This window comes from Salvia miltiorrhiza, chromosome 8 (genome assembly GCF_028751815.1).
Source record: "Salvia miltiorrhiza cultivar Shanhuang (shh) chromosome 8, IMPLAD_Smil_shh, whole genome shotgun sequence".
Taxonomy (NCBI): Eukaryota; Viridiplantae; Streptophyta; class Magnoliopsida; order Lamiales; family Lamiaceae; genus Salvia; species Salvia miltiorrhiza.
Genome location: NC_080394.1, coordinates 4944358 through 5016044, shown reverse-complemented (window position 1 = coordinate 5016044; position 71687 = coordinate 4944358). Strand labels below are relative to the sequence as shown.

Sequence of the window (71687 nt, the reverse complement as noted above, 5' to 3'; positions counted from 1 at the left end):
AATCCCCCTTTTAAGATTAATTAGGACTCTAATTCTAGGGATTCTTGTACACTCTTTTCGGGAATCTGCGAGTTTCGATGAGACCTGAACCAAAGACGAGGAAATCCATGCAATCAGACTACACATACAATTAAACTATAGTATACTAAAGTAGTGAATTTTGTAAAATTGAATTATTGAAAAAAGACAAGAGAATTATAAAAGGGGGGGATATATATGTAAGGAAAGGAGGGTGTGTAGCATCCGAGAATGGATAGAAATTAAATAGGTGTGTGTGTTGAAAGAGAAGGGAGAGTTTGAGTATTATGTAAACTCACATGTCGTAAGTGTCGACAGTGGGAAGAGGAGGATTGAGGCTCTCTTGTCAGACTCAACTGCTGCTGCACTTACTTTCTCTCACTATAGAAGAAGGAAACTGATCAACACTGAAACAGAAGGTGGGGTTACGTAAATATAGTCATAGTACAGACAGTGAGATGTTTTGTGGTGACACTCATATTTTCTTCACTTTAATTCCCACACCACGTGTCAATTATTGAGAGGCTCTTCTCCTTCTCAATAATAAATCAATATTGAGAGCCTCTACTGTGTATAATTAATACTCCCTCCGTCCCGGTCAAAGTGGTGCACTTCTTTTGGGCACCAGATTTAAGGAGAATAAGATTATAGTGTAAAGGTGTGTAAATGTATGTGGGGCCACATGTGTAGTGTAAAATTATTACCAAAAAAGAAAATACACTACTTTCGGTGGGATAGCCCAAAAATAAATACGCATCATTTTCGGTGGGACGGAGGAAGTATTCTCTTCTAAATTTACATTTTATATATATTCTGAGATTCGGAATCACAAATTATAATTTACTGAATTCTTCTTTTTCTTTTCTATTTTGGCTTTATTAGTTCTGGACTAGAGTAAAAATATTTACGTGTTAATAATGCTTTTTGCCGACGCATAATTCAAATATTAACAAGTGTGTGTAAAATTTTGTATATAAAGAGTTTGATTACCTACGCATATATATATATATATATATATATATATATATATATGTGTGTGTGTGTGGGTAAAACACTAAACATTTACCTACATATATGTATGTGGTCAATATGTATATTTTATATGTGATTAAAAATATTTTTGATAGAATATAATGAATAATGATGAGGTGAAAATGACGTGGAAGATGACATAGTATGTATATGTGGGTAGGTACTATAATTTGTGTGTAGGTAAGGATAACAACGCAAAGACGAACTAAATTTGAATCATTAATTTGCGTTACATGATGATCAATTGATCACACAAAGAAGAAGGCTAAGCAAGACTAAGAGAAATTAATATCTCCTCTTGGCAAGACTAATTAATACTACTAACTTAATTATGGCTAAACATATTTTCTTCTTCCAAAAAATTACCTATCTATATATATATAGGGTGTGGTTCTAGAGAGAACTACCTTATTTGTGAGAACCATCAAATCTAATGCATTCACTGTAAAAATTAATGCATTCGCTGTTAAAATTAATGCATTCAAAAAAATAAAAAAAAATTGCTTCCTTCAGAATTCGAACCCAGGATCTGCATTCATCCACCATAGATCTTGATGATCGAATGACTGAAAATGGTTCTCTGTTCTTTTTTTATTTATGGTTCTTTCTTGAACCTCTCCCTATATATATATATTTATAAAAGCATAACACTTGTCAGATTCAGTAATTCATAATTTTTCCGCTTAAATAAACTTTTCATTTATGAAAATAACTTAATAAATAAATAAATAAAATGTTTTTTTTTTCAATTTTACTTAATTTCATCATCTCCCTTTACTTATTTGTTAACTTTTAACAATTAAAAAAATACCACATTATTAACTTTTTTACAAATCATAAATTTTAAAGCTGTTACTTTTATATATAATTTAAAATTATAAAATCTTTTAGTTTGCAAAGAGTGCATATGTAGTATTATAAACCCTACATTCCTACACACACTCACACACACGTGTGTGTATATATATATATATATATATATATATATATATATATATATATATATATATATATATATATGATTAGCTTCAATGGAGACCACTTCCCTATATAGAGAATAGAGATCAAATCAGGGCCATTGATCTCACCAAAATCAATGAATCAGATTAATCAGAATTCTTCAAGTTTAGGAAATCCCGTAAATTCCTCATTTTCCAATTGTGGGAACCAACGAACATTATTATGAACTTACGAGCATACTAATGTTCGTCGATGTGTTCGTATAAAAAACAAATGAACATACTAATGTTCGTCGATATGTTTGTATAAAAACAAATGAACATACAAATAAACATAATTATGTTCGTAAGTTCATAATTATGTTCGTTGGTTCCCAGAATTGGAAAATGAGGAATTTATGGGATTTCCTAAACTTGAAAAATTCGGATGAATCTGATTCATTGATTTTGGTGAGATCAATGACTTTGATTTGATCTTCATTCTCTATATAGGGGAGTGGTCTCCATTGAACTCTAACTTAAATGGAATACTTATATATAGCTACCTAGGGTATCTACATTCTGAAAAATGTTGCAATTAATATTTCATCTATTTGAATCGTTCTGTTTACGTATTATATTTCTGTCACTTATTTCATTTTATTTTATTAATATAATTTTCACACACACACACACACACACACACATATATATATATATATATATATATATATATATATATATATATATATATATATAGTGTGCGTGGTTTAAATAAATATATTATGAGAATTGTGAGGAGATATTTTGCATAAAATAAATTCTACTAAATTAATAAGTAATTCGTGAAGTCGCACGAATAGAAGTTTGCAGTAATAACTTTTTTAGGGAATCCTAGGCAGGCGAATGAATTAATTGCTGCAAATGTTTCTAGTATTTCTTTTCTTTCTTTTTAATTAATCCAAATAATCCTTTGAACCAAATTGAAAGTTTTATTGGTGTAGAGTAAATAAACTTTGAGTAATATTATTGAGGAAATCTGTCTAATATATTAACGCCTATATAGGGTTATATTAGGATTAGTGATTTGAAAGTTAGTAATATGTAGTTGGCTAATTAATTTCAGTAAAAAGGCCTTCTGAAAAACAATCTTTATAATTAATTAATTAAGCGCACGTTAACACACCTAATTCTATCAGCGATTCAGTATTATTCTTCAAAAACTTTAATCTATTCAAATTTCTTTTCTATATATGTGTGTACGTATATATATAGTTCAACATTAATGAATGCCCCTACATCATTAATTTCATCGAGTATAATTTCCACAACAATTAAAAGTAGTATGTGAATGTGAAGTCCAAAGATATTTAGATGCCGTGAATGTGAAGTCCAAAGATATTTAGATGCCATTATAGCTGCAGGTTTTTTTTTGGGTGGTAGGGGAGGTGGAGCAGTGGAGTTTGAACCCGGGACACACAGGAGGTCGCACCGCTTGGTGTCCCCATAGGGACAAAAAGTGTTTGGGGAGACAAAGTAACATCTTCATTATAAATCACGATGAACAATATCCGATAGTCAAATTGGAAAGTCGGACCGCCAAATCATTACATCATCAGACCAACAAGCGAAATTCGCGAGACAATAAAGCGGCCCTATTGGCCTCCCTTCGAGCATGATAGAAATCGACCACAACCACATTCTTCGCATGAGCAAACGCCTCAAACAACTCATCGCATAAGGAATCTGATCCTCTATATATATCAAGCACAACATGGATCGCAAGGAGGGAATCAGTATATATGAACCTCAATGGGGCCGAGGCCATTCTCGATGCAGAAACCTATTCCCAGCGTGGAGCTCACCCATCAACGTAGTTTCGGTGCGACCTATACGGCGAGAAACAGCCGCCAAAATCTCTCCTTTGTGATTCATAATCAGGAACCCAACCCCCGTAATTAAACCATCATGATGTATAGATTTAATTTCTTATAATGAGTTCATTGTAATTAAATAAATACAAACAATTTAATTAACGAAAGGACTTGTTTGAAGTTTTCCGCGTAATTGTGTACATCGTGTTAAATGTGGAATGAATGAATAAATAAAAATATGAACTTATTAACGAAATGTTAAGTTTTAAATAAGAGTAAGCAGGGAAAGTCTTATCGCATGTAAATAATGAACTTGTTATAGACATAAACTAGAACCATGGTTTTTAAAAACATGTCAGTAAATTAACAGCGCAAGAAATGGATAAACTAAACTTCATTTATCAACTTTAATTTATTTGTTTGGTTTGATGTAATAAAAACCTCGGGGCAGATCGTACAAAATTTTGGGCAGCACCTATTTTTTGGATAATGTATAATTTCATACCTAAAGGAGGGTGTTATAATTTTATATTACCTTATAAAGAGTTATAAACATATTTTCATTCAAAATAAATATATAAAAAAAATCATCACTTAATTAAGAGAGATAAAAAGTAAACACACTCTTACATTTTAGCGAGCAAAATAGGTAAATGCAATTCATAAAATTATTTATTTTCAAATTTAACACAATTTTTCATCTAATTTGCGATTATAGTATGGCATTTTAAACGTTTGCAATTACCAACACCACCTTTCAATTTTTTGCAATCACAACTTTTTGTAGAGTGGCCTCCTCCGACATATACACATATATAACACTATTTATGTCGTTTAAATAACTTTTTTTGAGGGAGTGATATGAATTTTAAGATAAAAATATGAAAAATGATGATAAATAGATGGTATTGAGAGTGATGAAAATATGGAAAATAAGATTAAATGATATGATATTATTAGTAGTGAAATATAGTCCATAAATAGATATAATTTTTTTTTAAAACGATTCAAAAAAGAAAATTATGCAATTATTTGGGAACGAAGAGAATACTTGTAACCTGGCATTTTCGTGACGGTCGAATGACAGTCGCCATAAAATGTAGGAATATTATAATTGTAAAAAATTTAAAAATTTGAGCTGTAATTATACTGCTTGAAAAGATCATGTTGTAATGACAAATTCAGTATTAAAATGGAGAATTCTAGTATAAAGAAAATGTAGATTTTTGATCAAGTGGCAGAGAAACACGTGGGCAGAAGAAAAGGCGTGTGTTGGGTAGGGTTGCAATAATAATGGGCATCCCGCAAAAGGTGGTTGAGCTAAAGTCGTGTGTTTGGGGTCCCCTAGCGTTTCTAATTCAATCATCATTATTCTTGTCTCTACCTCCCGGGCCCCACCCCAAACACCTAGTATATCATTTGCTCTTAATTTTCCATTTTATTACTTTCCCCAGCGAAGCTTGATCACTTTTTTTTTTCGTTGCAAATTTTAAAGTGTTAAGTGTGATAGGTAAAAAATGATAGAAAGGTGAATAAAAACAAAAAATTTTATCATATAAAAAAATTAAGCAATCAAACTTCACATAAACACCCAAAAAAATAGAATAATGATTAAGCTTTGCGGGACGAATAGAGTATTTTCTACGCAGAAAACATACTTCCTTTTGTCCTTCTATAACAAAATACTACTCGATCCGTCTTATTACAAATGTTTCACTTTTTATAATGAGATGCCTATTACAAATGTCCATTTCCTTGTTTAGCAATATATTACTCTCTCAGTCTCTCTATACCTAATATTTAAATAATTAATTTCTACTAATTCACTTTATCTACTTTCTACACATTTCTTAATCAATGTGCCTAAGAGTAATGTGACATTTGTAATGAGACGGAGGGAATATATTTTTTATTTTAAAATGTTCATGAAAAATAATCATATTCTACCTATAAATATTAATTAATTATAACAAATTAAAATATTATTACTTCTAATATACTACTATTAACTTGAATAGATTATACACGCCGAATACCATAAATTTCCAATTTAGCTCAAGTCGTTTGTCATCGAGTCGAATTCAAATTTACTTTGGCGTTTTGTCAAAGTTAGTACCTATTCACCATGGGTAAAACTAGGGCTATCTAATTGGTTATCGGGTTTTGGATAATCCGTTAATCGAACCGAAATTCCCGGGTTTGGGTATCCAATAACCGAATTTTTTGGTTATCGGTTCAGTATCGGGTATGATTTTTAAAAAAATTTCAGGTATCGGTTAACCCAATAACCGAAACGGGTTAACCGAAATAACCGAAAATTATTTAATAAATTATTTAATATATATTTTATATACATTTTAATTATTAATTCATTAATTTATTTATATTTAAATAAAAAAATCGATTCTTAGGTAAAATAAAATTATGATATATTTAAAGTATAAGAATGAGTTTTAGTCTAGTGGATAAGTTGCTTTGTGTATTTTCTAAATAGTAGGGTTCAAATCCTTTATCTAGCAAATTATTTGAATTTTAATTTTTTAAATGGGTATTTCGGATACCCAAATAACCGAAGCGGTTATTGGGTAACCAAACACCTAAAACGGTTCGGGAACGGTTAGTGAAATATGACAATTTCGGGTTCGGGTAACCGAAAATTCGGGTACGGGTAACCGAACCCGAACCGATCGACAGCCCTAGGTAAAACCCTTAAACCATTTTTTTTAGGAGGAAGAGAAATGATGTTAAATCATGACTAATATCTAAAAGTTAAGATAGAAAGTCTGACTTCCAGATTATTACATTAGAAGATCTTGCGGCAAAGTTCGCAAGACTATGAACTGCGCTGTTGGCCTCACACCTAACATGGCGAAAATCTAAAACACAATATTCCTTGTCATGAACAAAAGCCTCAAATAAATCATCACACAACGAGTCCACTGTAAGTTCAAACAACTAAGGTTAATACGTAAAATAACACGTGTGTTTAATTTGTTTGTAAATATATTTAGTATACCGCTCGTGTGCAATGCACAACACAAACATTATAATTTAATTACTTCCTCCGTCCCACGAATCTTGACACGTATTCCTTTTTGACCCGTCCCACGAATCTTAACACATTTCCAAATAAGGTAATAATTAGTCTAAAAATAAGGGGGTCTTAATTACATTCACTCTCCTATTTTATCACTTTATTATCTTCTCTCTCTCCTACTTATCACTTTTATACTTTATTACATAAACACTTAAAACACTAATCCACAACTTCTTAATTCCCGCAAGATTCGTGGGACGGATGGAGTACTTTTTTTTATTCAAACAAATTGATATGTGATGGTACGGTCCATTTTTTAGAGAAATTCAAGTACAATTTTGGTTTGATTTAATCTGGTTGGAAGGAAAAATTAGGTCAACTCAGTTGACATTGTAATGTTTTTTTCTTGAATAATTTGAGTATGAATTTCCATTTTCAACCGAATCGACCGAATATTCACCTCGACTTGTAATCGCATTACACATGGAGCAAGAATAATAAGTAATTATGTTAAAAGTTTACACTTTTTTTAGAAATATTAGATTAGAGGTTCACTTTAAACATCAAACGTTGTCAAACGGTCAACTAAATTGATTGAAGTGAGAGTTAGCACGGTTCAAAATCTAGTGTTACAATTTGTTTGTATAATTAGAGTGCATTATATTTTATGGAAAAAAGTGATATAAACATATACTCCAATAATTGATTGGAGTATATGTTTTAATGGGATATTGATATCATAATATATTATCCAATAATTTTCTACTTTATAGAATATGAGATAAAATAATGGGTACAATAATTTTTTTTATTTTTTTATTATATCTCACTTTTTTATAATAAATTTACCATTAAAAAAATGCATTTCTCAAGAAGAAGTACAATTAATAATCAAGTCACTTCTCAACTTACAATAATGGACATAATGTGATAAAATCTCAAAATTAATCTACTCATGCGCATGCAAGGCTTAATTTTGAACAATAAAGTGATTTAATTAGGAAATATCCAGATGGCGCACCATACATGGACGAAAGTAATCGAGTCGCATTTTCAACTAAAAAATAATTTCAAGAAAATCTTATATGTGAAGAAGTTATGACCGTTAATTAACTGAAGACTGCCATAATTAATATATATACATTTAAGAACTTGTCCAAGTTCTAGTTCTTTCGTCTTCTTTTCGAAATCTATTTCTTCTTTTCACATTCCTAGCTAGCATGCCAGTCATCATATTTGTTTGATAAAGTCCAATATTTTATATTATGAATTAATAGTATTTTATGCCCCAAATTTTCAGTGTTTTCTATAGAATGTCACAATTTTTTTATTTTTTATTTTAAATCCGCACTTTGTCGTTTTTCATAAAATATTCCGCAATACATAATCCGGTGACGAAAAGAATACTCATTTTGATATAAGATGCACAACTTGACTACAACCAATTTGAGAATAGGCATCTTTGGGTCACCGAATTTGTGTAGCGGAACATTTTATAAAAGTACTTTTAAAGTTTAGGATTTTTTAGGAGAAAACGAAAGTTCAGGACATTTTATGGAAAAACACTGAAAGTTCATAATATTTTATGAAAAATGCTGAAAGTTCAGAATGTTTTAGAAAGAAATAAAAATTCGAGATATTTTGTAAAAAACATTGAAAGTTCGAAACATAAAATACTATTACCTTTTTAATAGTATTAGTTAGAGAGTGCGTTCCTCCTACATTTGCAAGCTAGCGATTGGTTTTGTCACATTAAGTACTGATTTTATTTTATCTTTATTAATTTAAAGAAAAAGTTATTGTTAGATATTAGTAATTGATTTGTACTATAACTGAGGAGATTATATTTTTTTAAGATGAGTAATTAATCATCATCATTCAAAACCAGATAAGATAATCATTAAACATGGGATGACTAAACATGTGAAAAGGTTTATGACGATACTTTTGCATGCATATTCCTTTATGACGGCCATTTAACAAATGACATCATGTTTATTGTAATTATTTCTTTGGGATAAGCCCACTAAGTGGAATAGGTTATCATGCTTTAAAACCCTACTTTGTTCCATAAAGATCCCTAAACTATAACATTAACTGTTTTTTTTTAAAATTAATTAACCTTAATTCACAACTACCAACGTTTACATGAATTTAGTTTGAATTTTTCAATTAAAGGCAAAATAATGATTTAAGTAAAAAATGACTATATTTTTTATGAATATTTTGTTATCTTTAAAATATAAAAGTGACTACTTTGATATACAGTATTAACTCGTTATATTATAATATTATGTGATTACTACATGAAAATTCGCATTATGGGTTACAAGTTTTAGGGTCCAAAATTTGAATTTATAATTATTAGTTAATTAATATTAATAAACTAGGGCATGTGTCTACTAGCTAGCTATGTGAGACGACTTGAGAGACAAATTAACCTATAGGAGTAAAGACAGCGCATCTATGACTTTTTTGAAAAGGAAAACATATGATGATCTTTGAAATCATATTATAAAGATGAAAATCTAGACATTTCTTTTTTCCAATGTGAAATTTGAAAAGTGATAAATTGCTTGGATTATATGGGTTTCTACATGATGAAGAAATATCTTGCATTGAACTATTGGGCCTTTTACTAAATAGAGCCCAAATACAAAAGGGACTTATTTATTTATTTCGGGATTCTATTAATATTGGAAAGATGGAAATTGAGACATTTCTTTTTTCCAAAAAACAATAATTATTTTTCACTCTAAATTGAAAACTTATCAATGGGATAAACTCCCTAATCCCCACTTGATAAAGTTCTCTACATCGCACAATAATTGTGGAAAGCAAGTGAAATCTATAGTATATTAAACATTGAATTGTCAATTGAAATCAATTTCAAATTATTTCAAATTAATTTCAATGGTAATTTTGTAAACTAAGAAAAAATCAATGTCATAATCTATGCAAAATTTAAAAGTAACATATGAAAATCAAATTAACCATGCCCCTCAATTAATCGTCACTAATCTTTAAATTTTACATTTTGGTGACAGCGCATTTTCATTTATGCTTTGAATAAAATATGTAACATTTGTATTGAATGAAAGATCATAAAAAATAACCTTTAATTTGATATATGAGTATGTAAAAAAATATATATTTGAAATTAACAAGTTATGATAATATAAGGTTGTATGTTAAATAATTTATATTTTTGAATAATATCTTATTTGAAACTATACACCTTATTGAAAAAAACTTGTTTTTTTTTCTTCTTAATTTTCATATTTTATTTTTTTAAATTATGTATTTTTATTATTTTGTATAAAAATTTATTAATAGGACATTATGTAATTATTATAGAATAAATATCAATAGATAATGTCTATTTATTTATACCAACTACACCACATTTAGGCCCGGCCCGAAAATAAGATTTTGTTGGATTCTTATCGAATTGGGCTGATTTTATTTGCGATAAACGAATGTTCAGCTCTAGTAATGAATTTCACAAAAAGAGCATCTCAAAGAAAAGATTAAATTCTTCCTATTATTAAACATGTCAAATATTTATTTTTTAAAAATAGCATAAAGTGATTTTTCGTCAAATTTTGACGGACTATAAACTAGTACTAGTATTTATTTAAGAAGTCTCAAATACATGTGATATAAATCTACTAATAATATGAAATGGAGAATCTCATGTATGTGCTCTTCCATTACTTGAGATTTTAGTTTATAATCATAAGCAATTTGACGATCCCCATATATCATGATTTGAATCTTGTTTTTTAGATTGATATATATATATATATATATATATATATATATATATATATATATATCCACATACAATGACGAAGACAGGTGAGGAGAAGGGGGGTTTTATCCTTCATCAAGCTATTTTTTTTTAATAATATAGAAAATCGTCAAATCATCAAAATTTTGTGTAAAGTTTTATGCAAAGGCCCTATCATCAAAATTAGTTATGGAATCTTTATGCAAAGGCCATATCATCAAAATTGAATCAAAGGAAGATTGTCTCTTAAAAATTTTAAAAATACAACTTCCGCTTAAATATACCGACTGCAGACATATTAAATCAACATTTCCTCCATTTAAAAACTTCTAGCTCGCATAATTTATTTCTCACTCCAATATAGATATGGATGAAGACCATAAAGTTGGTTGGTCCATGATATACAGAGCAGGAATATAAACAAATTGAATCGAATCGAATTCATCTTAGTTAAAATAATTACATATGCAAATAAGTACTCGAATATTTTTCGAAATCGAATCGAATTCGTTTCATCTTGGTTAAAATAATTACATATGCAAATAAGTACTCGAATATTTTTCGAATCTTGTTTACTATTCGTATACTGATTTGTGAATACTCGAACTGAATGAAATATTCGTTTCATTGTTTTACAAGTGTATTTTAGATAATAAAAATCAAATAAGTATTTCATTCGAAAATTTCTACTATTCGATTCGACTTCCTACTATTTGATTCGAACCGAATATATTCAATTCACAATTTTAATAGAATGAAATTTCTAAAATAATATGTCAAATAAAACACTTTGATTTTAATTATATCTAGAATTAAAGTCTTTTCAAAGTGTTGATTATTATTGTTGTTATTTATTTTTATCTAAATAAATAAAATGGTGTGCACTAGACCACTAGTAAGTCATCTATTCATGAATATCCGTACCTGAAAATCGAACACAATCTAACTAATGCTATGATGGGATCCACATATTTCTATACTATGACTTTTGTCATTCTATCATGCTTCACGTCAGAAAGAAAAAAATTACAAAACGACAAAAAAGAATATATAATAAAAATAATTATATCTTTGTATTTACATTTAAATTTGAACGAATGAAATTATAATTTATACATAAAAAAATAAAAAATTCCAAAATACAATATAATATAATAATTTCTAAAAATTATCCAAACAATTACGGGTCATGTCTGGCGCTTGGCTCGCTCCGTCCCTAATTAGGTCATTGATGGATAAGATGGTTTTGAATCATGTTTGAAATAGAAAAATAATACTCACTTCGTCCCATTTCAATTGGTTCATTTTTTTTTTTTTGAGATGTTACACTCCAATAAATTCATTTTTATTTTTGGATAAAAAAGTTGTACATAATTGGCGTTGACCACACCACTTTACTATCAATTTCCTATTAAAAAATAAGTTTTTTTAATCTCCGTATCCAAAAGAAGTTGAGTTTATTGGAGTGGGTGGAAGGGAGTAATTATATAACAAGTTTTAATTATTGGATAGAGGTCAAAGATTTACACGAGAGTGGAAACAAAATGAAGATCAATATGTATGAAATTTTTGGCTAACTACTAAATTGAGAATAGTGGGGTAGTCAATATTTTCAAGCTACTGTGTTCCAATTGGGCACATTGCAAATGTGGCTAATTGATTAATTAATTAATTAATTAATTAAATTCGAAGATTTCCCATCTTATCTTTCTTTTGAATTCAGATGTCATTGGTCGGTCCACCTAATTATTTTTATTGCTCACAGCATTCCACTAGAATATACGAGTACAGATAAGCTATGAAAAATTAAATCCGTTTTACCATCTTAGATGAAGTATTTGAAAAAAGAGAGAAACTTTATCTATTTTATAGGCACTTGCATAGTGTCACAAATGTTACATTTTATCAAATAGTTATCTGTCGTTTGAAGAGGAACAATGTTTTTTTTTTATTTTTTTATTTTTTTTTTAACTAGGGTATCTAATAAAGATCATCATATTTCGTTACCCAAAAACTAATTTGTACCATTAATCTTGATCGACGGATAGTCATGATTAATTTTTAAATGGAGCAATGTTCTTTATGCGTACATTAATATAATTTCTATGATAATATATATCTATAAATAATACTATTTTTTTTTCTACAATACTACTTTTCTATGCATTCAATAGGAGTACATTTTATTTTATTTTTTTGACTTGGGGAAATTGGGGAGGGGGAGCAGTGGGGTTTAAACCCGGGACCTCACTATTCACACACAGGAGGTCGCACCGCTTGGTGTCTCCTTGGGACCAATAATACATTTTATATTACCTCAAAAAGATAACACTTTTTATATATTACAATAATATTTTGTTCACAGCTAACAAAATAGGGTTATGTTACATTAGGAATAGTATAAATATCGATGGGTTAGATTACAAAATTCTTTTAAAATATAAACTAAGAATTCGTGACTTCTATGTGTAATATGTATAAATTAGGAATAGTCATTTTCACATGGATTCAAATCCTGAAAAGAATGAGAATTTCACTATATTAATTGGATACGATTATTCATGCATCACATTAATTTACTCGTAAATTTTATTGATTTATTCATTATTAATTCCAAACCTATATTCTCAATAATTCCAAACCTATATATCCGGCACTTTATGAGATTAATGGATGGTAGTGAGTGAAGTAATAGATATAGAAATTGTGTGATAGATATGAGTTGTTTAGGGGAAGAGGATGATTATGTTGGGCCAGATTTTGGTTTCTTAAAAATGGGCTTTGGCTTCTTCATACTCACCAACTGGCGGAGCCCACACCCACTCCACTCTCCCACATTTTTCATATGTCCCTTGCTCTATTAAAAAAAACTATGTAATTTCATTCATTTATTATCGAAATGTCTAGTGTTTTATTCATCAGATCAAGCAACGAAATTCGCTAAAAAGTGAACGCTTCTATTAGCCTCACGACGAGCACGACGAAACTCAAACACACAATTCTCTTTGTCATAAACTTAAAAAATTACTTATTGTTAAAAGTTTTACTCATCATTCTACTGTAACAAGTGAAACTGATTAGATATTTAATGTATACTTTACTAATTAAAATATATAAAAAAAGTAGATTAATTTAATAATTTTATAGTCGAAGCTCGTTTACGAGCTTGTTCAAGACCTAAGCGAGCTCAGCTATTTTCTGCAATAGCTTTGCTTTGGAAAAGTAATATACTGGGTTCTCATTTTCATCTTATACTTCCAATTTTCAAGATTTCAACTTAGTTTATGAAATTCTGTTGATTTTTGTGTTAGAAAGAAAATGATATGTATCTATAAATAAATAAAATTATAGTAGAACATACTGCTTTTAAAATTTGAAACTTTAAATTGGTATAGGTGTTTTTACAACAGTTTAAAACATAATTTATTGCTGACTTTAAATCCATATACATGTCATGTGAATAAATATATATACAAAGTTTAAAACATAAATTTAGAGTGAGAAACGGTAAGGCAACATAATAGAAGTGTGGAACAAGATTATGAGTGGTCCAACATTTTACTATATCAAATTAGAAACAAAAGAAATCGAGATTTACGCCCACTAAAATTAATAATTGTTGTGTGTATTAATAGAAGGCAAAAATTTGCAGAAAATGTCACCTGGGAAAGGCACAACTAAAAACACTCAGAATATTAAACTCGTCGTAGATATGACGTTGGACCACTATTTAATTCGAATCAAGTTATAAAATAATTTTTGGAAAACCAAAATCCTTATGTTTGTAAGAATTTTGGGAAACCAGAAATTCAAATGCCTGGAGTTATCAGTCAATTATTCATTTATTCTTTTCTGAAGATGGATTGTATTATGGATTTAGGGGCTCAAAGCTTTCTTGCATCTTCCAAGAAAAGCATTTTCTTTTGGTCAAGGGCTACAATATGGCTCACCACAATTTTGTTGATTAAAATTAACCCACAATACACAAAATTTTGGGTACACCTGGGTGTACCGTATAATCAGATTGAAAATAGTACTCCCTCCGTCCGCCAAAAGTATTCCACAATTAATATATTTGGCGTCCGCAAAAAGTATTCCACTTTCCTTTTTAAGTCATGGTCCCACCATCCACCTTTATATTTTATCCTTACAAACACTCTTTATTTACAAAAAACCCACCCCAAATTCAATCTCAACCACACATCTCATAAAGTGGTGGGACCCTTTCTCCACTACATCAACATCATCACACATTTTATTAAACTCCGTGCCCGGCCAAAGTGGAATACTTTTGGCGGACGGAGGGAGTACTATTTATATGGGTTGGATCAGAATATGAGTTCAAATCATGGTACAAGTCAAAATTTAAGTGAATGTATAATCCGGTTGTACGGTACATCCGAGTGTACCCAAGACTAGGGGTGAGCAAAATCGGATCAAAACCGACGGACCAGACCGAACCGATCGATTTTTTTGGTCCGGGTCGGTTTTGGTCCATGTATTGGTCCGATCCGGTCCTATTTTCTTGGTCCAAAACCGAAGAAAACTGGATCGAACCGAATATATATATTTTATATATATATTTAATATTTTTATTATATTTTTATTAATTTTTAATATTTTAAAAATGGTCGGTTTTGGACCGAACCGAGAACCGATGACAGTTTCGATCCGGTTTCAGTTCAGTCCTAGGGTTTCAGTTAGGGATGTCAATGCAGCCCGAAACCCGTGGGCAGACCCGAATAACCCGACAAAATTAGAGGGTTAGGGTTGAAAAATCGCAACCCGAAAAAACCTCCAGCCCGATTAGCCCGCACCCGACTAACCCGAAACCTGATTGGGCTAGCCTGAAAACCCGATGGGCTGGCCCGGTGGGCTGACAGAATTGTGACTGATGCATCCAATTACAACTTCTGTTATGTTTAGATCTATGGTATTTGCTTAAGTATATATATGTAGCCTCATTAAAAAAAGTGAAATTAATTAGTTAGAATATATGTGTGTGTGTGTGTGCAATCTCATTTAAAAAAGTGAAATTAATTACGGATTTTTTGTAGAAATTGATTATTAGTATCTCATTAATTAGAAATTAATTATTAGTATCTCATTTTAAAGTGATATCATTTTTGTTTTCTGTCAATGAGACGTGCATGGCAAATCCACTAATTATTCAGTAATAATCCAGATTGATTCTAGTGCATTGATACATGTTAAATTTTACTATCTCATTTTAATATAATTTTGTTTATGTAATCTTGAATATCTTATATAAATGATAATTTTATTTTTACGCCTTTAACCTGATTAGCCCTATGGGCTAGCCCGAAACCCGAAAGTTTAGGGTTAGGGTTGAAGATTTACAACCCGAAAAAATCTCCAACCCGATTAGCCCGCATCCGACTAATCCGGAACCTGATAGGGCTAGCCCGAAAATCCGATGGGCTGGCCCGATTGACACCCCTAGTTTCAGTTGGTCTGATTCGGTCAAAAAAATATTGAAAATTCGGTCCTCAGTTTCGTCGGTTCGGTCCAGTCCGGACCGACTGCTCACCCCTACCCAAGAGTCAAGACCACCTCTTAACAATAATGCTATTTGAACAAAAAAAAATAGGACAAAACATGATTAATTACGATATTCTTCCTATTTTATCATTATTTAATATTTATTAGAGTATAGTTATTAGTTGTACATATGCATTTATCATGATAATAAATAAAGTTATAAATGTAAATTAATTTTTTATTTTATTGATATATGTAATTTGATAGTTGGAGATACTTAATTAACAGAAAACGGAGGGAATGCAGCCAATTTAACTAACTCTTTCCCACTATGTGTGAATAATTAATTTTATTAGTAAATTAATGGAAATGTCATTTTTGTGCTCCCTTTGAAATGTTTAATCCAGCACGCGTAATTTAATATAAGCAGAAAAAAAAAAAAAGGTCTTGCTATTCAAAAGCATATATAGATAATCAAACGTTAACAAATAAGTCCGTTGTTGAACAAATTTTGTGTGACAGAGAAGTTGTACATAAACAACACAACAATTGCTATATATAGGATTTATTAATTAATCAATACATTATAAATTAGTTTGTCGGCATGTGAATAAGGTATACTAACCCACCACTAAATTAACTCAATTTGGCTAATCTTAAATCAATTTGACTGATCTCAACTAATTAAACACCACGTGAAATCTGTACACATGCATGAATTTGCAACACTACTTAATATTTTATATACAATAGTCAAATTTCGTACGAAATTCGGAGGGAAACTAACGTCATGAATCTAAATTAAAGTATTTAGTTAAATTTAAAATAAAAACAAGTGTATCTTAAAGATTAACTTGGATATGAGGATATCGTTGACTTGTAATTACGATTAGGACCCGATTCGCTAGATCATTCAACGTTTGCAAAATTATTGTTTATTTGTTTTAGTTCTAATATATTTGAATACCTACTAAATATTTAATGATAAGTAAATGAACATATGAAATGACAAAATAGTGTCACGGGCCGTTGTCTTGTTTCGGATCAATAGTACATAAATTTCATTACACCAATTTTTAAAAATAATTTGGACTTTTATACAATTTTTTTTTTTTGCTTCTCCATAAATATTTAACTCATATGTATATAATATAATTATATGCATAGAATGAGAAAGAAAAATCTCCGATGCATGATAGAAAGTGAAAATAAAAGTAACATAGAAAGAGCATTTGGATTGAAGATGCTCGAACAAAATACGTGTTCTGAGTCCATTTGTTGGACTAGAGATTTTTCTAAATGGCTTAGAGGTTTAGAGCATCTCCAACGCAAGATTAGAGGGTTGGAATGCCGTGCGGGCACGACCCGGGTCGGTTCCATAGTGCCGGCACATTGGGGAGAAAAGGGGGACGTGTACATTGAACGCGCACAAATTAAAAAAAAAATAGTGTTTTGCAAGAGAAAGAGAGAGGAGATAGGAGCCGTCGCGGGAGAAAAATGGGGAAGAGAAGGAGGAGAAATGGGAGAGTCGGTGGGTTGGGGAAGAAAGAGGGGAAGAAAGAAGAAGAAAGAAAATGGTGGCTGGATGGGGTGGGTATGGTTTTAAAATTTTGTTTTTTGATTTTAATTTTTGTTTTTTTTCCTTTTAAAATCCTAATTTTTTAAAATTTTTAAATTTTTTTCACCAAATTTTTAATTGTTGTAGTGTTTTTAATTTTAAAATTCTATATTTTATTTTAGTTAATGTAATATTAAAATTTTAATTTTAATGAAATGTTTAATTTTAAAATAGTAGAGTCAAAATAGAATTAAATGAAAATAAATATTTTAGCGCCTCCTATAGAGCCAGCACACTATGGAGGGGAGGCGCTAAGGTGGGGACCACCTTATAGCGCCTCCCATTGGAGATGCTCTTAGGAATATTGTCGCTGATGATGTTTCCTACTGTAATTTTTATTCTTCGATCTCAAAAAAAAGAAAAAATACTACTCCCTCCGTCCACGAAATGAGTACTCATTTATGGACGACACATATTTTAAGAAATACTATTGAGTGTAGTGTGAATAGAATAATGGTCCCACCTACTTGAACTTGAATGTACTCCCTCCGTCCCAAACGAAATGTCTTGTTTCCTTTTTGGCAATACACTCTTTCTCTATACTTAATATTTAAATAATTTTCACCAACCCACTTTATCTACTTTATACACATTTCTTAATCTCCATGCCGAAAAGAAATAGGACATTTCGTTTGAGACGGAGAGAGTATTAATTAAAGAGTTTTATGGGATACACTTGTCAAAAAGGGAAATTGGTACTCATTTCGTGGACGGACGAAAAATGAAATATGGGTACTCATTTTGTGAACAGAGGGAGTATGTAATTTGAATATGTTGAATATTCTTAATTGATAAATATGTGAATTGGATTAAATTCGTTTTTGGAAATATGTATAGGGGGGTAACGATTTTTGACATGTTGGAAAAGCAACTTACACTATTGGGCAACAACGCTTTCTGTATGGTAAAACCTCTGAATGCTGCTTCTGATTCCGACCTCTCCATCAAAGTGGCAAACACACCAGTACGGACTCTCTAAGGTACAACTAATATCTGCCCCTCTTTCTTCATAGTTAATGTCTACTTCTAAATTTGATAATCGATGTATTATATGTTCACGAAAATTATAGTCTTTTTTTAAAAAAAATTATGTTTTATATTTTAAATTTTATTTACATTTATTATATATATATATATATATATATATATATATATATATTAGGGGGCCGCTCCAATGAGACCCCCCTAATTTTAGTGAGATCTAGGGCACGATTTGGTGCGTTTATTTTATTAATTCTATAACTGATATTGTATCTGGAGAGTGATTTTTTTTTTTTCGCAGGGTTCGAATATTGGAGAGAGCAAATATTTTAAATTTTGTTATTCATTAGTATATACTGCCCTGTTCATCAGTATATATGTTTTATTCATTACCAATATTTTAAATTTTGTTTTTCATTAGTATATACATCTTGTTCGTTAAATATACGTCTGATCAGATGTTCCAGCTGACTTTCAATCCACTGAAGTGAACCCCACTGAGTTCATTTATACCTGACAAACTGCAGACAAAATTCGAAGTTGCAAAATTCATTTTACATAGATGCATGACTCGACAACGACATCTTAGATGCAGTGCTAACAAATCAAAATTGAATAGTGCTTCCTCAAACGGCTCTATTTAACCCTCGTCTATAAATATTACGAAAGATCAAGATACGCGTTGGGACTGGAGTTGTTGTGTTCTTCATTTCCCAAGCCTTCAAGGCGAATATTCCGAAGAGAAGCTCAATCTATATTGTAATATTTCAAGTGTATACTTGCGAATCAATAGTTAATTCCTATCTAGGCAGCTCATCATTATAATATCCTTAGCCTAGATCCTAAGCACACTAAAATATCCCCTTCAATGTAAAAGTGTGCTCAGATTAGTTGGAGAAACCCCAAAGCCTTGCATCCCTTCTAAAAGATAAGTGTTGAAGGAATAAAGAGTTCGACGAATAAGCTACGTATTGTAGTATGAAAGTCAGAAAGTTTCAGATGCTACGGAGTAAATAACATACGATCTAGGCCGTGTAATTCATGGATCAACATAACATAATTAGATTGCCAATTCACTTGCAACCATATTATACATATTTTATTAAAACTTGCACATTTTTTATTTTAAAAAATACTAGAAAATTATAAAAAATATTACAATATGGACAATACAATAATATAATTATTATTTTTATTTAATCAAATTGTGGTTGGTCACGATATAACTATTTAACATCACTCTAAAGTAAATGAAGAAAAAAATAGAGACAATAATTAAAAAATAAATAAACATAAATTAAATGAAAAAAGAAATAAAAAGAATAATTTTATTTGTTTTTAAATTGCGTCATCATCAATGAAACGACAAAAAAAGAAAATGAATACGGTATAAGGGAGAGAGAGGGAGTAGAAACTATATAGTATAGCTTCTCTCACATAAAAAGAAACATGATACTCTCTCCGTCCCACGAAGCATGACAGAGTTTCCTTTTTAGTCTGTTCCACGAAACATGACACGTTTATAAAAATGACAAAAAATTTACCATTTATTCATATTTTCACTTTTTCACCCACTACATTTAACACACAAAATACCAATTTCTTAATTCTCGTGCCGAAAAGAACTGTGTCATGCTTCATGGAGCGGAGGAGTACTCAACTTTCCAAAGAAGAAATCCAAAACACCAAATTTGGACGGTCATTTCTTAAAATCTTAATGGACTCATTTGAAAGCGGTGCAGGTGCTCACTGTTTCTGTGTTTCGTTTTTTTTATCAATCTTCTTATTTTGAAGATCAAATGAAACAGTTATTGACTGAACCTATTCCAAGATTCTTTCTACAGTCTCCAAACACCCCACCCTCAAAATTAGTTGAATAATATCAGACAAAGCTGACACCCCAACCCCCTCCCAGTTTTCCCATTACAAATTCTAGTATTTGATTATTAATTAATGATGGAATGGAAAAAGTAAATATCGCATTTGGTGGTAAGAAACGATCTTGTCACAGTGGCATAAATTGCAATTCCAGCCAAAGTGGAGACCAGTTTGAAGAGACATTTTGCTGAGTCATCATCGCCCTCCTCTCCTCTCCTCTGCATCTGTGTAAGAAAAAAAGAAAGAAAGAAAAAGCGGCAGCTGCAGAAGCATCATTCACACTTTCCTCCAACATTCATATTCATCAATTCCCATATCTCAAGATTGCATTTTTTTGAGGATGGAGAACGTTGTTGTCTTCAACTGCGAACTTAAAGCTTGTGGGATAGTGTAGACTTCTCCAAGTTTCAATCTTTTTCCAGCTCGGCTCCCTCTTCACTTTCCTTCATTCCCTCTCTCTCTCTTTCTCTCTCTGAGGAATGGATTGCAGAAACTCAATAGCAGAGAATTTGGATCCATTGAGGAAAAGGAGCGGCGGGTTGAGAACAAAACAGGCGGGGCGTGGCTCTTGCAGAGGGAGTTAGGCTGCTGCAGCTTCATTTATTCAAGAGAAAGAAAAGAAAGAATGCTTTCACTTTTGGAGGAATAAATCTTTTGCATTCCTTCGCAACTGAATTTCTTGGGTATATTACTATCTATTTCTACATTGAGAATATTCATATTCTGCTATAGCTACAATGGGCTACTTGTTTAAAGAGGCTTTGAAGACTCTTTGTGGAGTCAACCAGTGGTCCTATGCTGTCTTTTGGAAGACTGGTTCCCAAAATCCCAAGTAAGTTTGCTCGACTTGAGGTTGGTTTCTTTTTCTTTCTTTTTTTTTTACTTTTTTTTTATGACGAAAAGGAGAGAACATTGAAGTTTAATGTCAATTTTGTCACTTGGTTGGTGAGATTTTCCCACTTTTAATTATCTTAACGATGCGATTTTTAGTCTATCTTTCTGCACTTCTGGTACTGTTTGATGTGTGCTTTCCTTCAGTTGTTTTTGGTTCTGCAATCTTTCTCTCTCTCTCTCTCTTCTTCCCGGAATTTTGTGCTGGCTAGTCATGGAGGAAAGCTAGTGAGAGAACATAAAGTTGAATATTTCGACTTTTGTTTTCTTTACTAAATTTTATCTGCAATTTTTATAAAATATTTGTTGCTATGTGACTAAAGATACCAGATTTATTGGGTTGGAAGTTTTGATTTGACATGATAGAGCTTTAAGGTTGCGGTTCTTTGTTTCTTTTTCCTTTTTGCTTTATTTCATTGCTTTGTTTTTCTCTAGGTTTTGGAGTTTTCTGGTTTGTCCATTTAATTTGTCCCGGAGAATCTTAGTAGTAAGAATAATTTGTTTTAATATGATTCAACTTTTTCTACTGTTATGATTTCCTGTGCATCGTTTCTGATGTTGGCATTCTTGTTTGCATCTATATGTACTTACCTTATTGTCTGCAACAATTTCCTGTATCTTAGATTGTGTTTCCCTTTTTTGAACTCTTTCACAATGTGATAGTCCGAGTTGAGTATTCTAATTGCCTTGTTTGTAATGAGCTGAATTTGGTTTGCAGCCTTTTAATATGGGAAGAATGTTATTATGAACCCGCATCTTGTTATGGACGTCCCCGGATTTCCGGCAATGGGACTTCAAGTGAAACTCCGAATTTACAACATGGTGTTCCCGGAGGGAACAGGGTGCATTTGCTTGTGAACAAGATGATGGCGGACAATCATATTAATGTCATAGGAGAAGGGTAAGCGGAATATGGAACTTAATAGTGAGTAAATCTATCCACATATAAGTCAATTACCTGATTTTTATTCTTCTTCTTAGATTGGTTGGAAGAGTTGCGTTTACTGGAAACCAACAGTGGATACTATCTGAAAATTATTATAGAGAAACCCATCCTCCGGAGGTATGCTATGTGGCCTTCTCTTCATTTGTGGCTGTTTTCGATTCTTGAAATGTGATGGTGAGCTGTGTCATGCCAAAATTTGGTTTGTATTGTAACCTCAAGCACTCACTTTAGAATGTCATAATTGTAGTACTTCTTTCATTTAAAGTCAATCCTGTGTTTATTTGTTAGTTGTTCATGTTGGCATGCTTGTAAGCTCTTTGTAGTTGTACTAGATGCTTCAAAGATTAGAAATTTTAGATTATTTATAAACTTCTCAGACGGAAACTCGGGAGTAAACATTTTATCTTTGTTTGGTCTTTTAGGTTCTTAAAGAGGTTTGCCTACAGTTCTCAGCTGGCATGCAGGTAGAAAGATTTGCATGTTTATGACTATCTTCATGTAAATTAACCAGCATATTCTTATCTAACTAATTTCAATGTGTTCCCTTGATCAGACGGTTGCAGTCGTTCCCATTCTTCCTCATGGTGTAGCTCAGTTTGGTTCATACTTGCCTGTAAGTCACTAAGTTGCTTTGTCGCTATTCACGTAGAACTATGGCAGCGAGGACTTTGTTTAATAGAACGACAGTTGGTTTATGCTTATCCTCTGTTTGTCTATTTTTGATCACTAAACGTTTAGATAGCAGAATAAAAAGAGTAGATGTTTTGTAATGTTTCTTTTTGTTATTTTCTTGCCTCGTTTACAAAATACTTGCTGTTATTTGGCAGAAATTCCGCTACATGATATTTGATCCCTTTTATGTAGCATGAAGTTCTTAGGCTGTCTTGATGCCATTTGATTGACAATGTGGTTGCATTTACTGTCTCAGATCGCCGAGGATGTCGGATTCGTTAATGGTGTGATGTCATTAATAGCTGAGCTGGGATGTGTACCTGGTGTCTTGCAATCTGCGAACCATGAAGCAAATGAACTTGCTCCTAAAGTTGGATTTCCGCTACATCCTGGATATTCTGCTCCTCAGGAATCGCCTCTTGAATCAAATATGATCGGTGCATCTTCTTTTTTTGCTGACAGTTTAAACTATGTTGGCTGCTCAGCTCAGAGTTCTGCATTTGATAGTCATACACCTTTTTCCTTATTTGGAGAAATCCAAAATGAGATGCAGTCCAGTATTGCACCTTTTCAAGCTCCAAGATCAAGCTCGTTTCGCAACAAGCCATATGATTGCCATGAGGAAGCAAAAACTTCTCAAGCAAATAAGTCGGGCTTTTCTTTCTCGAACCAATTTATGAATGGACTGGTTAAAGCTGAAGTCATCCCTTCAAATTCAATTGCACGGATGAACCGATATTCTCCTCTGAATATAATGAGGTCCATTGAAGATTTATCATTCTGCAGCTCCTCTACTTTATCCCATGCTAGTACACGATGCACAGAACAAAAAATATCGTGTGATAATGTCAGTGGAGGCCATTTTATCAAACCTGTTCTACCTGGCATTCAGGTTTCCGAAGTAAAAACAAATTCAGGTCTTGTTGGGGACGACACAAAGCTGAAAACTGATGCATGCTTTGAATCTCAATCAGGGGATGACTTGTTCGATGTTTTGGGTGCTGACTTTAAGGACGAATGGTTCGTTAGTAGCTGGAAAAGTTGTTTGGATGATCAATCAGCCACAACCATGCATAACTGTGGTACAAATGATTTTCCATCTAGAAATAATCTGACTTCTCCAGAAATATATTCTTCTAGTCAAGGAAAGTCAGATAGCGGGATCTTATCCTTCCCCGGCACCACTGGCCATCTCTTGGATGCAGTGGTCTCTAAGGTTCATCCTTTCGTGAAACAGAGCTTGGATGAAGATATGTCTTGTAGCACGAGTTTGAATGATACAAGTGGCTCATCTGCTTCCAAAGCTTTGCTTCATTATGGGAGGATTGGTGTTTTTGACAATGTAGAGGGAGATTTATTGGGCATGCCAAAATGTACAGCAAAGGGAGGCATAATTCGCTCTTCCTCGTCGACGAGTACGTCTTTGAGAGAGGATTCGGGAATCTATGGCCAGGGTGGTTCCGTTTATGATCCGTGGATTGAAAGAAGTCATAATATAAGACAGAGCAACAGTGTCCCTACTGGATATTCTACTAGACCACATGAGGCAAGCAAAACAAATCGTAAGAGGCTTAAGCCAGGTGAGAATCCGAGACCAAGGCCGAAAGACCGTCAAATGATCCAGGATCGTGTAAAGGAGTTAAGGGAAATTGTGCCTAATGGAGCTAAGGTGATGCATCACTTGCCAACAATATACGAATATATACACACGCATATATATTTCTTTGATTTCATATTGTGATAAGGCAATTCAGCACTTTGTTTATGGCACTTATACATATCTTTGTTATGTTAACAGTGTAGCATTGATGCACTCCTGGAACGTACTATCAAACATATGCTCTTCTTGCAAAGTGTAACGAAGCATGCGGACAAGCTCAAGCAAAATGCAGAATCAAAGGTGCAAAAATAACCTTATCTTCTCCAACCGTAGAATATATGTGCGAATTGTAATGAGATAGAATTCATAACTGCTGATGTAGTAGATTACGCCTTCTATTTTCATAAAATGTTGCCAGCCTCACGTGCTTCAATATGGGATTCTGTGGAGGGAAAGGTCAAGTAAACATGAAATCTTATATTCTTCTTCTGTTCGAGTTGCAGATCATAAGCAAGGATGGTGGTTTACTTTTGAAAGATAATTTCGGGGGAGCGACATGGGCATATGAAGTAGGATCACAATCTATGGTGTGCCCTATCATCGTTGAGGATCTAAATCAGCCCCATCAAATGCTTGTGGAGGTAATACTTCCACCAAATCTTGAGGCTCCAGCCTTTCTTAGTTTTCTTCTTTTCCTCATTGTTATGAAAATTTGTGGCAGATGCTCTGTGAAGAAAGAGGTTTGTTTCTGGAAATAGCTGACATTATTAGGGGACTGGGGCTAACCATTTTGAAGGGGCTCATGGAAACTAGGAACGATAAGATCTGGGCACGCTTTGCAGTGGAGGTAATGCTTTTGAGGATTTATATACCAATGGATTTAATCTAATAATGTTATTTTGAGGACAAATGTCAAACCTTTGGTTCCCTCTTCGTTTGTTCTATTGATTTCCAGATTTGGATCGATCTTGTAATTAGTATTTCCATTTACGTCGTTGAGCTACACTTGTTACTCTTATTTTAGACCTCTTTACTTAAAAGGCTGAACTCATAACAGGCTAATAGGAGTGTGACAAGGATGGAGATCTTTCTCTCGTTAGTTCGCCTCTTGGAGCAAAACGCAAAAGGTGGCGTCCCACAATCCGACAACGTGATGGTCCAAGAAGCTCGCCAAGCCGCCTCTATTCCTGCTTCTGATGGTTCGCGCAATGATTAGGTTTGCTAGGAATCGGTTAAGAGTGAGCAAATCTGAAGCTTGCCGTGACTAACATTTTCCTTGAAAAATCAGGCCTGTTGTGTGGTTTTGATGGCAGCTGAACGAGGGAAGCCGTTGCATCAATCGAGTGTCGTAGAGTTATCAATCTGAACTGGCAAAGATTGTTGGTAAATAGTGTCTGTTTTTCTCCTGCAGTTTGCTCTTGCTCTCTATATATATATAGGAATTTGGGTGGGGTATAATAATGGTAGATTATAAGCAAAAGACAGCAAACTTGTTTGTTGTATTATCTTGATGGAGGTGTGTAATTAGGGCAACTATTTGTTCATATTTATTTATATATACGCTTGTTTTCCGAGATCAATCGAGGCGTACGTAGAAGACGAGATACGACACGTATACGAGTAGGAGGTTCGTATTTGATGCCACGATGAGATAACGAGCTGATCTCGGCATCAAATGCACATATATATGTGTACAACTAATATTCTCTTTCAAGGGTTCTGAGATGATAAATTTTCTAGGCTTTTGAGTAGGGATATTTGCAGCTGCTTAGCCTTGTGATTATCCCTGCACCTCAAATTCACCCCCAAAAAGCCTGCACCTCAGTAGATCATGTCTGGGGAAACTTTGCAATTTGAGGAACGTTTTTGCTGTTTCTGATATTCTCTTTCAAGGGCTGAAACACAGCTTCTCATAGCAGAAAAAGTGGTGAAACCCTTTATTGCAAGGAACATATTCAATGCCCATGTCCTTTCAAGATCAACCAAAAGGCCCCTCTCAACCTCGATCATGTCTCATTCTAATGTTTAAATTTTTTACTATATGGTTGAGAAATGGAAACAAGGCATATCCACTTGGTTATATTCTGCAAGAATATTATGCTATTAATGCATCTGATAAGCCCTCATATTTTGTGGTAATAAAAGGGGGGAGAGGCTTATCCATGATCACTTATAGAAGGTGAAAAACTTGCAAGGATTCATGGAATACACAGCAGATTTCGACTAACATTAATGCTATGCGCAACAGTTCACACAAACACTTCGCACTGTCAAACTTGGGGGTGAAATCATCATCATCATCACATGATGCCTTGTGGCCCAAAATAATTTTACCTTTCTTGGTAAAGAAAAAATCTTGCAGAATGCCAACTTGTTTTTTATTTTTTTCACCTTTAGTTTGTGGATAACAGATGAAACCATCCCATTTTGGAACCCCACTTGATCACTCAATATTATGATGCTTCTTTGTACTTGCCCAAGGCATGCATGACATCTATACGAAATAGATAGCATATATTCTTTGTCATAAACGTATGCATACCTCTTCTTATATAAGTGCTTTATGCTCCAACTTGTCATTCATGCAAAGAGCACTGCTAGTGCTAGGCTTGAATCTTGATAGCTTATGATAATGGAGGTTGAGAGAGTAGGGGTTGTGGAGAGTGGGTGGGTGTGGTTGAGAGCCATCCCAGTGAATGCAGGTGCAGCAATGGTGGGATTTGCTGAGCAAGCTAGAAAGATTGCTGCAGATGATCCCAGGAAGCTCATCCACTCATTCAAAGTTGGGCTTGCCCTAACCTTGGTCTCCTTGTTCTACTACTTCCAGCCTCTCTACACCAGCTTCGGCGTCTCCGCAATGTGGGCCGTCATGACCGTCGTCGTCGTCTTCGAGTTCTCCGTTGGTGAGTGCTTAGACGATGTTTGACTAAACTTATAGGCTCTTTAATTTAATTTACTTATATAAGTTATAAAAATAAGCTCTTCAACCCCAGCTTAGTTTTTCATAATCTTATACTCTCGTCGTCCCCCAAATGGGTACTCATATTATCTTTTTGCTTCGTCCCTCAAATGAGTAACTGTTTCCATTTTTGAAAAGTGTACTTCACACAACTCGCTCGTAATAAAAGTTGGACCCTTATTCCACTCACAGACACTTAATTGATTTTTTAAAACTCGTGTCATTCTCAAATATGGATAATTATTTTGGGACGGAGGGAGCATGTAACAATCATTTCGCAAAAATTATTTAATTATGATTTGTTTTTTCTATCATATATCATTTCAATTTTATCTCTTTTCAATTTTTTGACTTCAACAAAAAAAATTCTCTCTCTAACTTTATATTAATCTCAATTATACAAATACTTTAACAACTTATAAGCTCTTAAAACATCTTATAGGTCGTTGGAGCTTAGCCAAACACCCCCTTAGTCCATCCAACGGCTTCAATAAGTAAAACAATGTAAAAAAGAGATTTTTTTTAAAATTTATTTAATTTTTTAAAAACGACTAATTAACCTCTGAATTTGAAATAACTGCTTATATGCCCGGTACTGGCCATAATTCACGTGAACGTTATTTTTCTAGGCGCGACACTTGGGAAAGGGGTGAATCGAGGGCTGGCGACGCTGGCGGCCGGAGCCCTAGGCCTTGGAGCTCATCACTTGGCTACTGTCACGGGGAAAACGTGCGAGCCTATTTTGATTGGATTATTTGTCTTCCTACAAGGTATATATATATATATAACATAGTAATAATTAATTAGATATATAGTATAGTATAATTTATTGATTGATGATACATATATAATTGCAGCTGTGGCAGCCACATTCATACGATTCTTTCCTAGAGTGAAGGCTAGATATGATTATGGGGTGCTGATATTCATCTTGACATTCTGCCTTGTCTCCATATCCGGTTTGAGGAGTGATGAAATTGTTGGTTTTGCACAAAAGAGATTCTCCACCATAGTCATCGGAGCAGCCGCTTGTGTCGTCGTATCCATCTTCGTCTACCCCGTTTGGGCCGGTCAAGATCTCCACAACCTCGTTGCTAAAAACATCGATAAACTTGGGACTTTCTTACAAGGTATCCACGAAAAATTTGACATAATTTTTATTTATACTAGTAGGGTCCATTTTTTCGTAGACGTGACATGAAATAACCTAAATGAAAGCATTAATTATCGTGTTTAATTTGCAGCTTTTGGCGACGAGTGTTTCACAAGGCCTGAGGCGCCGGAGACTCTAGTTGGGTTGCATGCTATTCTTGATTCAAAATCCAGCTTAGAAACATTGGTAATTATTAATCAAATTGGTGAAATTCAAGTAGCAAGCATTATAGTATTAATTAAAATTAGTGTAGTGCAAAAATGTTTTGTTTTGTTAATTAAATAGAATAATTTGTGTAGGCGAATTTTGCGAGATGGGAACCTGGGCATGGGGCGTTCATGTACCGGCATCCATGGAAGCAGTATTTGAAGATCGCAAGCTTAACGAGGCAGTGTGCCTATCGCGTCGAACCCCTCAACGCCTACCTTAATTCTCAAACTCAAGTATGTACTTAATTAATAAAACCAAAGCAACATTTAATTCATTTTAATATATCTTAATAAATAAATTCTACTACCTCCGTCCATGAAAAATTTGCCATATTGTGGAAATCGCGAGTTTTAATAAAATGATTGATAATGGAATAAGAATTTCACTATAAGTATAATTTTAAATTAAATGGATATAGATTAAGAGCATGAGTAACGCATTACTCGAGTGCTTACTCGAGTACGAGTATTGCACTCGAATAGGCGTTGCAAGTGAGTGTTACTCGAGTGCTACTCGAGTTATCGAGTATGCACGAGTAATTTTTTTTTTTTTTAATTCTCTTCTTCTCTTTAAAAATTTCTCTCTCCTCTTTAAAAACTAAAAAAATCAAGTAGGCTATCAAGTAACCCCAATGCAGCACTACCTACTCAATAACACAACCACTATCAAGTAGGCTATCAAGTAAGCCCATTGCGGATGCTCTAAGTGGTTATAAAGTCGAGTAAGTGTTACATCAATGACAAAGCTAGTTGGACTCTGCTACTATAAATAAAAAATGAAAAGTGTGGGCAAATTTTTCGTGGACGAAGGGAGTAATTAGATTTTAGTAAATTATAATTTGAAATTAGGGTCAATTACCTATAAATACACAAACTATACTTAAATTTTGATTTTTAACCAGATCTATTTTTTAGAATATGACCCGACTCCAAAAGTTCGTTGGTCAGTAACTTAATTGTTTTGAATTTCGACAGACAATCCAAAGGTACTGTTGAAAAGTTCTTGACGCTATCTTTTTAATGATACTTATATTATAGGATTTTGTCACTGAAAGTGGTCGAAAAAAAGAAAAAAAAAATAGAATTTTGTGACATCAACCTTCATGCCATTTTTTTTACCACTTCTGGTGATCAAATCCAACATTATAAGTATCATTATAAAGATAACGTTAAAAGCTTTTCAACGGAACCTTCTGATTACCCATCGAAATTCAAACAATCAAGTTATTAGCTGGTGGACTTTCGACTCAGGTCAAATTTCAAAAAAAGAATGTGTATTTTTTTACCAAAAAATAAATTTGATTAAAAACAAAATTTATGTATAGTTTGTATATTCTTAGTCATTTAACCCTTGAAATTAATAAATTTCAATTAAAAACTAATAGATCCTAGCTCAGTTGTAGTTAATGGAGATTTAATTTATATATATCCGCACACATATTTGTGAAAAAACAGTAAATAAAAAAATTGAGGTGATTAATTATTGCAGGCACCTCAAGATATTCAAGAAATAATCTCAAGAATGAGCTCAGAATCTGGGAAAGCACTGAAGGAGCTTGCATGGACGGTGGAGACGATGACGAGGCCCGATTCCCATGAATCCAACCTCAGAATCGCGTCCAAGAATCTGCATTCCTTGATCAAATCCGATTTCTGGGAAGACCAGAAGGATATCTCTGTCGTCATACCAGTTGCTGCAGTCGCGTCTCTGCTCAACGACATCGTTTCTTGCGTCGAAGCCATCGCAGCCGCCATCGATGAGCTCAGTTCGCTCGCAAATTTCAAGCAACCAGACAAGCCGCCGCCTTTGGTCAGCGTCGTAGTCGACGATGGCCTTAAACAAGAATCTATGTCATCATCATCCTGATTGATTTTATTTGGGGGATAAGGTTTTTCTATTTTTGGTGGGAAAATTTTTGGCCATTTTTTGTTTTGTTTTTAGCGTTGAATTCATTCAATGAAAATTGTAGGATTTCGGGTGATGCTAATTAGGTCAAATGCGTGAAACAAGATATTTCCATAAATGTTGGAATATTGGAGTGTTGGTTCGTTACCATTTTGTTGGTCGAGATTAATTTCTACAAAGTTGGAGTATTTGATTTTAAGAGCTAAGTCCATTGCATATGCTTGTCACAGCTGACAATACATGCATGCATTTAGTCGAGTTGTAACATTCACCTCAAACAAAAGAAAAGTGAGTGTGTGCGTGTGTTGGCCAAACGGTAAGGGGTTAATGCTTAAGGCCAGAGACCGTAGCCTTATTCCTACGACATGGAAATTCGACCGTATCTGTTAAAAAGAAAAATTTTAATTTGAAATTAATTTTAAAATCGAGTGATAATTCTGCTATTAAAATAAAATTGAAGGTTTATTTGTATGCTATATCTTTTTTTTCTCTCTCTATTTTACGACCTTGAATTACATTGCACGTGACGTGACCTTAAGCAGTGCAACAAATTAAATATATTTCTTGCATTGGATGAGGTGTAAATACGGAGTAATTTACTACTCCCTCCGTCCCATCTCCACAATCCACTTCACTTTTTCACACATATTAAGAAAATGCAATAAGTAGTGCTTGGAAAATTCAAATAGTCTTTGAAAAATACAAAATATATGTAATTATTCAATTTTACCCTTATTTATTCTATGTTTGACTATATTTAAATATGGTTACTTTGGTAAAAAAAGAAATTTAATGCTAATTTAATTTAGAAAGTTGACTATATTGTGGGACATCTAAAAAAGGAATAAGGGACTATGAAGGTGGGACGGATGACTAATTTTTTGTGATACGTGAAAATTGTTGATTGCATTTTATGACCTATCTTTGGATTGAGTTGCAAAATTTACACAATTTTTAAAATATTCAGTAAAAAAAACCCGACCTTCGAAAAAAATTGTAAATATAGCACCAGACCAAACAATATTTAAATATAAATTACAAACTACAACCTCATGAAATTTTAGAATGCAACTAATATTTTCAATTAGATTTAGGTTCTTTCTCAAGTTTACAAATTATATTGGCTTCATAAGATGAATATTTTGGTATATGAATTGATTTCCAATACTTACTATATATTATCAATAAATTTTTATCATATATAGTTTCCAACAATTCTGATCATTAAATTGGACATAAATTCGTCTGTAAGCACTGCATGCATAGATAGCAGCGTGTGCATATGCCAAACCCGTTTCATTTTAAATGTCATAAAACTATATACAATTGTGCTATAATTTTAAGATATTTGAAGTGGGACGAAGAGAATTAATAGATGTAAATCGAAATTCGATTGAGCCCGCGTCACGAAGTTTAATTTTTCGAATCAAGTACTATGGAAATTTGAAATTATTATAATTTAGAAAAATTGAAAGATTGAATACTTATTTGCTACATTTTAAAAGTAAACTCGAAATTACACACTGAGTCAATTCATGATTTAAATGACAATCATCTCTGATTGCTCCTTTAGTTTAAGGGAAGGAAACTCAATATTTTATTCATCATTGGTCGAATATTGTTGATTACTTTGAACATATTTTTTTAGTGAATACTTCGACGATGAATTCTGTATAGGATTTAAAGGAAGGAAGGAAGGCGGCGCGCGACGGCGGCGGCGAGCAAAGGAAAGAAAACAATTTGGTTGCTGCTATTGCGATTAGAGAGAGAAAGAGTTCTACTTTTTTATATGTATACATGAAATTTGCAAATTTAGCTCCTAGAGTTTTCAGATGTATTTCAGAGCTCATCATATATTGAAAATACTATTTTACCACTTAAGTTCATTTATTTCATTTTAAATTAAATACTACCTTCGTCCCATTAAAAGTGACCTGTATTTCATTTTGAGACGTCCCACTATAAGAGGCATATTTCCATAAATAAAAAAAAATTAACCTTTAAAAAAATGTAGACCCTACCACTTTTAACCAATTTACACATTCTCCTTAATTCTCGTGTCGAAAAATTTTGATCCACTTATAATGGGACGGAGGGAGTATTATAGAATTGTTTTGACTTTTTGCCCTCTAGAATTTGAACTAAGGTAATTAAAGTAGTTTCATCTCCTTCAAATAAATATATAATTTGAAAATCCGACGTTTTAGATTCATTTTTATTTCTTACCACATTTATCTGTTTTCATTGGATCATTTCTCTCTCTATATATATATATATAGATTGCTGATATGTAATTAATTGTTCGTGTCGGTATTGTGAAAATGAAGTGTATAATGTGTGATGTTTTGTGAATTGTCATTTGTAAACTTGTTGGATCGACCCTATATGTCCGTTTGTGTGTTTTACTTGTATAATTGAGTACAATAATTAGTCGCCAAAAAAATTGTATGTGATGAAGTCAAAAATAATCTTAATAATAAAAATATAAAAATATATATAACACAACACAAGAATATATGTGGTTCGATCATAATGATCTACGTCTACGGAGGTTGCTCGAGTTTTTATTATATTTTAGGTGTGTGATTACATTTACATGGTGAGAAATCAACAGAGCCTAGTCTCAAATACTTATAAGAGCCCTATTTATAAGTTATAAAGTAAACTTAACCCCTAAAGCTCATTAATATTAGTATTTGGGCCCATTAACTCACGCAATTAGGCCCAAGCTTTGTAACACTGATCCGCGTCTTGGAATTGAGCTGACGCGTGACATAGCTGGAAGGCGAAGCTGAGCTTTGCCAAGGCGAGAGCCAGGTTAAACTACTACAAAAAGTAGCCATTGATAAAGTCAGCTCTAGCGCTGCACTAAATAATAACAACAATAATAATATAGAGAAACATTCCAGTCATGTTATGCACAACGTTGGTGCGTATTTTACTCCTCATCAGTACGAGTAGGAAATTTGAGCACAACAGATGAGTTCTTGAGTTAAAATAAATAGGACTATATATACATACGTTAAAAATGAGTGTTTGAGATTAATTAAATAAATGATAAAAGGAAAATGATAGTTTTTTGTAAGGATTTTCTACTATTATAGAAAGGGTAGGTTTTTTTTTTTTGTAAGGATAGATGATAAAGAAAATATGTGTGATCATGTTTCAAAAAGAAAAGTGATTATATTTTTTTACGGTCGTAAAAAATGACAAAATTAAGTTTCATACTTTTAGCGGACAGAGTAAGTAAATTGAAATGATTCCCTTCCACTAATTAATTACTAAAATTACTATCTACCCTAGCTGTATTTGCAATTTAGGTTTTTGTACAAACAATTTTAGTGCTTTTTCATGATCTTGGCAAATTTTAGTTATAAGGATAAAGTTATTGCGATACACCGTATTCAACATCAGCATCAAATACGACGTCTCTATTTTAATTTTTCTTGTAGTTGGAAAATGAAACAAAAGTTTTAGGTGACAAATTAGTAGAGTAATAAGTGGACTTCATCATAATTCCAACATACATGCATTAATAAATAAGTGCTTAACTACACAGATAAAGCTCGCCTACTTATGGTGTCGTGAGTTGTTTTTCCACTGATTTATAGCATTCAACACTTATAAGATGTCCCTTCATGTATATTTATCACTCAAATCTTTAGAGAAAAAAATAAAAATCGGAATACGTTATACTATATATATACATATAAGTAATATTAATATATATATATATATTAATATTATTGTTTTAATATTAAAGACTGCGCCATGTTGGATTCGAACTCAAGATCATTGGCTTTAGGCGTTAGCCACTTTACCGTTAAACCAACACACGCACCCATTTGGTTGCTTTTTTTTTGTTAATATTGAGTGTGATTGAAATTTTAAATATAAGGAAAAGTGCACCGAATAGAATTATCACAATTTTTGTGAAAAAAAAACAAAAATAGTAATAAGACTACCATTTTCATAAATGAAGAAAGTATTGTATTACATAATCTGAGATCGACTTAAAACTTTTTGCTTTGCAAGAGCGAAACCTCTCATTAAGATTATAAATCGGCTAAGATTGGAATTATTGTACATACTTAGGAAATTGATTGGCACAAGGAGCTCAAAAGCTCACCTTAGGCATTACTTTATTTACGGTGTGCATGTGTTGGTTTAACGGTAGATAATTAATGTCCGAGGTCCTGGATTCGAGTCCACCGTCGTACAATCTTTAAATTTCTTTATTTAGTTATATAATTTGTAAAAAAATTAAAATTACTTTATTTACGAAGCTAGGAAAGTCATGACTCATTATACAATTATTATAAAATTCGTCTCCCTAGCTACTTTGTGTTCATTGCAATTTTTCAAGATCGCATGTCACAACCTCGAAAGGAATTATACAAGAAATATAAATATGATTTAAAAAATAAAATATATTTTTGTCTTATTTTGGGTGCTACTATTATATAATTGAGTTGAGTTGAATAGTTATTAATTGGAAAATAGACTTGACAAAGTTTGAATACTAGGCTCATTAACCAACTTAATTAAATCTTTGTGTTATTCAATGCGCAAGCTTGTGAGCCAACTCATACATTGTAAGCTCGTTGGTAATTTATAGAATACTATTTATTTAAATTAATTTGCATATGACATGTAGCTATATAATTAGTTCTTTACCTACATCTATATGCACTATATAATAGAGATGAATTTAAAATTTTAAAGATGTGCTTTTTGAATGGGCTTGTGACTCTATTCGTCAATAGAGGGCTGGTATACCTACATCTCCGACTAAAGAGCCATTCAATAGATTCATATTATATAATTTATGATAAAAAATTTGGTTTCTAAATTTCATCTTTTAGCCTATCCTTAAATTTATTTATTGGTACGCGATTAAAGAGGGCAAATTTATTATTATCTTTTAGTCTAAGGGGGGTGTATTCGTTGTGGATTTTAATAGATTTCTATGGATTTTAAAAGTCTGGGTGTATTCGTTCCAGACTTTTAAAAGTCTACAGAAATCTGGGTGTATTCGTTTAAGACTTTTAAAAGTCCATATAAATCTGGGTGTATTCGTTTCAGACTTTTTAAAATCCATACAAATCTAGGTGTATTCGTTATTCCATTGACTTAAAATCTGGAATGACTTTCATGGATTTCATCCAAAAAATACACACGACGAAATCCGGCCAAGAACCACGAGAATTGAAATCCATGAAATTTTAAGCGAGCGCTGAGTTCCAGCGCCCGCGGCCAAGAAGCCAGTGAGCGCTGGAACTCAGCCACCGTTGAGAGAGTCCAGCATATGCTGGAATCCAGCATATGCTGGATTCGAGCGAGTCTGAATTCTCTGCCTCTCTCTCTCTACGCGCTCCGTGTCTCTCGCCACGCCGTTGCCGCTGCCGCCGCCGCAGGCCCACAGTCCCCCAGCGCAGTGTGAGCGCCGCACCATCTCTCCTCTCCTCGACTCCTCCGGGACCGCCCCAGCGCACCCCTCACCTCTCAGCTGCTGTGCCGTTTTGGTGCCCAATGCATTGCTCAACACTGGGTTTCCATGATGCCTTTTTGGTTTCCAGCGCTCGCTGGATTCCCAGCGGTCGCTGGGTTTCCAGCGGTGCTGGGACTCAGCGGGCGTTGGCATCATGGATTTCAATTCCAGAATTATCCCCTAAATTCTTCGAAAATCAGTGAAAATCGGGGTGAAATCCAACCACGAATTCTTTGAAAGTCGTCTGGAATCTATGTGAATTCCATGTAATTTAAATTCCATGGACTTTTTAAAGTCTGTGGAAATCCACAACGAATACACCCTCCTAAATTTATTGTATGTGCGTGTTGTTAATTAGTTTAGTGCTTTTCAACAATTTCTGAAATAATATTGGATGGAATAAAGAGTTGCTGTTTTTGGTAACCATCACTATCTCAGGTGGACAATCCTTCCACTAGAGGTAATGTTGTTGGTTTGCCACACTATGTTATTTTGATATCAAATTATTACTTTGTGTATTGGGTTAGACTGATATAAGATGTAATTAAAGACCAAACACGTTTAAAATTAATTAGTATTGCATTCTATAAAAACATACATATATAATTTTTATTTTTCGTCCGTCCCATAAAAACATGCATTATCCCATTTATAATAATAGTTCTCATACTAAATATCACAATCAATGTGGGACACCCTTTCTCCACTTACACTACATTTTACTCCCTCCATCCATAAAAAATATGACACTTTTGGTGGACACAAGTTTTAAGAAAATTGGTGGTTTATGTAGTAGAGAAATGGTTCCACTAAAATTTGAAATGAGTGGTTGAGATTGAATTAAGGATGATTTTTTTATATATAAGGGGTGTTTATAAGAATAAAAGATAAGAAAAAGTGATGGGGTCATGTCTTAAATGGAAAGTGTCATTTTTTGTCGACGAAGGGAGTACATGATTTCTTAAAATTCGTGTCGTCTCATACTAAGCATATTTTTATTAAACAGAATGAGTATAATTTATCGAAATATATGATAAATTATTTATTTATTCTACTTCTTTCTCCAGCAGTAAACCAGCAATACACATACAAACTTAATATAAAAAAAATGGAATAGGGCCGAAAAATGAAGTTATTTTTTTTTTTCAAATTTAAAAGTTAAATTCTCATAAATAAAAGTAATAATTATCGTGAACAAATGCAATAATTTTGAAACATTAATTTTCTTCATATTAATAATTACTCCCTCCGTCCGCCAAAAGTAGACTACTTTGGTTGGGCACGGGATTTAATAAAATTGGTGATGATTTTGATGTAGTGGAGAAAGGGTCCCACCACTTTATTAGATTTGTGGTTGAGATTGAATTTGGGGTGGTTTTTTTGTAAATAAAGAGTGTTTGTAAGGATAAAAGATTAAAGTGGGTGGTGGGACCATTTCCATAAAAGGAAAGTGGTATACTCTTTGCGGACGCCCAATATAGTAAAAATGGTCTACTTTTGGCGGACGGAGGGAGTATTTTTTATTGCGATAATAATTACTTGACCAAATAAGTCAAGGAATAAACAATAAAACTGAATAAACAGAGCAATAGTTGATGATATTGGATAGGGCTGGGAATTTCGGGATCGGGTAATCGGGTACCCGATACCCGACCCGAAAAAATCGGGTATCGAGTACCCTATACCTGAAAAATTAGGGGTCGGGTTCGGGATCGGGTATTTAGTGTCTAAAAAAATCGGGTATCGGGTATACCCGAAATACCCTAATATTTAATTAAATGTATTTTAAATTCCCTATTTCCCTAATTCCCTTCGCCAGTTCGCTACTTCGCCCATTTTCGCCCAAATTCCACCAAATTCCCTATTTCCCTTCCTTTCCCAAATTCGCCCAAATTCCAGAGTTTCCGACGCTCCGTCTCCGCCTCCCGCCCTGCTGTACCAGAGAATCTCCGGCCTCCCACCCAGCGCCCCTCGCCTGCCCGCCGTTCCCGTCTCCTCGACGTCGCGACCCTCGCCAATCGCCCCCAGATCCGAGACCCTTGCTCGCCCAGCCGTTTCCGATACCCTCGACCCTCGCCCGTCGTTCCGCCGCCGCCTACGACTTCGCCCCGCAGCAGCCGGCCGCACCGCCTCCGAGCTCCAACAGGCGCTGTTGCTTCTTTTTCTTCCTCTTATTTTTTTTTAAATAAACAGATATGCTTTTTTTTTTTGTCTTGGTTTGAGATTCTGTACAACTCGGGTAATTTTGGTGGAACTTCGATGGAATTTTGTTGTGAATTTTGGTGGAATAAACGGTGGGGGTTGAATTTTTGGTGGAATTTCGTTGTGAATTTTGGTGGAACTTCGATGGAAACTGGAAACTGGAAACGGGAAACTGAGTCGGGTAATTTAGGGTACCCGAATACCCGACTAGGGTACCCGATTTCAATTTCGGGGTCGGGGTCGGGTATAGGGTTTAGGGGATTTTCGGGTTCGGGTACCCGATTTTTTCGGATAGGGTACCCGAACCCGACCCGATTCCCAGCCCTAATATTGGACCAAAAAGACTTAGTCATTCTCCATAAACTATAACCAATATTCACAAGTAATCAGAAGATTTTTTTTTTTTATAACAGTTAGAAGATCATATAATTTTTTTTGAATCTCAGATTTCAAGAGCTAGTAGTGGACACATTGAAGAATACTAACCTGTATAGTGTGCTACTTCTAGAAAAGCAAAAGAAAAGATAGAAAATTTGATCGTACGATATTTTTCAAGAACTCCTGAATACCTAAATTTAACTAATAAATGACAATAAATAAGCTACAAGCAAAATAATGCATCTACGATTAGAAGTTGAGAAACAATATATGCGCCACTAAATGTGAATGTCAACTATCGTACTAAATTCTCAAGAAACAATGCCCCGGACAACCGTACACGGATATCTAAGAGAATCTTTCATTTTTTAATGTAGGATTCATTGAAATATCAATTAAATGTAACTTCACTATTTATAGTGTACTACACATTGTAGAGAATCATTCATTTTTCAATATGAGATTCGATGTAATATCAACTTAATGTAGCTTCACTATTTAATCTACAAATATATGCGTTTAAAATAGAGATAAAAATCATTGTAATGTTTTTTAAATATGTAATTTATGTTATTAAATATAGGACTTTATTTGAAGTAATTTAGGAATATATTTTTATTGTAATGCAATTTTTATTTTCAAGTAATTTAGTGTTAAATTTTAATTAAAAATAAAATTAAAAATAAAGATCAAATCAAGATACAAAATTAAAAGTCAGGGTATTGGCTCTTCAATGGGGGCTCTAAATGGCGGGGACCACTTTTAAGCGTCCACCTTGGCTTTCCACTGTGGATGCCCTAAAAGTTGAGAAACAATGCACCTTAGGTCTATAGGGAAGAGAAACATAGAGAGAGAGGAAGAACACGGAGAGAAAGAGAGAAAAAGAAGAGGATGGGAAATGCGGCTAGTATTTGAGTATAGGGTGGGGAGGGAAGCGCAGGTGATCAGGGCCGTCGGGTTTGGGTCGCAGGTCAGAGCGCGAGCGGATCCACCCGTCTGATGTATACATTTAGTTTGATGTGTATTAGAAGTGCAAAAATTAAAAGTGCAGAAATTAGATTTTCAACTTTTAACCTAACTTTTGCAACTAGACACAGTAAATTATTGTCAATTCAATCTTTTTGTCTTTTCTCTAAGGGTGCGTTTACTTTGATGGATAAATTTATCATGAAAAAATGATGGATAACAAAAATTTATACATTTAAATATCTCATTTCTTTTCTCATATACAACACACCCTAAACAACACATTCCCTTATGGCGATGCCAACATTTATGACCGTTAATTTTTTATTTTGAAGTTTGTGACCGGTAGCCCTCAAGTTTTAATTAACAAGATAAACTCACATACCAAAATTAAACAAATTTCTAAAAAGTACCCATGTATATTTGATAGAGATTGGATAAATTAAAATTCATTTTAAAGTATGAGCGAGCTATTTTCAGTTCTTAAATCGTGAATTTTTTTTACAATTAATTTCTTACTTTACTAAATAAATTCATAATCCTAAATTTGAATCTAATGCTCAATAACTTAAAATTTTCATTTTAGAAACATGTAAGTCTGAACATAACATCGACTCCATCTCTGTTCTAATTCATTTGCCCTAAATCACGCCTCCTTTGCCTCGATATGCCCTAAACTGTCACCATTGCTAATGCTACGCCCTTTCTGCGCTCAACTCTCTGCCTCTCTCTCACTCAATTCACGCTTTGGTACCTCGCTCTCTCACTCGTCATATATCTCTATTATATTTGACAATTTAGAAATGTTAAATATATATACGATCGTCATGAATAATTTCATGAATAAAAATTATTCATGACGACAGTTTAAAAGTGTCAAATATACACATATATACAACCATAATGTATTCTCTTATACATTATGGTTTCAAATTATTATCGAAAACATAAGTATACATTATACTAGTATATGTATATGTGTATGTATATGTACATGTACATATGATGTTTCTCGAGGCTCATACACGACGGTCATTAATAACCATCTTGTAAGAGCGTTTAATTTGCTGGTAAGGGTATTTAAAACGCTCTGTATTCATGTACATGCAACTGCACTAACACACAAATACAGACAAGCAAATTAAATCCTAAAATTAAAGACAAGTCGATATTCAAAATCAATTTGGCTACATACATGACAACAAAAATCAAATTGACAACACATACACAACAGCAAATTAAATAACTCTTCATGAATTGGTAACTAATTGCATGCATAAAGTAACTATACAAAATTCTACTAACTTTTTACCCACCACAAAAGTTCAATTAAAAAATTCCGAGTTTTCAATTTCTAAATTCATTACCCAATTTTAGTAGCTTGACAAGATATGTAAGTGGCAATTAACTAGTGCCAAAGGCTCCACAAAACACTATATTTGATATTTATATAAATCCCACATTTCCCATGTTAAAGAAACACAGCTCAAGCTAGAGGCAAAAATGGCGTTAGAGAATGTGAAGCATCGGGCAAAAATGGTGATGAATATGGCGACTGAAAGCAAGAAAATCGGAGCTGAAGATCCTAGAAAAATTCTCCACTCACTCAAAGTGGGATTAGCCATGGCGGCAGTCTCTTTAATCTACTACTTCGATCTCTTTCGCGACGGCTATTCCACCGGCAGTGGCCTTTACGCCATGTGGGCCGTCAACACCGTCGCCGTCGTCTTCGAGTTCTCCATAGGTCCTTCCCCTCCCCCCTCGTCCCGTTCCTTTTTTTTAAAATTATTTTTTAATTATTATTATTATTTCAGGAGCGACGATTGGCAAAGGGGTGAACAGAACGTTAGCGACAGTGGTCGGAGGTGCATTAGGCGTCGGCGCACACGGCGCCACCAGCTTCGCCGGGAACACGGCGGAGTCGATCATGCTTGCGTTCATCATTTTCTTCATATGTAGGTAGTAAATTAAGAAAAAATGTATTTGAAAATCATTACTTTTTTTTTTTTTGATAAATTAACAATATTAAATAAAGAAATTTTAAAAACCGCGACACATGAGACTCGAACCCCTTACCGCTTAGCCAACGCACACGGTTGAATGTATTTGGGATGAATTAATGCAGGTGGTGTGGCGACATTTGGTCGGTTTATTCCGAAGCTGAAGGCGAGAAACGACTATTTTTTCCTGATAGTAATAGTGACGTACGGGTTGATAGCGGTGTCGACTTTTAGAGGAGAAAAGTTGATAGAGATGGCGGAGAAAAGGCTATCTACTGTGTTGGTTGGTTATGCTACAGTTCTGGTTTGCTGTTGCATATGCCCCTGTTGGGCCGGCCAAGATCTTCACACTCTCGTTGCTACTAATATCGACACGCTCGGAACCTTCTTGGCAGGTATATATATATATATATATATATATATATATATATATATATATATATATATTGAAAGTTTATACTCCTTCTGTCCTATTAAAAGTGGTCTGTATTTCATTTTGAATCGTTTCATTATAAATAGTTCGTTTTCACTTTTAATCAATTTACATTTTTTTTTTTTGTTGAAAAGTTTTGAATCACTTATAATGGGAGAACATGACAGAGTAAATTATTTTTTATGTCAAATATGGAGTTGGGAGCAAAATAAGAGGGGTGCGGTTTTTATGAGTAATAAATAAGAGTTAATTAATATATATAGTGCTTGCCCATTTCATGTAACAAAAGGATAATCAACTGCCACCTCGATCGCCCTCCACCTTCCCGTAGTCTCCCAACCATTATTACACTTTTACATTCTTACACACTACTATATAATAGTGTAATTTATATTTTTACGAAATTACAAAATTTGTGTAACAGTGTATTTTATATTATTATACACTTTTTTTTTAAAATTGTATAAATTGAAAAAAGTGTATTATAGTGTAATTTATGCCCTTATACATTATAAGAGTATTTCGATCAAAAATGTTATTATTTCTATTTTTTAATCCCATGGCTAAAATTTACTTGACTATATATATAATTTTGGCTAGATTTTGGAGACGAATATTTCGAGACAGCCAATAGTAATGACAAAAGCCATGAAATAAGAGCATCAATGGAAGGATACAGAGCCGTTATTAACTCAAAGAGCGTCGAAGAATCATTGGTTAGTCAAATTACACAAATTCAGCCGTACTTGCATGCATAGCATAGGTCACAGTCAAAATGCTATTTTTCGCGAGAAATAAAAATGCTTCATAAGTTAGTATATAGTGTTGCATAAGCTGTTTGTAATGACTGAAAAAACGGTATTCAATTAATTGATAAAAATTTCGCTTCCTCCAAGCTAGTAAATATCAGTCATACGACGAATATAATGCGCGTGTTTCGTACAGGTGAATTTCGCGAAATGGGAGCCTAGACACGGCAAATTCCGATACTGGCACCCTTGGGACCACTACGTTAAAATAGGCGCGTTCACGCGAGAATGCGCCTGCAAGTTGGACGCGCTCCACGCCTGTCTCGACTCCGACATGCAGGCGCCGTCGGGAATCCGAGAGAGGATGAAGGAGGCATGCACCGCGATGAGCTCGGAATGCGGCAACGCTCTGAGGGAAGCGGCGCAGGGGATGAGGACCATGACTCGCTCCGCGCTCGCTGATGCTCACGTCAGCAACGCGGAAGCCGGCGCCAATAACCTCAAATTGCTGCTGCAGACTCCCGTTTGGGGCGACGCCCGTCTCCTCGACGTGTGTCCGGCGGCGACCGTGGCGTCGCTGCTCGTACAAATCGTTTCTTGCACGGCCGACGTGGTGGATTCTGTTCATCAACTCGCCAACTTGTCCAAATTCAGTAATCCTAATGAAGTTAAACCCCATCACACTCACGCAGATGTTGTGCTCGTTAATCTCCCCATTGGTAATGTTGAAAGATGAAGAAATTTGTATCTCTGAGATTATGTGGACCGATTTGACTAATCTTGATTACACCATCAATTTGGTGTGGATTATATCCAAATTATTTGGAAATATGATGGTGTGGTGTGTTAGGCTAGGCTAGGCTAGGCTAGGCACTTAATTTCATGAGTTGATTGGTTCGTGATTTAGTGTAATACTATATAATAAATGAAGGGTTAATAGTGTTTTATATTTCTGATTTAGAGTTTTCTTTAAAATGTTTCAAATTTTTGTTTTATTCTACAAAAAATAATTTTTTCTATAACAAGTCATGCTATATAAAATTTGATGATGGAAGATGACGCATCTCGTCGGAGAAGTCTTGAATTATCAACTTGGTGGTGTATGATTCATAACTTGATTCATCTTTCAATCATCGGATTTTATACAACAGGACATTTTTGTAGAAAATGCTGAAAGTTTTTTTTTTTTTGGAGAAATGAAATTAAGTTCATAATATTTTATGAAGTACACTTTTTGGAGGAATAATATTATCCGTCTTTGAAGTGAAAATAAGAAAGGAAAAATGGTGAGCATCTCTTTTGTGTCAAACGTTGGAAAAGGAAATAAACATTTAAAGACATAAATTTGTGTTATCTATCATTTTTCATGGATCAGCCTAAAAGTTTGGAACATAAAAACACTAACTCGTAAATGAATAGGGACTCATGAAGTAGATTTAGTACTTATTGAAAAAAGAAGAAAAGAAAATTACTCCATGACAATTTGGTTCAGCATAGCATAGATTTTAATACAATGTTTAGTGAATTCTACTTGGTGAAGAAATTGTTTCAACATTATATCATTATATGAAATGATTAGTTGATGTTGAATTAACTGTGGATTAGGTATGATTTTTTTGTAAATAAGAGATATTAATAAAGATAAAATAGAAGGACATTTTTTATTTTTTTAATTAAATAGAAGGAGATGTTTTAAAAAAGAGTAAGATATTTTTAATGATCACTTAAAAGAACAAAAATGTCATAATTTTGATTGAGGAGTGAGTAGATTCCACGAAAATTCATTTTATATACCAAGACTTTGAGAAGAAAAATAAGTGGGCCGTGAAAATTGTGTCGCAGCGATCGAGAAGTGTAGCCGCAGCCACACACAAATCCAAGACTTAATAATGGCGGATGAAGTGATCCACGTATTCTGGGAGGAAGGAATGCTGAGGCATGATGCGGGTCGGGGCGTATTCGACTCGGGTTTGGATCCGGGATTCCTGGATGTGCTGGAAGCCCACCCGGAGAACGCGGGGCGGGTCAAGAACATGGTTTCCATCCTCAAACGGGGCCCCATCGCCCCATTTCTCTCTTGGCATCAAGGCCGTCGCGCCCTCATCTCCGAATTGCTCTCTTTCCACACCCAAGGTTAATTCTTCCTTCTTTCTTACTTTGATTGCACTAATTCAAGCATACGATTTGTCAGAGAAGAAGAAGCAGTTTGAATTTTGATTAACCTTTGTATTATTTTTATTTATTGTACTAGCCTTGGACACTAGTATTGCCTGCTTTTAGAGTATGTCAGTGCATCCTACGATTAGGATCAATTATTATAATTAATCTGGCAATTTGTATTAATCATGCCTAGTAGTGAAGAATATGCTCGAATTAATTCTATGATTACGCTCTGGTCTATTATGTAAATAAGATGCTGAATCCATCCAATTGATGCACGATTTGGAATGATAGTATTAATCAACATGTTTTACTTACTCTCCTCTTGGCAGAGGTCAGGAGTTAGTGATTCCATGGCAATACTTTGAAGTGAAAGAAATTCCCTATTTAGATATAAGTATATCGTTTTATAGTAGCATATAGGGGGAGTGTAATTTCTGTGGTAACTCAAGGTTGAGATAGCTGTTATCTATAGCAAGATGTATATATTTGTATGACTACTGACTAGTTTACTGTGTTTAAGCATATCTTGGAATTTTGTTGTTGCTCAGCTGGAATTTTGTATGACTAGTTTATAGTGTTTAAGCATATCTTTGGAATTTTGTATGACTAGCTTATAGTGTTTAAGCATATCTTGGAATTTTGTTGTTGTTGAGTGATATGATGAATAGATAAAGGATAGCAGTGTATCATATCCTATATATGTTTTGTCAGAATATATAGATGAGCTAGTCGAGGCAGACAGAAGCGGGGGCAAGGACTTCGGTGGTGGAACGTTCTTAAACCCCGGATCATGGGACTCTGCGCTCCTTGCTGCCGGAACCACTCTGTCAGCGATGAAACACATACTTGATGGGAATGGAAAGGTTTCGTATGCATTGGTTCGGCCTCCAGGTCATCATGCTCAGCCTACCCGGGCAGACGGATATTGTTTTCTGAACAATGCAGGTCTTGCAGTGGAATTAGCTCTGAGCTCCGGGGTTAGCAAAGTTGCCGTCATTGATATAGATGTGCACTATGGAAACGGGACTGCTGAGGGCTTCTATCGCTCGAATAGGGTCCTCACTATCTCACTTCATATGAATCACGGGTCGTGGGGCCCTTCACACCCGCAAGATGGAACCGTGGGTGAGCTAGGTGAAGGGGAGGGCTATGGTTATAACCTGAATATACCCCTGCCTAATGGATCTGGGAATCGAGGGTATGCGCATGCGGTGACTGAATTAGTCGTGCCTGCTATCGAGAGATTCGATCCTGAGATGATGGTTCTTGTCGTTGGCCAAGATTCTAGCGCTGTGAGTTGAATAATACTCCCTCCGTCCCAAAGGAAATGTCCTCCTTCTTTTGGGCACGGTTATTAAGGATGCATAATCTGCCTAATCTAGTAGAAACTGAAATGATGCATAATATGTCATTGAATCTTATATGCTGCCTAATCTAGTAGAAACTGAAATTTCCTTAATATTCTATTAGATTAGGCAGATTATGCATCCTTAATAACCGTGCCCAAAAGAAGGAGGACATTTCCTTTGGGACGGAGGGAGTAGTACATTACTCGAAAGGCAACTTGATTTCTGCATCTCATTTGGTTTTTGTGAGTGCAGTTTGATGCAAATGGGAGGCAGTGCTTGACTATGGAAGGGTATAGGAGAATCGGGCAGATAGTCGGGGAAATGGCCGAGAAGCATAGTGCAGGGCGCGTCCTGATCGTGCAAGAGGGCGGTTACCATCTTACTTATTCGGCTTATTGTCTGCACGCCACGCTTGAAGGTGTGCTCGGCTTCCCGGCTCCTCTGCTGTCCGATCCCCTTGGTTGCTATCCCGAAGACGAGGCTTTCACCGTAGCTGTCGTTCAATCCATAAACAAGTTTCACCGAGAAAGCGTCGTCCCGTTTCTAAAGTAAGTCGACATGTCTTTCATCTTCATCATGCTTTGCAATTCCCCTTCACTTGTATGTTCAAACAAGCATGTTTGCTTATGTTAAGCTCAAAGTCATGTTTTGTGTTAATCCGTTAATCTTGGTGTTGTATTTGATCAATTAACGAAATTATAGGCAAAATCAGAGCCTCAAATGTACCATTAACTAAAGTAGCAAAGCAAATGGGTATCAATTTCTACTTATTGCAATGTGTTTTGTGGTTTTGTGAGATCTACTTTATGAAAGGTCTTTTTTTTCTTCTTCTACCATTATCATTTACTTTTTGTGTTAGGTATGCTCTCATTTTGATTTACTAATTGGGTGGATCGCATACACTTGTTAAATTTTTATAATTATTCATATTGTTGTGGTGAATTTTAATATTATTGACATGTAATTTGGTCACTGTTATTTGTAGTCTCACGTTTGCAGATGTTGACGTAACACCTAAAAATTAGATTTATTTTAATCTTAATAAGATTTTATTAGATCTCTATTTAAACGCCGAATAATTTGCTCAAGGGAACATTAGATTCTGCTAATCGATAGTGTAAATCATATGGCAGTTGGGATTTAAGAATTTGTCTTTTCAATCTTTTCTCCCATGCATTGTGAATCACAATTTGTGATGTTTTAAAGTTAATTCTCAGATATAATGATGATGTTGAAACATTATATTTAATTGCAATTAAAACTAGTATATACTATTATACTTAAACATACATAACATAGATTAAAAAACTAATTCAATATTAAAGTGTACAAAATTTTAATATTTCATTATACAGTAAAATGTAAGTTTGTTACTGGAGATGAATGAGATTATTCTAAAATTTATTCTACAAGAGCAAAGTTCATTTTCACAATAAAGTGAATTGTTAGAGTTACTCTTAGTTGTTAACGCCGTCATCCAAAATACTAATTCGGTATCTTCAGCACAAATTATTAAAAAAGAAGTGCGAGATTGCGACGAGATAAATTAATTTATAAGAATTATATATAATGAATTATAAAAAAAGAGAGCGTTTTTGAAATAAGCTATTTTGAAGAAGAAAATACAATATTTGGCCACTAATTGAAAAAATATAAAATTTGGCCATTTATTACATGTAAAAACTGTTTTGCCTTTAATGAGGGCGGATCGGATTTGGGTCGAATTCGAGTTTGCGCGCGGGTGGGTCAACCGAAAAAAAAAATCTAATTACATGACACTAATGACACTAACATGACTATAAGTACCATTCGTGCAACACTACATGATAAGAGAGTATATGTCACTAATGACACTAATATGACCATAAGTATCATTCGTGCAAGTGGTCGTTTGGTTCGAGTAAAGGAATGGAAAGGGAATGAAATCAAATAAAGGGGTGAAATTGTAACAATAAGCATTACTTTTATTGAGTGTTTGATTTATCAATAGAAATGAATCATTAGTAAGTGATTCTCTTTCTTTTGATTCTCCTCTATTTTGAAGGGTAACAAATTAGGTGATTGGATTACCCCCAAGTAAGGGTAATGATTACCTTATTATCCAAACCAAACAATAAGAAATGGATTCAATTAATTGATTCACTTTCCAACCTGCAAAGACACCCAACTAAACATGGGCTAAATGGAGAATCTAAATCCTAAATGGAGAATATAAACTCTATAGGGAAGTGTTCAAAATGGTCATATAACTGTACTCATCTAAATAATATCAACATATATATATATATATATGACACTAATTAATATGACTATAAATATCATTCGTATGGCACTAATGACACTAATATGGTCATAAGTACCATTCATGCAGCATTGAGTATATGGTACTAATGACACTAATAGTGTCATGTGTGCCTAACTCCCACACAAATTCCGAATCTGACATGAATCTGATCCGCTCTAATTAAAGATAAAATAGTCTTAAAATGTAGAAAATGATCAAATTTTATATTTTTTTAATTAATGGCGAAATATTATATTTTTTTTCTTTCAAAATAGTCATGTTGAGTATATTGTTTCTTATAACAAAGGGTCCATGCCATGAATACAAAAGTTTCCAAGTGAGTGGAGTAGGCTAGGAAGTAGCAAGACTAATAATTTTAGGATTTCTACTTTTGTGCTTCTTTCATGCATACAATTTGAGCATTGTTTGTGTGGTCTATGATTAATCATGAATGATTAGGATTGCGGCGCCGACTGAAAATTGATTATGGAGCTGCAAATTATAAATTATGCACCACAAATTAGTCGCCACGAGTTGGGTATATTAGGGTTGTTAACGATCTGAGATGATTGATTTTTGGAGAGTTCATCAAACTTAATTTTTTGTTTTAAGAATTTGAAAAGAGTGCATATAAAATCACGTCTGTTGGAAATTACGAAGATGAAATTTATTTCTAGATATTTCTTTATTATGTAGAGAAGGTTCAGTGCTTAAATGTCTTCGAATTAAAGTGATATTTTTACTATTTTAAATTTTTAAGACAGCAGAAGACAATTTTTGCTGTATAATTGTCAACTCATCGTATAACTTCAACAAACAATCCTATCCCACATCTTTAAATTCCGAAATAAACAACCCCTTCTTAATTTTCCATACCAAGAGAAAGAAATGCATATTGTATATAGTACAGTAATAAATTTCAAGATCAAGAATCATTTTATTCAAGAAAAGGATCAATTGCATTTTAAATCATCAATTTTTAGTCAAATTTGCAAATTAGAACCATTTTAAAATGTGGAAAATGTATACCCAACCTTTGCAATTGAAATCATCCCCAAATTTCCACGCCATCAAAATTCTTACAAAATTTTGAATATATATATATATATATATATCTTGTCACACTTTAAAAGTGCAAGCAACAAATTAATTTCGATATTAAGAATTTTGCAATTGGAAAGAATAAAAAGACAAGAAAAGTAGGCAGCTCTGTTATTGAGGCTTGATTTGCGCTGTTGCTTTCGTCATTAAGGAATACTAAGCATGTTAAAAAAATGGATGAAAAATCATTTTCATGTCCCGTTTGGTTCCCTCCACGAAAATGTCGGCAGGAATATTTTCACTATTTTAACAAAAAAAAAATTAATAACTAAAAACAATTAAAACCATCAATTCTAAAAAAAAGATTAAAATAAAAATTATATAGAATTGCCCATCTCATATAGTTTTCTTATCACAATGTTGTTAGGTTTAAACTAGGCTACTTTCTAGCTAGGGTAGAAATACATTTAGGTTATTAATTTCAAAATCAATTAATTTTCTTTAACAATATAGTTATCAAGGTCCTAATTTAAACAATTAAATGGATTTTCTAAATTCGAGCAGCCAAGTCTAAGTCCATGAGTCATTTTTGTTTTGATAAATTATTAATTAAAGATGATGTCATGGTAGACTTGAACCCAAGATCTTTCTCTTTGAACATTAATCACTTTACCGCTAAACCAATATAGACACTTATTTTAGTTTTTTGATAAATTACACAAGAAAATCCACCATAATGAACTTGAACTCAAGCTTTGGACATTGATCATTTATCGCTAAGCCGACACAAGCTGAGTCATTATTACTTTTAGTTTCCATTGTACATGAAGAGTAAGTGAGACTAAATATATGGTCTGTGGTGCGAATTTCATAGATGTCAAAAAATTAAATCTTTTTGAATTCAACAATTTTTTTCATGACAAAGTCATGATGTTTTAGTAATAAATTCATAATGTATCATTAAATATATTTTATAGGATAAATTAATCAGGTTTATAAAATAACTCAACTCAATATCACATGAAAGGGCATTCTTCCTTTCTAATAAGACAAGTAATACTATATCCACTTTACCAAATTACATTTATACTGCAAAAATTCATAAATTTTAATGAAAAATGGGTAAAAGAAAATAAGAAAAGTGAGTGGAGCAGAAGAGAAGCAAAGTATAATTATAATTATGGTGGGAAAAGGGAAAGGTAGAAGACATGAATGCCCCGTGAATTGGGATTATTATTACAAAAGTTGCCTCAATTTTCTATTCCCACAATTTCTGCCTAACTAACTGCTGCATTTATTATACTTACATTTTTTTACCTAAAGCTTTACATATCTATGAAAGTAATTTACTTATTTAGGGATGTTTTCATGTCTTGACCAAAATATTCCTTAAACAATATATGGGGAAATAATCAAATGTGCAGCTGTCTCAATAGCAATAAACTCTTGAAGTATTTTGGAATAAAAAAATGGAAATATATTGGATTGGAAGATCTAATTAAGATCTTAATTAAGGTAAAGTGCGAATTTTATCGATAATAATAATAATAATAATAATAATAATAATAATAATAATAATAATAATAATAAGTACTTTTTTAGAATAATAATAATATGTACTTAAGAATGAATAATTGAAGAATTTAGATAAATAATATAATAGAGGATTATGGGGATGCCACGTGGGATAATAAAAAATTAAAAAGAGAGCTTCAATCACTAATCACATTAATATAATATTATTAATATAATAATTATTATTATATCTTGGTATAAAACACATTTATAGTATTGTTTAGGTTTTAGATTATAATCAATGATCAATGATTATTATAAAAACACAATACATATGTTTTCAAAGGAAATATATTTAACCGTATTTTATTTATTTAATTATTGAGGCACGCCCCAGGGGCCAGGATATATAGATTCCCGGTGCATGTACACTAATTAAATGTTAATTATGATTTGTAAAATTATAATTTAAAAAAAATACTAATTCTTAATTAAAATCAAAATTAAATCCTACCGATTAATTAATACGTATTTAGCTACTAACGGCGGCATGTGAATTTTGGCTGGTTTATTTTGAGGGGACCGAATTGATAATGTGATGCCTTTATTTTTATTTTTATTTTTAATGATTTTTTTGAACACGATAGTGAATGAAAGAAGCAGTGCAGGAAACAATTTGAATAGTAGTAGCGAGGCCAAAGAAGCAGAATAAGAAATTTTGTTCGGTTTCTTGAAATCCAGCTAATATTGAAACAAAATATTACTCCAAAATATCCGAAATAAAGAAAGAGATTTTTGTGGTGTGAAAAAGTTAAAAATATTTGGTAGACAGCATTACAGTTGAGAGAGAGAGACTTGTTGTAGCTTTGATCATCTCGCTTGCACTTAATGATCTACGCCTGTCGGTAAAAAGATAGCTATATCACAAAATATAGCAACATGCAATTCAATAATGTGATTCAATTCTTTCCAATTACTTACAACAAGAAAACAAAAAAGGAGCAGAGGAAAACGAGAGAGAAAGAGAGAGAGAGTCATTATGACCTTCTACTTGCTTGTCGTTTAGGGTTTGATCCAAATTCATAGCATTGAAAAACCCAAAAGATTAAACAGTGAAAATCCTCTGTATCTGTCGGTTCTTTTCTTGGAGGAAAAAAATTCAGAGCAATCTACTTGGAAAGAATTTGCATGCAGCCAAGAACAACAAGGTTTCTCCATTTCAGCTTCCAACTCTTAGCTCGCTTATCTTTAATTTCTCTCATTGGGGTTGTTTTCTTTTTCTTGGTTCTAGGCTGTTGACCAAATTGAAGATGTGGGATTGTGTCAAAATCTTGTCTTGATGAAACATGGAATTCAGCTCTACAAACTGCAAAATGCGCATTCTTGCTGGGTTTCTTGCTTGCATTTTGGTAAGGGTTCACACCTTCACCGACGAGAATGATTTCAAGATTCTGAATGATTTCGTGGATGGGCTGAGTAATCCGGAGCTCTTGAAATGGCCCGAAAATGGCGATGATCCATGTGGGCCCCCTGCATGGCCTCATCTGGTCTGCTCCAATGGCAGAGTCACTCAGATTCAGGTACAAAATCTTGGATTAGAGGGGCCTTTACCCCCAAATCTGAATCAATTGGAGAAACTCGAGAATGTAGGCCTTCAGAGGAATAGGTTCAACGGTGATTTGCCAAGTTTTAGTGGATTATCCAACCTGCAATTTGCATACCTAGATTTTAATGAATTTGAAACAATCCCTCTTGATTTCTTCAATGGGCTTAGTAGCATTCGTGTGTTGGCTTTAGATGATAATCCCTTTAACAAGAGCTCTGGTTGGATTATACCTAGTGAGTTAGCAGAGTGTTCCCAGTTGGTGAACTTCTCTTGCTCGTCTTGCAATATAGTTGGCCCTCTGCCTGATTTCTTTGGCAAGTTCCCCTCCCTCGATTCGTTGAGGTTGTCGTATAATAGGCTGAGTGGCGCTATACCATCCACTTTTAGTGACTCAATGCTGCAGGTTTTGTGGTTGAATGATCAAGATGGAGATGGCATGACCGGTCCCATTGATGTAATCGCGACTCTGCTTGGCCTAACCGTGGCCTGGCTCCACGGTAACCACTTCTCTGGACCGATCCCTGATGGTATCGGGCGTTTGACCTCCTTGAGAGAGCTCAACCTCAACAGGAATCGCCTCGTTGGGCTGATTCCTGCAGGCTTGGCTAATATGAACCTTCATCTCTTGAATTTGAACAATAATATGTTGATGGGTCCAATCCCAAAGTTTAAAGCTGCAAATGTGTCTTATGCGTTCAATTCCTTCTGTCAATCTGATGAGGGCGAGCCGTGTGCTCCTGAGGTGAACGCCCTTTTAGATTTTCTTCGTGATGTGGATTATCCGGAAAGGCTTGCATCCGAGTGGTCGGGGAATGATCCCTGTGCAGGGCCTTGGTGGGGGATTAGTTGTAGTTTGGGGAAGGTTTCTGTTGTGAATTTGCAAAAACTCCGGCTTAATGGCACGCTTAGCCCTTCACTCGGGAACTTGTCTTCACTTCTTGAAGTTCATTTGGAAGGAAATGATCTGCACGGCCGAGTTCCTGCAAGCCTAGCTCAGCTGGGATCACTGAGGTTGTTGAACTTAAGTGGGAGCAAGTTTGAGCCTCCGTTGCCAAGATTTCGTGATGGTGTGCGCGTCATCATTGATGGCTTTCCACCGCTGCAGCCTGCTAAACCACCTGCTAAACCACCCAAGCAATCTCCATCACCAGCTGCTCTGCCGCAGCTTCCCCCTTCTTCTCCAGACAAGGGTCCGCGATCTCCATCTCATGGTCCTTCATCCGGTAACGATCAGCAACCATCTAAAGATGCTCCACCGTCGTCTAGCAAGGCTGCTGCTGTAAATGAGCAGAAAAATGCAAGCTCTATAAAATCAGGAGTAGCGATGGTTGCAGCTGTAGTCTCCGTTGTTTCGCTTCTTCTTGCAGGCCTATTGGTCGTCTGCTATCATAGAAGGAGAAGAAGGGCGGCAATCCCTGCTTCCGGTTTTGTGGTTCATCCTAGAGAATCACCAGATAGTGGTGACACGACGAAGATTTCAGTGGTGAAGTGCTCTGCCGTGGTGGTTAAGAGTGGCGGATTGGACAACTCTACTAAGGTGAGTGAGGCCGGGAAACTGCTGATACCTCTTGAGGAGCTTCGTAAAGTAACCAACAATTTCGCACAAGAGAACGAGCTGGGACGTGGAGGCTTTGGGGTGGTTTACAAGGGGATGCTGGACGATGGCACGAGAGTAGCAGTTAAGAGGATGGTGGTTGCAGCGGTGAGTAACAAGGCGTTGGATGAATTCCAATCAGAAATCGCAGTGCTTTCAAATGTTCGCCACCGTCACCTTGTAACCCTCGTAGGATACTCTGCTGAGGGAGACGAGAGGCTTCTCGTATACGAGTATCTGCCTCAGGGCGCTCTCAGCAGACATCTTTTCCGTTGGAGTAAGCTAGGTTTGGCGCCTTTGTCATGGACGACAAGGCTTGTGATTGCTCTCGATGTTGCTAGAGGAGTCGAGTATCTCCACAGCTTGGCCCAGCACAGCTTCATCCACCGTGACCTCAAATCGTCCAACATTCTTCTTGACGATGATTTCAGAGCAAAAGTGTCGGATTTCGGATTGGTGAAGCTGGCTCCGGACAGAGAGAGCTCCATTCCTACTAAACTTGCCGGAACGTTCGGATACCTTGCACCCGAATACGCTGGTAGGTAGTTAAACACGAACATGACTAAACTCGTTATACACGTGTGTGATTGTTGGTTTGTTTGCTTGCAGTGACGGGGAAGATTACCACGAAGGTGGACGTGTTCAGCTTTGGCGTGGTGCTGATGGAGCTCCTGACGGGGCTAGTGGCACTTGACGAGCAACGGGGTGAGGAGAATCGATACTTGGCAGAGTGGTTTTGGCAGATGAAATCGGACAAGAGGTCGCTGATCGCCTCCCTAGACCCTGCTCTGGAGGCGAAAGAGGACATGTACGACACAATCTACACGATAGCAGAGCTGGCCGGGCACTGCACTGCACGGGACCCTAACCATCGGCCTGAGATGGGGCACGCTGTGAACGTGCTGGCTCAGTCGTTGGCCGGGAAGTGGGAACCGTGCAAGGAGAGCGACGAGTTCTGCGGCATAAACATGTCGCTGCCTCTGTCGCAGATGCTAAAGAGGTGGCAAGAAGAAGCTGCTGATCAGAGCCAGGATAGCAAAGGTAGCATTCCTGCTAAGCCATCAGGCTTTGCAGACTCCTTCACTTCTGCTGATGCTCGCTAACTCTATGAATCTCTTCTTACTATGCTATGTATATAATACTACCACACAATATCACCTTACAAAATTCTTCATCAACTCAACGAGTGTTTTGCTCATGGTATGTGACATGTGATGGTGATGTTTTTGTGTTGAAAACTAAAGGAGAATTTAGCCATTTGTTTGAAGAATTGTGGTTGAATTGATGCATGATTTAATGCAGCACATGGTAAGAGCATGAGTTGTTTTTGAGTGATTTTGATAGCTGCACCAGTTTTGTAGCCTTCAAAGTGAATTAAGTAAATTTGTTTTCATGTAATATATGTGATGTAAGTTCATCCATTTTCTTGATTTTTTTTTTTTGAGCACATGTCGTTTTCGTTGTAATAGACAAGTACTCATTTTCCTCTCACGGAGCTTTTTTCACTGTTTTAACATTGCAAGCGTCATCTTTATTTTCAAGGGTTTTTCTTTTTCTGTCCTAATAAAATTGGATTTAATAATACTACTAAGCTCATCCATTTTCTCAGTTTTAAATTATTTATAATATGTTAAAAAGAAAATTTCCAATTTGAAATCATTTTAAAATTGATTTAATTTTGTGAATTAAGGAGAAGCTAATATCATAATCAATGCAAAATTTATACTTGAAATTTAATTTATAGTCTTTCACTGTTTTTACTTATTAGTATTATTAATATTTATTGCGTAATGTTTGTTTGTTTGTCTTTTTTTTTTTTAATTTATTGGGACGAAACTCTTTCCGTGCACCGCCTTCGACTATCACCTCTCTTTCCCATCTTCTCTTCCTCATTTTGCTCGGTTGAACGGCCCACAGTAGCTAAACCGCCGTTGTCCGCTGACTCACGAACAAACACTCGACACTCGCATAATATCTAAATGACATCGTTTTATTAATTATCCGACAATTTCATATCATATTTCTAGCAACTTAAAAATGTTATGTCAACTTCTCATTTGGAGATTTGTGAAAATTGTGATAAAATGAATCATCTATTAAATTCATAAAAATTCAGATAAAATTTAAAGTTTATTGAAAATAAAAAATGAGTGCAAAGTTCATGAATTTTACCATAATTAACCCATTAAAATATAAAACAAACACGCTTTATGGACATAAAGGAGTTCTCACTTCTCACACTCTTCTACTCATGGACGGGTCTGATCCATTATTCCTATCCAATGGCTCTTCTTCATGTCTTTGACTTCCCTCTTTGATTCATTAACGCCGACACTTAAGGATGTCAATTCAATGTTGGGTTGACCCAATTAACTCGTCAATCCGAGAGAGTTAAAGTTAAAAATTTTCAATCCGACTAGCCCGACACTCGATAGGATCGGCCCGATTAATCCGTAATCAAATAGCTCGTCACTCGATAAAGATCGGCCCGACTAACCTGATGGGCTAGCTCGAAACCTGAATACTTAATATAAAATATTTAGATATACAAATTAAAAAATGACAAAATATTATAAAGTCTCATTATTTCACTTTTCTGTATTTTTCAGATGCTTTGATTCTATAAGTTCAAACTATTATTAAATATTTTATTATTTTTTCTTGAACAAAATTGAATATTTTATTGTTACCAACTTATTTTATATGTTATAGTATATATTTAATTTTATTTTTCTTTAATATCTTATATTTTTGCATTTCATGCTTACTATGTAATTTACATATTTGATTTCTATGTATATTTTATACATTATACATTATATCATTAAAAATAATAAAATATAAATAATTATTTTATTTTTACGTCTTTAACCCGATAGGTTAGCCCGAAACCCGAACGTTTAGGATTAAAGTGAAAATTATAATCCGATAAAATCATCAACCTGATTAACCCGTAACCGATTAACCCGAAATCCAATAGGATTGGTCCGAAATTCAAGATCCCTCTTTTATCCTTCTTGAGCCCTAATTCCCCCTTCTCCCTCGTCTGCATCTTCAATCCCAGAGTTTGGGACACAGCAGCAGATTCAAGAAAAGGTATTTATGGAAGATGATTTCACCTTACACTTCTTTTTTATGCTGAAGATATCGAATGAATTTTGTTGGTGTGATTACTGAAATCCATGTTTATGCGTAAAATTGCTGAAATCACTCCTGAAATTGTGAAATTGATGCCGAAATCACGTTTATTTCGCATCGCCTCAGCGCCTCCGCGTGTCGAGGCGGCCGCCTCTCGCCGACGAGGCGCGCTTACACAAAAATCTTACACCTTGCCTTGCCTCCAGCGATTTTCACAGCATTAAGTGACACTAAGAATGAGTTATTGAATTGCATAATTTTAAGACTCTAGCTTGAGGGGTTGAATGAGTAGTGCTTTATGCAATATTGATGCCATACAATTTGGATGTGGAGTCCTACTTTTCAATGCATATAATTGCACCAGCTATTCTTACATCAAATTGAGATGTCTGGATTCATCGAGTAGTGCGATGTGGATTTTGTGCATAAATATCTAAGATAATGTGATAAATTTGTGTCACCAATATGAAGCATGTTGTCTGTCTTTCTTATGTTTTTTCCTGCAGAACTTAAACAAAAGTGAAAAACTCGAGTGGTTAGTTATATTATTTAACAAAAGTAGTCTTACTAAGGCTCGAACAGATTATGAAATTGGTGATGCCTTAGGTGCTGGTATTCTTTGTGCAGTGTTGTGGCAAGAATATGTCAGGCGCCGAGGAAGAAAGAGAACAAGGGGAAATCGTCATGGAAGATGCTGAAAAGTCCCCTCCAACAGCACAACAGGAGGTTGTTTTCAGATCATGTCCTTTTTGCACAGTATATAAATGCATTCCATCTCCACATTGTAATAGGTTTATCGCGTGTTCCTTTTTTGCAGGAGGCGGTTGTCAAGAAAAAATACGGAGGAATGATGCCTAAGAAACCACCGCTAATTTCTAAGGTATTGACGCTCTACTTCCATGCTTTTGTCCTTTATCCTGAGGTTTCTTTCTAACATTTCCCCATTTGATGACAGGATCATGAACGAGCCTATTTTGACTCCGCTGATTGGGCATTGGGAAAGGTTGCACCATATACGCTTTTGTAAAATTGTGATACTGGGATTTGATTTGTGAATCTCTTTGGTGATTGCAATGTTTTGTGGTCACAGCAAGGTGCAGCGAAGCCCAAAGGACCACTTGAGGCTCTGCGGCCAAAGTTACAGGTGACTGACTATATGTGCTTAACGTGTGCGCTGTGTTACATTCACAGTCTATGCATTTTATGAGATTTTTTAAGTTATCATGGCTTCTCCACCATGTTAGTTTCTGCTGCTAAATCTATAGCACACAATACTACTTTTGGTTTTTTTCCATAGAAGGGACAACAGTGTTGAAATTAAAATTTATCTGATGTATTAATAGCTTGCTTCAAGATATTGTACACGATATGATAGAAGCTCTTTGGAATAACAATGCGAAGGATAAAGATCTCATTTCTTTTTGCAATCACCCAAATTTCCCCTTTCAATTGCGAACCTGACACTGTAATGCTGTGCCTCCCTGCTTATGGCTGGGATGTCCATTTGGTTCAGCTACTGCATGGTTTATTCTAGCTTTAGGTGTTCTCTGCTTGGACTGTTGCTAGCAGATAAAAATGAATGAAAGCGTTGTACCATTTACATCAGTCCTTGCACCTATGATTCAAAAAATTGATCTCTTTGATATTTACAGTTTTTACCATTTACATCAGTCCTTGCACCTATGATTCAAAAAATTGATCTCTTTGATATTTACAGTTTTTGAGTAGCAAACTGGGGCAAATTAATATTCCCTCTGTCCATGATATCGTTTCCACTTTTGTCATTTTGGTTCGTCCATAATATAATTTTCACTTCCGTTTATAGCAGTAGGTTCACAAACTCCATTCACAATAATAGTGGGACCCAAACTCCACTCACAACATTATCCATTGCTATCAACTACTATCCATCACTTTCTTGAAACATGTGCCGTCCACAAAGTGGAAACGATATCGTTGACGGAGGGAGCAGTTGTTATGGTATCTATTGGTCTGATTAATGAAAATTGGGTTGACGCTTGACGTGTTTGTTTCTTCCCTTTTTCCTGTGTCATGACATTTTCTCCGTTCCATATTTGTTGTCTAGCCTACACAACAGCAGACGCGGTACCGCAAGTCTCCCTATGCACCACCGGAAGGTGAAGGTATGTGCGGTTCTTTCTCTTTTTGTAATTCCTGAAGATAAACATTTTCTAAATCAATTTTCTTTGCCTTAAATTGTTCTTTGGCTGTAACATTACTTTGTTTCTATACTCTAATCCTTCCTGGGAAAAAAGTTATGCTCAAAAAATATCTTTTGATATGCGACATAATTAAACGGATTTAGTTTTTCCATAATCGCGGTTGCTCACGGAGGTGGTTAACTAGATCCGGTATCCTTGTGTAGAGGGACATGTGCCGCTGTCGTAAGATGCAGCTGCAAATGAATGAGAAGCAACCCTTAATCCTCAGGTTGGGAAGTTCCTCCAACATTAGTGAAATAAGATGTGAAAACATATTATTCTAAAGAGATAGAATGCACCATGCCTTGATCCTGTAATGTGAGGCCTTCCTGATCCCTGACTGTTGTTGTATACTATGTTTTCTTATTGATTATCAGTCACCAATGAGTTTACAATCTATATTACAAACTCAATTGTCTTTTGTGGTTTTGTGTATTGTTATTGCAGTCTGTTTAGGTTACTATACATGTTGAAGTTTGCATGTGACTCCCTATTCAGATCACAAAGGTATGGGTACATTTTATTGATAAAATATATGATTTGAGTATTTTTAGCTTTATTACTAAGATTTCTCCAATTACCCGTTTCAATGCGCAAAGGATCTTGGAATATTCCGAAGTTTTAATAAGTAATGGATTAATCAGTACTATTTGTATCTATTTAAATTAATCATTAACAGTAAAAATAAAATAAAATGTGGAAACAAATTTAAGATTATTTTTAGGAGAATCTCTAAATTAGTGAAAATAAAATAAAATAATTTTCGAACAAACAAATTACTAAATAGCTTAAAACCGGTCAAATTAATATTTAAGGTTTTCACTAGTTAATTCCAAAAATCTTTACCCTTAATTTTTTTGAGTCAGAAAATCCAATTATTGGAGAGTGGGCCGTGACAAGGCCCTGAAATTACTCTTATGTTGGATTAGGTATTAATTTGTAAGATATCATCGATTAGGAAGTAAAACTCGACTCAAGGTCTAAGATCCCAAAAATTTTGACCAAACTCCACATTCTTGCTTTTACCTCTAGAACCAGGTTTTTTTCCTCCCAGACCTTAACGCCATTAAGAACTTTTTGCTCCTTTTTCCTTTGCCCAAGTCTGTGAACGAGATGAAATGTGAGACGACCTTCTCGATCTAATTAATATTTTCTCTCTAATTTATATGCTCAGTTATTCAACTCATTGTTAGGATTATTTTTATGTGTTGTTAATTTCGTCCTCAATCTAACGATAACGATCAAGTTAATTGAGTTAGGAGTTGGCATAACAAAGTTAGGGTTTCTCAACTATTCTAGTTGTAAGTATGGATGTCCGACAATAAAATTGATAACATGAAATAACAATTCAGACAATAGTATTCTCAAAATCCTTCGATCAATTTTGATTTTTAAATTCTTATGAATATCTAAAATCACAATTTTAAACTCCCACGATAAATTAAAAGAGACCATTTTTATAAATTAAAAGGTTGGAATGAAATTGAAACATTTTAAATCAAGTCTATTTTACAATATTATAGAAAGGTTGAGATGTAGTTATCAACTACTCTTTACTAAAGTATGTGTAATTACTATTTCCCTGTTGGAAAAAATAATAGGTGGAGGCTAATGGACAATATATTGTAGTCTTAATTTTCTATTGTTATTTCCATTGGTGGCAACTTTCTTTATTAATGACTAAAATTAATGAATCGATCATTAGATTCTTCTAGTTTTACATACTGTGGCTTCCTTTTGCCTCCTAATTATTTGACAAAGTAAACTTTGTTTTAAAAAGGGCAGTTTAATAGAAAAATCATCATTGGAAGTTGCTGTTACACTATAATTATATGATTGATTTGATTAATGATTTGATTCCCTAATTAATTAGTGCGAGGTGGGGTCTTGGAGGTCGGAGCAGAGTTCTATACGACTGAGATTTTGTTTGATTTTCCAATTACCCAAAAAGTAAAATATTTTTCTTGTGCAATTAGTGGGTGCTTTTCCCTTTTGTGTGTTTTTTTACCTTTCAAAACCTATCAAGAATAGTTAAATGTCGTCTCCTTAATTTGTCTTAAAAAGCGATTAAGTTCAACTTTAAGACGTTTTTCCTTCCATTAATAGAATTAGAGTTCAAGTCATTTAAAAAAAATTACTCTTATATGTGTGAATGTATGTGTAACTCTAAAAATAATTATACACCAACGAGATTAAACGCAAGACCTCTTAAATAAGAGTATTTTGGTGCCTCAGCTTTGCCACTAGAGCAAGGTCTCATTTGCATGTAAAATTCAATCTTAAATATTGATATTCATATGATGTATGAATCTATACTTTTTATACTCCCTCCGTCCCAATAATGAAGACACACTTCATTTGGGCACGGAGATTAAGGTGAGGTAGATTAGGTAAAGTAGAGATTCTAGAACGAATCTCTATATTATGGAGTGAGACAATTAAAGATGTCATTTGATAAAAATAGTGCCATTAAACTTCATATATGACACCATACTCAAAGAAGGACGTGACAAACATGGTCGTAGCTTGGATGACCTAATTAATGGAATAACAATAACAACTTTATTACTTGAATGTTATAGATTTCAAATTGGGTTAATTGCCAACTAGGGGCGGATCCATAATTTGCTGATGGCAGGGCCCGACCTTGAAGATATTAAGTGGGGGGGTTGGAAGCGGTAGCCCCCGAGGCAAATTTTTCGGGCAGTATGTACAGTTCATTTTTATGTTCAAGTAGAATTTTAATAGACTTAGGATTAAAATTCGATTTGTTTTTAAAAAACTACCGTATATGTTTAAAAGAAATTAATCTAGCTTCTACAAGAATAAACTTATTTCTGTTAGTATATTGAAATGTATTTGTATCTTTTTCTTAAAGCTAGACTGGGCTAAGACCGAACTATATAAATATTAGGCTAAATATATTTATTATATATAAGACAAAATTTTGGGCTTGCACTGGGCTCCCATGTAGATCCGCCCATGTTGCCAACTAACACACAAATTTTACATATTCTATAATTTTAACATGATTTTCGAAATATTGCAATAGTATCATCATTTTTTAAGTTATTGCAAAATTAACACTCTCAATATTGAGCTTGTGCAACCAAATTTGGTGACGTTAACTCCAATAAGGCATGCATGCCACATCAACTCTTCGATGATGGAAAAAAATTGAGGGTGTAAATTGTGTAATAAGCTTAAAAGTGGTAAAATTATTGTGATGTTTTAGAAATCATACTAAAATTGTAAAATGAGTTAAATTTCATACATTATTTGACAATCAACTCATTCAAATTCTAGCTAGTAAGCGTATAACAAAAAAAATATGGAGGACTTTAGCACAAATTCAAATTGTTATATATTGCATAAACATGGGGAATTCTTTTCCATTGTTGGAAGTTCCAAAACACTCTCAAATATTGCTTACTTGATAACTAGGGCAATATAGATTAATTTGGCAACCTTTCTATATCGAAATGAATTTGGCAAATCTGATATGTAGATCTATATTAGTGTATGTGCAGCTTCCTACATCGAAATAGAATCATAGTATATCGTGGTTACTGAATTTTTACGTTAATTTTACTCATTTGGAGATATTCTAAATTTCATCATGATCACGTTTAAGAGAAGTTGATAGTATCTATTATATAATAGGATTAAGCCTTAACCTATGTGGCATATCTAAAATCTCACCATTTCAAAATTTACCATATATAATCTTCATCATTTATTAATTAATTAACTATTACATTCTATATAAAGATTCATTAATCATAATAAATATAATTAATAATATATATATATATATAATATCAACATTACCTATAATCTAAATTAATAAATTTTATTATTTATTTTTTTTAGATAAAAATTAGATTTACATGTCTGATAAGAAAAAAATTATAATCTATCTATTATATAATAGGATTAAGCCTTAACCTATGTGGCATATCTAAAATCTCACTATTTCAAAATTTACCATATATAATCTTCATCATTTATTAATTAATTAACTATTACATTCTATATAAAGATTCATTAATCATAATAAATATAATTAATAATATATATATATATATATATATATATATATATATATATATATAATATCAACATTACATATAATCTAAATTAATAAATTTTATTATTTATTTTTTTTAGATAAAAATTAGATTTACATGTCTGATAAGAAAAAAATTATAATCTATCTATTATATAATAGGATTAAGCCTTAACCTATGTGGCATATCTAAAATCTCACCATTTCAAAATTTACCATATATAATCTTCATCATTTATTAATTAATTAACTATTACATTCTATATAAAGATTCATTAATCATAATAAATATAATTAATAATATATATATATATAATATCAACATTACATATAATCTAAATTAATAAATTTTATTATTTATTTTTTCTAGATAAAAATTAGATTTACATGTCTGATAAAAAAAAATTATAATCTATATACGATAAATTATTTTAATTCAATGTTAGTGATTAGATGTATATTTGTTATTAATTTTATATTTCTCAATAGCGTACATATTATATGTATATGTTGTAATATATTATATTGTGTGTATATATATATATATATAATATTTATATTCTTAATTTTCAATAAAATTAATTTTGAATTAAGTTTGAATTGGGACATGCACGTATATGTAAATTATAAACGGGTCCGGTCATTGATTTACATGTTTGCATGATAAGGCACAAATTCTATAAACTGATTACTTTAAAACAAAATCTTATTATATGTCTATCAAAATAATTAAAATTTTATTTTTATTTTTTATAAAATAAATCCATACATTTTATTTATATAGGGAAGAAAAATATATTTTTCATTTATGCAAACTTTATTTGCTTTTGTTCGTCCATTACTACAACAACAACAACAACAACAACAACAACAACAACAACAACAACAACAACAACAACAACAACAATAATAATAATAATAATAATAATAATAATAATAATAATAATAATAATAATAATAATAATAATAATAATAATAATAATAATAATAATATCTATTCTATAATACGATTAGGCCTTAGCCTACGTGGCAGGCCTCAAATTCTTTCTTTTCAATCTCAATCTGCAACGTGGCATTTGAGAATCCAATTTATATATTCTCATTCTCACTTTTAAAACAAAAGTCAGGCCTCCCTCTTCCTCACGCCTCCATTTTCCTCACCCCATCGCCGCCGTCACTGAATCATGTCGGCGTCGTCTCCCCCTTCACTGTCTCTCTCTTCTCTCAATCATTTTCTCTCTCTAAAGTTGATTGCACACTCAAATTGAGCCCTAATTCCCCCTTAAACTGCTTGCCTCTCTCTCCCTCTAAATTCAGGCGTCGCCGCCGTCCTAAGGGCGGCGTTGCTCCGCCTCATCTCTGACTCCCTCTTCCATTCCTTAATTAGTTCGATTCCGTTTCCACTTCTTAAACCAATGAGAATTCTCCATTCGAAGCAATTAATACAAGAGCCCTAAGATTTCTTTTTCCTATAACCCGTTGTCGTTTCTTCTTCTAAACTCCGGCGAAATAGTTGCTGCTGAGCTTGCGGTTCGTCCGCTACCGAGTCACCGCTGAGTTGAGCTGCCAGAGCAGAGCTACCAGAGCATAGATGCCAGAGCCAGAGCTAGCCAAAGCAGATATGCCAGAGCCAGAGCTAACCAGAGCATAAATGCCAGAGCAAAGCTTCCAGAGCAGAGCTGCCAGAGCAGAGTTGCCAGAGCAGAGCTTCCAGAGCAAAGCTGCCAGAGCCAGAGCTAACCAGAGCAGAGCTTCCAGAGGGCCAGAGCCAAGTTGCCAGATCAGAGCTGCCAGAGCTAAGTCATTAAAGTCAGAGCCCGAGCCAAGTCGCCAGATCCAGAGTCCGAGCTAAGTCGTTAGAGTCAGAGCCAGAGCCAAATCGCCAGATCCAGAGTCAGAGCTAAGCTATTGGAGCCAGAGCGCGGAGCCACACGCCAGAGACAATTCGCCAGAAGGCTTAGCTATTTAGCAGAGCAGAGCCAAAGAGTAAAAGTCTGCCCCAAGGAAGGAAATCCAGAGCTACTAGACAGAGCGGGATGATGAGGACAGAATCCAGCTCTGTAATTAGGGGACAACGACCTGACAAGTTATAGTCTAATAATAGCCTTAATTAGTTTAATGGCGAGCATGCGGAATAGATGACCAAACGAATTTACTACTTTACCCCGACTGTAATGCCTATAAATACCTACGATGATGAAATAAAGCACACGCTCTCTCTTTTACTGCTTTAAGATCTCTTCTATTTCCTTTCTCTCTAGAGTTTGAACTAATAAAATTACATATATAAATAAAATATCTAAATTGTTAGAGTTATGTTTGTTAGATAGTTGACAATTGGAGTCATGGTTGAATATAATTTCATATTTGATGATGCTCTCTCAAACTCTAGATGAAATGATGCTCAAAACTCCAGACGAGATGATGCTCTTTCAAGTTTTAGACGAGATGATTCTCTTTCAAGTTTCAGACAAGATAATGCTCAGAAGTTAGAGATGATCTGTCAAGTTTGCGACGAGATGATGCCCACAACTTGGTTGGTCTTAAAACTCCAAATGATACGATGTTCGATAAATCAGTTATGGTCTTTTAAATATCAGGTGAGATTATTTTCATAATTAGTTATGCTTTTAGAAGTTCGGAATTATATGATACTCACAATTCAATTATGATTTTTCAAACTCCATGTAAAATTATGGTCAAAAGGCCAAAAAAAAAAAAAAAATTGAACAAAATTAACAAATCTTGTAATAACAAATGCAACAAATCAATCCGCCATCATACCTATGTCAAATTTATATGTATTTCTACTCTTTTTTTTTCTACGCGTTAACTTTTTATAAAATTTCATATGAAAACTAATGAGTATTTTTATGATCTCAACAAAATTAATAATTCAATTGCTAAAAGTTGTTGAGATTAATATAATTTAAAATGTATTACTAATTTAATTTAATATAATTAATTATATAAATAATTTACATAAAAAATTATTTTATATAATTATCATAAGAATAACATAAAATATATAAATTATAAAAAATATGTACCCGTCGAATTTCGACGGGTAATACACTAGTCTATTATATAATAGGATTAAGCCTTAACCTATGTGGCATATCAAAAATCTCACCATTTCAAAATTTACCATATATAATCTTCATCATTTATTAATTAATTAACTATTACATTCTATATAAAGATTCATTAATCATAATAAATATAATTAATAATATATATATATATATATATAATATTAACATTACATATAATCTAAATTAATAAATTTTATTATTTATTTTTTCTAGATAAAAATTAGATTTACATGTCTGATAAGAAAAAAAAATTATAATCTATATACGATAAATTATTTTAATTGAATGTTAGTGATTAGATGTATATTTGTTATTAATTTTATATTTCTCAATAGTGTACATATTATATGTATATGTTGCAATATATTATATTGTGTGTGTGTGTGTATATATATATATATATAATATTTATATTCCTAATTTTCAATAAAATTAATTTTGAATTAAGTTTGAATTGAGACATGCACGTATATGTAAATTATAAACGGGTCCGGTCATTGATTTACATGTTTGCATAATAAGGCACAAATTCTATAAACTGATTACTTTAAAACAAAATCTTATTATATGTCTATCAAAATAATTAAAATTTATTTTTATTTTTTATAAAATAAATCTATACATTTTATTTATATAGGGAAGAAAAATATATTTTTCATTTATGCAAACTTTATTTGCTTCTGTTCGTCCATTACTACTACAACAACAACAACAACAACAACAACAACAACAACAACAACAACAACAACAACAACAACAACAACAACAATAATAATAATAATAATAATAATAATAATAATAATAATAATAATAATAATAATAATAATAATAATAACTATTATATAATAGGATTAAGCCTTAACCTATGTGGCATATCTAAAATCTCACCATTTCAAAATTTACCATATATAATCTTCATCATTTATTAATTAATTAACTATTACATTCTATATAAAGATTCATTAATCATAATAAATATAATTAATATATATATATATATATATATAATATTAACATTACATATAATCTAAATTAATAAATTTTATTATTTATTTTTTATAGATAAAAATTAGATTTACATGTCTGATAAGAAAAAAAAATTATAATCTATATACGATAAATTATTTTAATTGAATGTTAGTGATTAGATGTATATTTGTTATTAATTTTATATTTCTCAATAGTGTACATATTATATGTATATGTTGCAATATATTATATTGTGTGTGTGTGTGTGTGTGTATATATATATATATAATATTTATATTCCTAATTTTCAATAAAATTAATTTTGAATTAAGTTTGAATTGAGACATGCACATATATGTAAATTATAAACGGGTCCGGTCATTGATTTACATGTTTGCATAATAAGGCACAAATTCTATAAACTGATTACTTTAAAACAAAATCTTATTATATGTCTATCAAAATAATTAAAATTTATTTTTATTTTTTATAAAATAAATCTATACATTTTATTTATATAGGGAAGAAAAATATATTTTTCATTTATGCAAACTTTATTTGCTTCTGTTCGTCCATTACTACTACTACAACAACAACAACAACAACAACAACAACAACAACAACAACAACAATAATAATAATAATAATAATAATAATAATAATAATAATAATAATAATAATAATAATAATAATAATAATAATAATAATATCTATTCTATAATACGATTAGACCTTAGCCTACGTGGCAGGTCTCAAATTCTTTCTTTTCAATCTCAATCTGCAACGTGGCATTTGAGAATCCAATTTATATATTCTCATTCTCACTTTTAAAACAAAAGTCAGGTCTCCCTCTTCCTCACGCCTCCATTTTCCTCACCCCATTGCCGTCGTCCCTGAATCAGGTCGGCGTCGTCTCCCCCTTCACTGTCTCTCTCTTCTCTCAATCCTTTTATCTCTCTAAAGTCGATTGCACACTCAAATTGAGCCCTAATTCACCCCTTAAACTGTCCGCCTCTCTCTCCCTATAAATTCAGGCGTCGCCGCCGTCCTAAGGGCGGCGTTGCTCCGCCTCATCTCTGACTCCCTCTTCCATTCCTTAATTAGTTCGATTTTGTTACCACTTCTTAAACCCATGAGAATTCTCCATTCGAAGCAATTAATACAAGGGCCCTAAGATTTCTTTTTCCTATAACCCGTTGTCGTTCCTTCTTCTAAACTCCGGCGAAATAGTCGTCGCTGAGCTTGCGGTTCGTCCGCTGCCGAGTCACCGCTGAGTTGAGCTGCCAGAGCAGAGCTACCAGAGCAGAGATGCCAGAGCCAGAGCTAGCCAGAGCATAGATGCCAGAGCCATAGCTAACCAGAGCAGAGATGCCAGAGCAAAGCTTCCAGAGCAGAGTTGCCAGAGCAGAGCTTCCAGAGCAAAACAGCCAGAGCCAGAGCTAACCAGAGCTGAGCTTCCAGAGGGCCAGAGCAGAGCTGCCAGAGCAGAGATGCCAGAGCTAAGTCATTGAAGTCAGAGCCAGAGCCAAGTCGCCAGATCCAGAGTCAGAGCTAAGTCGTTAGAGTCAGAGCCAGAGCCAAATCGCCAGATCCAGAGTCAGAGCTAAGCTATTGGAGCCAGAGCGCGGAGCCACACGCCAGAGACAATTCGCTAGAAGGCGGAGCTATTTAGCAGAGCGGAGCCAAATAGTAAAAGTTTGGCCCAAGGAAGGAAATCCAGAGCTACTAGACAGAGCGGGATGATGAGGACATAATCCAGCTCTGTAATTAGGGGACAACGACCTGACAAGTTATAATCTAATAATAGCCTTAATTAGTTTAATGGCGAGCATGCAGAATAGATGACCAAACGAATTTACTACTTTACCCCGACTGTAATGCCTATAAATACCTACGATGATGAAATAAAGCACACACTCTAAGATCTCTTCTCTTTCCTTTCTCTCTAGAGTTTGAACTAATAAAATTACATATATAAATAAAATATTTAAATTGTTAGAGTTATGTTTGTTAGATAGTTGACAATTGGAGTCATGGTTGAATATAATTTCATATTTGATGATGCTCTCTCAAACTCTAGATGAGATGATGCTCAAAACTCCAGACGAGATGATGCTCTTTCAAGTTTTAGACGAGATGATTCTCTTTCAAGTTTCAGACAAGATAATGCTCAGAAGTTAGAGATGATCTGTCAAGTTTGCGACGAGATGATGCCCACAACTTGGTTGGTCTTAAAACTCCAAATGATACGATGTTCGATAAATCAGTTATGGTCTTTTAAATATCATGCGAGATTATTTTCATAATTAGTTATGCTTTTAGAAGTTCGAAATTATATAATACTCACAATTCAATTATGATTTTTCAAACTCCATATAAAATTATGGTCAAAAGGCAAAAAAAAAAAATGAACAAAATTAATAAATCTTGTAACAACAAATGCAACAAATCAATCCGCCATCATACCTATGTCAAATTTATATGTATTTCTACTCTTTTTTTTTTCTTACGCGTTAACTTTTTATAAAATTTCATATGAAAACTAATGGGTATTTTTATGATCTCAACAAAATTAATAATTTAATTGCTAAAACTTGTTGAGATTAATATAATTTAAAATGTATTACTAATTTAATTTAATTTAATTAATTATATAAATAATTTACATAAAAAATATTTTATATAATTATCATAAGAATAACATAAAATATATAAATTACAAAAAATATGTACCCGTCGAATTTCGACGGGTAATACACTAGTATGTATATATAGCACATCTATCTATTATTTAATATGATACATATTGGAGCATTTTCCATCACTCTCTCTCCTACGTGGCACTCTCACAATGTAGTATTTACTTCATTCTCATTCTACACAATATGACATTTTTACATTTATTTTCATTCATCCCACATTGAATTTATACCAAACTTCATCAATTCATTACCTAAATAAAAGGCTCAATCTCCATGAGTACATTTGCTCATCTAGCTTTCCCACATTGATATTCTATTAAATTTAATCATGGAAAATCTAGATAAAGAAATACTTATAATATGTATTTCAAATAAATAGTTTTTCACATTTCTTATAGTTGCAATAGTTTTTCACATTAAATTTATATTAAACATCATAATTCAAACTCTAAAAAAAATTGTAATTAGATTTCAATATTTACAAACCTAAATAAATAATACTAGATGTTTTAAAAATAAATAGGTTCTTCATTGAATTTGGTCATATAAAATAAAATAATACTTAAATGTATTTTAAATAAATAAGTTATTCAATTTAATTTCGTCATATAAAATAAAGAAAATGATACTAAGATATATCATTATGGTCATAATAAGTGTAGAATTGATGAAGTTTTGTAAGAATGTGTTGATCTAACACATTCTCATATATGG

The 71687-nt window shown here is 33.6% G+C and overlaps 7 protein-coding genes across 12 annotated transcripts in view; 6 read left to right on the top strand and 1 right to left on the bottom strand.

The window, feature by feature from the left end:
• LOC131000250 (BEL1-like homeodomain protein 1) overlaps nt 1-466 on the bottom strand; it is a 7614-nt gene extending 7148 nt beyond the window's left edge. The window contains exons 1-2 of the mRNA XM_057926054.1: nt 318-466; nt 1-84 (exon numbers count right to left, since the gene is read on the bottom strand). The exon at nt 1-84 is cut by the window's left edge and continues 540 nt beyond it. The gene's annotated coding sequence lies outside the window, so the exon portion shown is untranslated. The remainder of the gene's footprint in view (nt 85-317) is intronic.
• A 20084-nt stretch (nt 467-20550) lies between these two features.
• On the top strand, nt 20551-26360 carry LOC131000247 (transcription factor LHW-like). 4 transcript variants are annotated; one of them, XM_057926049.1, is made up of 10 exons: nt 20551-21503; nt 22281-22463; nt 22544-22625; nt 22931-22972; nt 23062-23121; nt 23437-24849; nt 24979-25080; nt 25284-25421; nt 25502-25627; nt 25838-26360. In XM_057926049.1, exons 1-10 carry the CDS (start codon nt 21409-21411, stop codon nt 25994-25996), a joined length of 2400 nt encoding a protein of 799 aa, XP_057782032.1. In that variant the 5' UTR covers nt 20551-21408; the 3' UTR covers nt 25997-26360. The 4 variants fall into 4 exon arrangements, with proteins under 4 accessions (XP_057782032.1, XP_057782031.1, XP_057782033.1 ...); XM_057926048.1 differs by having other exon boundaries at nt 25278-25421; XM_057926050.1 differs by lacking the exon at nt 20551-21503 and adding an exon at nt 21789-21805 and having other exon boundaries at nt 25278-25421.
• A 948-nt stretch (nt 26361-27308) lies between these two features.
• LOC131000249 (aluminum-activated malate transporter 2-like) lies at nt 27309-31208 on the top strand. The gene is made up of 6 exons (XM_057926053.1): nt 27309-27683; nt 28369-28509; nt 28597-28869; nt 28984-29078; nt 29192-29335; nt 30591-31208. The coding sequence occupies exons 1-6, from the start codon at nt 27407-27409 to the stop codon at nt 30966-30968; spliced, it is 1308 nt and encodes a 435-aa protein (XP_057782036.1). The 5' UTR covers nt 27309-27406; the 3' UTR covers nt 30969-31208.
• A 10227-nt stretch (nt 31209-41435) lies between these two features.
• On the top strand, nt 41436-44182 carry LOC131000248 (aluminum-activated malate transporter 2-like). The gene is made up of 5 exons (XM_057926052.1): nt 41436-41788; nt 41859-41999; nt 42170-42439; nt 43078-43193; nt 43423-44182. The coding sequence occupies exons 1-5, from the start codon at nt 41548-41550 to the stop codon at nt 43960-43962; spliced, it is 1308 nt and encodes a 435-aa protein (XP_057782035.1). The 5' UTR covers nt 41436-41547; the 3' UTR covers nt 43963-44182.
• An 803-nt stretch (nt 44183-44985) lies between these two features.
• Nucleotides 44986-47514, top strand: LOC131000246 (histone deacetylase 8). The gene is made up of 3 exons (XM_057926047.1): nt 44986-45359; nt 46101-46681; nt 46991-47514. Exons 1-3 carry the CDS (start codon nt 45116-45118, stop codon nt 47288-47290), a joined length of 1125 nt encoding a protein of 374 aa, XP_057782030.1. The 5' UTR covers nt 44986-45115; the 3' UTR covers nt 47291-47514.
• A 4760-nt stretch (nt 47515-52274) lies between these two features.
• On the top strand, nt 52275-56045 carry LOC131000245 (receptor protein kinase TMK1-like). The gene is made up of 3 exons (XM_057926045.1): nt 52275-52786; nt 52870-55316; nt 55388-56045. Exons 2-3 carry the CDS (start codon nt 52925-52927, stop codon nt 55879-55881), a joined length of 2886 nt encoding a protein of 961 aa, XP_057782028.1. The 5' UTR covers nt 52275-52786; nt 52870-52924; the 3' UTR covers nt 55882-56045.
• Nucleotides 56046-57771: 1726 nt separating this feature from the next.
• Nucleotides 57772-60559, top strand: LOC131000244 (uncharacterized). Of its 3 annotated transcripts, none has more exons than XM_057926044.1 (7): nt 57772-57874; nt 58544-58642; nt 58734-58796; nt 58872-58919; nt 59007-59060; nt 60003-60060; nt 60303-60559. In XM_057926044.1, exons 2-7 carry the CDS (start codon nt 58559-58561, stop codon nt 60323-60325), a joined length of 330 nt encoding a protein of 109 aa, XP_057782027.1. In that variant the 5' UTR covers nt 57772-57874; nt 58544-58558; the 3' UTR covers nt 60326-60559. The 3 variants fall into 3 exon arrangements, with proteins under 3 accessions (XP_057782027.1, XP_057782026.1, XP_057782025.1); XM_057926043.1 differs by having other exon boundaries at nt 57780-57874; nt 58523-58642; XM_057926042.1 differs by having other exon boundaries at nt 57780-57874; nt 60003-60559.
• Nucleotides 60560-71687: the final 11128 nt, after the last annotated feature.

Bases quoted from the DNA above. Each gene is read 5' to 3' on its own strand.
- LOC131000247 (XM_057926048.1), top strand. From the start codon at position 21,409: ATGGGCTACTTGTTTAAAGAGGCTTTGAAGACTCTTTGTGGAGTCAAC. The intron at 21,504-22,280 runs GTAAGTTTGCTC...TTTGGTTTGCAG, and splicing joins ACTGGTTCCCAAAATCCCAA to CCTTTTAATATGGGAAGAAT. The intron at 22,626-22,930 runs GTATGCTATGTG...TTGGTCTTTTAG, and splicing joins GAGAAACCCATCCTCCGGAG to GTTCTTAAAGAGGTTTGCCT.
- LOC131000249 (XM_057926053.1), top strand. From the start codon at position 27,407: ATGATAATGGAGGTTGAGAGAGTAGGGGTTGTGGAGAGTGGGTGGGTG. The intron at 28,510-28,596 runs GTATATATATAT...ATATAATTGCAG, and splicing joins ATTATTTGTCTTCCTACAAG to CTGTGGCAGCCACATTCATA. The intron at 29,336-30,590 runs GTATGTACTTAA...TAATTATTGCAG, and splicing joins ACCTTAATTCTCAAACTCAA to GCACCTCAAGATATTCAAGA.
- LOC131000248 (XM_057926052.1), top strand. From the start codon at position 41,548: ATGGCGTTAGAGAATGTGAAGCATCGGGCAAAAATGGTGATGAATATG. The intron at 42,000-42,169 runs GTAGGTAGTAAA...GAATTAATGCAG, and splicing joins GTTCATCATTTTCTTCATAT to GTGGTGTGGCGACATTTGGT. The intron at 42,440-43,077 runs GTATATATATAT...AATTTTGGCTAG, and splicing joins GCTCGGAACCTTCTTGGCAG to ATTTTGGAGACGAATATTTC.
- LOC131000246 (XM_057926047.1), top strand. From the start codon at position 45,116: ATGGCGGATGAAGTGATCCACGTATTCTGGGAGGAAGGAATGCTGAGG. The intron at 45,360-46,100 runs GTTAATTCTTCC...ATGTTTTGTCAG, and splicing joins GCTCTCTTTCCACACCCAAG to AATATATAGATGAGCTAGTC. The intron at 46,682-46,990 runs GTGAGTTGAATA...TTGTGAGTGCAG, and splicing joins TTGGCCAAGATTCTAGCGCT to TTTGATGCAAATGGGAGGCA.
- LOC131000245 (XM_057926045.1), top strand. From the start codon at position 52,925: ATGGAATTCAGCTCTACAAACTGCAAAATGCGCATTCTTGCTGGGTTT. The intron at 55,317-55,387 runs GTAGGTAGTTAA...GTTTGCTTGCAG, and splicing joins CCTTGCACCCGAATACGCTG to TGACGGGGAAGATTACCACG.
- LOC131000244 (XM_057926042.1), top strand. From the start codon at position 58,559: ATGTCAGGCGCCGAGGAAGAAAGAGAACAAGGGGAAATCGTCATGGAA. The intron at 58,920-59,006 runs GTTGCACCATAT...TTGTGGTCACAG, and splicing joins CTGATTGGGCATTGGGAAAG to CAAGGTGCAGCGAAGCCCAA. The intron at 59,061-60,002 runs GTGACTGACTAT...TTTGTTGTCTAG, and splicing joins CTCTGCGGCCAAAGTTACAG to CCTACACAACAGCAGACGCG.